At 36.7% G+C, this 60,948-nt stretch overlaps 7 protein-coding genes and 1 long non-coding RNA gene across 10 annotated transcripts; 2 read left to right on the top strand and 6 right to left on the bottom strand.

Annotated features, from left to right (window-relative positions):
* Positions 1-218: 218 nt before the first annotated feature.
* Positions 219-1,457, top strand: LOC147484440 (uncharacterized). Its single transcript, XR_015204260.1, has 3 exons — positions 219-497; positions 997-1,210; positions 1,439-1,457. It is a non-coding gene; the product is annotated as an uncharacterized LOC147484440 (long non-coding RNA).
* A 2,141-nt stretch (positions 1,458-3,598) lies between these two features.
* Positions 3,599-4,615, top strand: LOC147484439 (uncharacterized). The gene is made up of 2 exons (XM_086579750.1): positions 3,599-4,036; positions 4,100-4,615. The coding sequence occupies exons 1-2, from the start codon at positions 3,599-3,601 to the stop codon at positions 4,613-4,615; spliced, it is 954 nt and encodes a 317-aa protein (XP_086435876.1).
* Positions 4,616-8,759: 4,144 nt separating this feature from the next.
* On the bottom strand, positions 8,760-13,856 carry LOC147484438 (uncharacterized). Of its 2 annotated transcripts, XM_086576855.1 has the most exons (4): positions 11,678-13,856; positions 11,000-11,533; positions 10,046-10,476; positions 8,760-9,032 (listed from the first exon to the last, which is right to left on the bottom strand). In XM_086576855.1, exons 1-3 carry the CDS (start codon positions 13,671-13,673, stop codon positions 10,070-10,072), a joined length of 2,937 nt encoding a protein of 978 aa, XP_086432981.1. In that variant the 5' UTR covers positions 13,674-13,856; the 3' UTR covers positions 8,760-9,032; positions 10,046-10,069. The 2 variants fall into 2 exon arrangements, with proteins under 2 accessions (XP_086432981.1, XP_086432980.1); XM_086576854.1 differs by having other exon boundaries at positions 11,000-13,856.
* Positions 13,857-23,108: 9,252 nt separating this feature from the next.
* Positions 23,109-24,406, bottom strand: LOC147484437 (uncharacterized). Its single transcript, XM_086581580.1, has 4 exons — positions 24,189-24,406; positions 23,973-24,109; positions 23,761-23,865; positions 23,109-23,676 (listed from the first exon to the last, which is right to left on the bottom strand). The coding sequence occupies exons 1-4, from the start codon at positions 24,231-24,233 to the stop codon at positions 23,265-23,267; spliced, it is 699 nt and encodes a 232-aa protein (XP_086437706.1). The 5' UTR covers positions 24,234-24,406; the 3' UTR covers positions 23,109-23,264.
* A 287-nt stretch (positions 24,407-24,693) lies between these two features.
* LOC147484436 (phosphatidylinositol 4-phosphate 5-kinase 6-like) lies at positions 24,694-28,599 on the bottom strand. Of its 2 annotated transcripts, XM_086581578.1 has the most exons (8): positions 27,229-28,599; positions 26,765-26,932; positions 26,501-26,666; positions 26,298-26,414; positions 26,011-26,204; positions 25,764-25,906; positions 25,598-25,679; positions 24,694-25,515 (listed from the first exon to the last, which is right to left on the bottom strand). In XM_086581578.1, exons 1-8 carry the CDS (start codon positions 28,455-28,457, stop codon positions 25,227-25,229), a joined length of 2,388 nt encoding a protein of 795 aa, XP_086437704.1. In that variant the 5' UTR covers positions 28,458-28,599; the 3' UTR covers positions 24,694-25,226. The 2 variants fall into 2 exon arrangements, with proteins under 2 accessions (XP_086437704.1, XP_086437703.1); XM_086581577.1 differs by having other exon boundaries at positions 25,598-25,906.
* Positions 28,600-30,240: 1,641 nt separating this feature from the next.
* LOC147484435 (protein LATERAL ROOT PRIMORDIUM 1-like) lies at positions 30,241-34,932 on the bottom strand. Its single transcript, XM_086581579.1, has 3 exons — positions 34,113-34,932; positions 33,622-34,000; positions 30,241-30,539 (listed from the first exon to the last, which is right to left on the bottom strand). Exons 1-2 carry the CDS (start codon positions 34,789-34,791, stop codon positions 33,666-33,668), a joined length of 1,014 nt encoding a protein of 337 aa, XP_086437705.1. The 5' UTR covers positions 34,792-34,932; the 3' UTR covers positions 30,241-30,539; positions 33,622-33,665.
* An 8,315-nt stretch (positions 34,933-43,247) lies between these two features.
* LOC147484434 (uncharacterized) lies at positions 43,248-43,898 on the bottom strand. The gene has a single exon (XM_086579749.1). It carries the CDS (start codon positions 43,896-43,898, stop codon positions 43,248-43,250), a length of 651 nt encoding a protein of 216 aa, XP_086435875.1.
* A 4,075-nt stretch (positions 43,899-47,973) lies between these two features.
* On the bottom strand, positions 47,974-49,868 carry LOC147484433 (transcription factor ORG2-like). Its single transcript, XM_086577880.1, has 3 exons — positions 49,281-49,868; positions 48,691-49,038; positions 47,974-48,571 (listed from the first exon to the last, which is right to left on the bottom strand). The coding sequence occupies exons 1-3, from the start codon at positions 49,608-49,610 to the stop codon at positions 48,509-48,511; spliced, it is 741 nt and encodes a 246-aa protein (XP_086434006.1). The 5' UTR covers positions 49,611-49,868; the 3' UTR covers positions 47,974-48,508.
* Between the last annotated feature and the right edge of the window lie 11,080 nt (positions 49,869-60,948).

Below are 60,948 nucleotides of genomic sequence, written 5' to 3'. Positions count from 1 at the left end.
TGAGCAAAGAAATAAAAAACAAAGACGCATAACGTAGAGCAAGAATGCATAATATGCCGTGCTAAAGACGATCAAAACAAGCTTAGCTCACCAACATGCTACAGCTTGCATGCTAACGACAAGCAAAAGCCAAACAAAATAAAAAAGCCAAGCCCGCGAGCTAGCTAGAACATATGCTACAAAGATGCCAAAGTGCAAACAGATGAAGCCGAAGCCAAACAGAGATCAAAGCAGACTCTAAACTAACCCAGAAGAAAAGCCAAAAACAACAAGAGAGGCTATTAGCAATATCTACTAATGAAAAAAGAGCAGAGAAGTATTACTGATTTAGGTTAAAAAATAAATAAATAAATAAATAAAGTGGATGCAGAAAAGCTTGGTTGGCTATACAGTTGGAGCTTGAAGGTTGTAAACACTCAAAGCTTCTTTCCTATCTTGGTCATACTAAGAAATCAAAGCCTACTTTCTCAATTTTATGTTGGCAGATTTTTCAAGAGGTTCTCTTTCATTCAAATACAACGCAAATTTTTTAATTTTATTTTTTATTGGCTATTATCATTGGTATTTTGGATTGCAATAAAGTTGCAATTTGTAATTGCATTTACATTTTTTTTCCCCATAAATGTTAGAGTAGTTTTTATTTTATTATACAAAGTTTTTTATTTTTTATTTTTTTTGGTTTTACCGAATTTTCATTGTAGATTTTTTTTTTATGGAAAAACAAATAAATGAAAAATTGTAGAGAATAAAATAGAATAATTTAAAGAGAGAATAAAATAAATATTTGGTTAGATTTTAATTAACTAGAATTAATCATTAGTTAGAAAAATGTGGATGTGTGGTGGATGGGTGCTTAAGTAACTCTTCGCTCCTAAGCGCCAAGGAACGAATTTTTTCTCAAAATTAGCATCCGTTTCTTTTAATCCTTTCCTAAAAGAAACTAAAAAAATAATTTTTTTAATTACTAACTGCTTCCTATTTTTATTTCTTAATCAGACCTACTTATGAACCTGAACCATTGGTTGATCGAACTTCAGCTCTGGAAAAAGATTTACTAGCTATGCTAGAGGGTGTAAGTTGTCCACAAGGAACAATCCCCATAGTCCCCATTCGAAGAACTCAAAAGGAAGATCTAATTAGAACAAAAAACTTCTCAAAGACTTACAGTACAAGTATTCATCCACGTACAATTGATCGCCCTAATCAACATGTAAGTTGATATTCTGGAATTCTACACTACATGAAATGTTTCTTGTTTAATCATCATCCTCAAAATTGGTTACTCATAGCATTTTTACAACGCTTTGTATAATTTAACAATATAGTAGTTCTTTTGCGTCTACTTTGACATTTTTCTTGTGTTTAATATGGTATTTTATCACACAATCACAATCTAGAAAAGCTATCAATTACATTTTTCTTCTAATGTTTGGCACAGGTAGTTGCTCTTAGACCAAGGGTGTGTTTGTTATGATGGAAAGGAAAGGAAACACTATGGAAAGGAAAGGAAAATAAGAGTGGTCCACCTTTTCCATAGTTTAAAGTTTGTTTACCCAAATAAAGGAAATGGGAACTTTTCCATATGGAAACAAATGGAAAAGGTTTTGTGTCTTTAAGCTAACCCCTCAAATTTTTGTGGAAAGGAAAGGAAAGGAAATAGATAAATAGGAACTTACTACTAATACACTCCACTCAACAATACAATTATTCCTTTCCATAGCTTTTGCAAACAAAACATGATTATTCCTTTCCTTAGTTTTACTTTCCTTTCCCCAGTTTACCAAACACATACCATTTAAAATTATTTCCTTTCCATTCCATTCCATAGTGGACCACCCATTTTATTTCCTTTCCTTTCCATGAGTTAAAATTTAACAAACACACACCAAATGAGAGAAACTTAACATATCATGGAATTCATTCTCAAATCAATGTTTATAGTCCAACACTCAAAGCGGGCCGGATCAGTTCAGTACTGCTCAAATGTGGGTTGAAAATGGCCCATTTGACCAATACAACAGTTTACAAGCTGGTTGGATGGTGCGTCGATATTGCTAACTTTGTCTTGTTATAAAATTAATTATGGCTTACATACTGGGAATTGATTTGAGACGAAATTATGTTGACTTATCAGGTATCACCAAACATAGCAGGAAACAGCGATACTCGCCTATTCATATTTTGGGCGGTAAATTAAATACTACGTCTGATACTGACATTAAACGTTTGTTTTACTACTTAAACATCTATATTGTGCAACGACAGGTAGACTATAATACAGGTTGCTACAATCAGCTATGCCCAGGATTTGTACAAGTTCACTCCTCATTGTCCTCAATTGCTCTTGGCAGTCGTTTTATTCCAACATCAACATATGGTGTGGAGCACAAAGAGATATAGATCTTTCCATTTCTCAAATATTAATTATTGTACATCTATTTATTTATTTATTTTGCTAAGGCCTAAGGGTCATTTGTATCAAGCAAAAGTGCAAAAGAATAGGTTACATTGAAAGTTACAGGAGAAAGAATCATTAAAACTGGAGGCACTACAGTACAATTCTCCTCATTATTTTTTCAAGAAGTGAATCCAAAGTTGGTTGAGTTTGGTCCTCAAGCCTTGATATGAAGTCTGCTCTACAGCTCTATGATTCCACCATTGCTTGGCTCCTTTAGGATGTGAATCCCCCATTCTAGCACATGCATCTGCTGAAAAATTTGTTTCCCTCCAAGTTGAGGAGATGAGGAGCCACTACATTTTCTTTCGAACCCGGGGCCAATGTACCTGGTTCTGTTGGAATGCTGCTGCCGCAGCTGTAGAATCTGTAATGATCTTGGGGCATTCGTGTCTACTTTGTAATGGTCGGGGCTACTTGGATTGTGTTTGGGCCATCTTTGTCATGGGGAATTTTTTTGTGTTAGAATAATTCATTAATTGGTTGTATGCTCTTATTTTGAATTTCTGATGCAATGCAATGCAATTTTTATATTTGTTTCTATTGATTTTTTCCCCCTTTCTGGCAGGACAAAGCCACTGGAAAATGGTGGTTATCATTACATCATATCCATATAGGCTGTCGTCCAAAGTCTCTACTTGCGCAACTAGATGGGGGTGCTTCTATAATTGCTTGAGGAGGACTGGCAGGAGGGCCACCAAATGATAGTCCACCAATGGCGAATGGACACTTTCCTCACCATGACTATAAAAGGGCCTGCTATATTCGATCATTCCATTATGAGGATGAAAATTGGATGTACTACACTCCTGTACATGGTTTCGAGAGTTATATTGACAACCGTACCGTACTTGTTATGGTCTAGAATTATATGATCCGGCGCGGTATTCCTGAAGCCGTCATTCTTGTTTGGAGGACCTGGAGGAAAATGTGGGGTGTAATTATTAAGTGCTGTTTCCAGAAAAATAAATACAGTTTTTGTGCAAGTGAACATGCTTTAAGGTTTGATGATATGTGGGTTTTCATACAGTTAACTTCTCCTAGCTGAATTTAGTCCAGAGTGCTTTTATAAAAATGCATATTGAACAAGTTTCATTGGGAGTTTGTTCATAGAGGAATTCGCAGAATTGCCGCATGAATATAATGGAGAAAGATGAACAAAGTATTATGATGGACGCTAAACTTGTAAACGGGAAAACATGTGTAGTAACAGTGGTCTATGGATCCAATGACAGAGAGAGACGGAGAGAGCTATGGAGGAAGACGATTCAGTTATCTTGCACAATACAAAAGCCGTGGCTTGTACTGGGTGACTTTAACTCAGTATTGAATGCGCAAGAAAGAGTAGGAGGACATGACACAAGGATATACCATTTTCAAGACTTGTTGCACTGTGTAACAATGGTAGGATTGGTGGATTTGAAATATTCGGGGAATTTCTTAACATGGAGCAACAAACAAGTAGTTAGGAAGTGGAGAAAGTTGGACATAGTAATGGTTAACGCTGAATGGATCGACGAGTTTGGGGACACAGAAGCAACATTCTACAATCCAGGAGCAACCTCAGATCACTCATCCATGGTGGTCAAAACGATAAGAAGTAGAGGTATGAGTAAAAAATGTTTTCGTTTTTTTAATTACTAGATTGATGAGGAAGGTTTCAATGAAGTGGTACAGGACGCATGGAGGAATCCAGTGGTTGGGAACCCAATGTACACGTTCATGAAAAAGCTAAAGAGTGTTAAACATGTGCTAATCAGCTGGAATAGAGACAAAGGGAAGGCTTGCACAAGAAAAAAGGAGGCCGAGAGAGAATTACAAGAGGTACAGACCCTATTACAAAATCAACCTTTGACTGCAGAGTTCATCACAAAGGAAAAAGTGGTTACAAGAAAGTATATCACATCGACAATTAAGGAAGACAAAGAATGTAAACAGAAATCCAAAGAACAGGTTGTAACTCTTGGGGATAGCAATACTAAGTACTTCTTTAACTCAGTGAAAGCAAGGAGAATGACCAATAAGATCACATGTCTGAAAGATGCACAGGGAAAGGTTCTCGAAGATATCGAAGAAATTGGAGAGGAATGTGTGAAGTTTTATAAAGACTTATATAGGCCGACACAGATGGAGGATATGGGATTTCAGCATGTTGAATGATATTCAAGTAGAGCAAATTGATCAATTAACTCAAACAGAGTTGATTAAGGAAATTACTAGAGATGAAATCATAGAATGTCTGTCCAATATAGATAGTGATAAAGCTCCAGGAAGCGATGGGTTCTCGTCTCTATTCTTCAAGGCAACCTGGAAGATCATTGGAGATGAATTTGTAAAAGTAATGAAAAACTTCTTTCGATCAGGCATGATGCTGCAGGAAGTGAACTCCACATGTATTACCTTAATACCTAAGGTACAGAAACCATGTTCTCTAGGTGATTACAGGCCCATTGCATGTTGCAGTGTGAAATACAAATGCATTACGAAGATTATGACATGCAGAATGAAAACATTTATGCCTAAGATGATTTCTCTTAATTAGTTTGCATTTATTTCTAGAAGGAGTATTCAGGATAATATTCTGCTTTCACATGAGTTATTACACAACTACCATAGGGACAATGGGCCACCGAGATGTGCAGCGAAGATTGATCTCAGGAAAGCCTATGACTCTGTAAGATGGGAGGCTGTCAGGTTTGTATTAACCAGAATTGGGGTTCCATTACAGTTTGTGAACTGGATTCAGAAATGCATTGAAACACCCAGACATATCATCATAATAAATGGTACACCTTTTGGATACTTCCAAGGTAAGCGAGGGATTCGACAAGGAGATCCAATGTCCCCCTACCTATTTGTTTTGGTGATGGAGTTCTTCACTCAAATGCTAAAAAGAAGAGTGGAGGAAGGAGAATATAGGCTACATTATAAATGCATAAATCCACAAATCACTCATTTATCATTTGCAGATAATTTGTTTGCTTTTATGAATGAAGATCTAAATGCAATGAGAACCCTGAAGGAAACTCTGATGAAGTTCAAAATGTGCTCGGGATTACAAGTGAATTTACAGAAAAGCAACATGTTCTATGCGGGTATGGATGCTACTAGAAGCTTGCAAGTGAAGAACATCATCCAGTTTCAAACAAGAGAGCTGCTAGTGAGGTACCTCGGGCTGCCATTAATAACAACAAGATTGAAGGCAACAGACTGCTTGCTGTTGATAGAGAGAGTCAGGAACAAGATACAAGCATGGAAAGGCAGAGCATTATCTTACGCAGGGAGAGTGTAGCCGTTGAAGGCAGTGCTAAACAACATAAGTATCTATTGGACGTCATCATTTGTTATTCCTCAGCAAACAATAGATGATATCAATTAGTTGTGTCGGAATTTTCTGTGGTCTGGACCGGAATGTGTGACTTCTCATATATGCTCTAGTTAGCTGGGAGAACCAGTGTGTTCCTTTTGAAGAAGGTGGACTTGGGATTCGGAATCTCAGAACATCAAATACTGCAGCAACCTTGAAGCATGTCTGGAACCTTGTAAGTGGAAAGGAAACTCTATGGGTACAGTGGATTAAAAGGAACTCAATCAAGGAGAAGAATTTCTGGCAGTTAGAGATACCAAATGATTGTAGTTGGGTATGGCGAAACATTCTGAAGAACAGAAAAGAAGCCAAACTGATTGTGAAACACCAAATCGAAGATGGAACAGCTAAAAAATTCTGGTTGGATCCGTGGCATCCTATGGGTATACTCAAAGATCACTTCCCAATGTCATTACTATATGATTCAACATGTAATCTCAATGCCCCAGTTGCAAATTTGCTCGAGAATGGAAAATGGATCACTCCTTGGCATATTCGCAGACACTTGCCAGACATTGTTATGAAGATGGAAGGAGAAATAAAACCAGTGAGAGGAGAAGATCGTATACTCTGGACAGCATCACAAAAAGGTGATTTTAATTTGAGAGAAACATACGAAAGCATCAGAGATATCAGAGCTGCAATAACATGGAAGAAAATCATTTGGTTTCCCAACAGAATACCGCGTCATTCGTTCATAGCATGGCTAACTTTTAAAGAGGGACTCAAGACGCTGGCCAGAATGAAGGAGTGGAACCAAGTGCAAGACGATACTTGCGTTATTTTTGGAAATGGAAGGGAGACAGAGAGGCACCTTTTCTATGAATGTACAAACTCACACTTTATTTGGATGTATATTCTCAAATATGCAGGCTACAATAGATCGAGGGCAGCATCTTGGCAGCTAGAAATAGAATGGGTGATGCAAACTACATCAGGACGAGGCTACAAACAAGACACGCTAAAGCTTCTTTTAAATGGCTTCATGTACAAGGTCTGGCAAGAAAGAAATAGGAGAGTATTTTAGAGCAAGCAAACAGTGGCGGAACAGGTGGGAAAATAAATTATTAGGGATGTTCAGACAAAGCTGCAGCCACTTAGCACAAAAATGGAGGAAGGGCCAGAGAGGAGCAGAGTTATGCAAATATGGAACATTAATGTGGGGACGAAACACACACATCTGACTTTTGCCAATCGGAGAAAGCAAGAGGAGGGGGTGGCCCCCTAAACACGCATGAGAACACTTCAAGGGAATCAAGGAGGATGGGCAGTAGTAATTAGAGATGATAATGGGGGTGTGTTAGCGGCAGCACAAGGAAAAGCATATTACAATTCAATTGGCTTGATTGAGTTGCAAGGATTGGAACAGGGACTGAGGTTAGGAGTGAGTAAAGGGTGTAAGAAAATCAAGGCACAAACTGATTCCAAGACTGTAGCTGCATACATGAAGAACAAAGGACAACAACAACCTTGGCGAGCAAATCATATGATGGCAGAAATACATGAACTAATAGGACAGTTAGAGTTGTTTTCCATTATTCATGTATTTAGATAGGCAAATAAGTTAGCTGATACATAAGCATCGGCCATACCCACTATTAGCTACATAGAGTTTACTCTTAGTTCTTTTTCGGAAGATGTAAAGAAGATAATATATGATGATGCCATGGGCAAAGAGTATGTACGAATATAACCAGTAAATTATTTACTCTCAATAAAATAGGGGTAAGGGACCTCTCAAAAACCCTACTTGCCATTCCAAAAAAAAAGTTTGTTCATAGAACTTCGTGGGTGGCGGTGTTCATGTTTGTAAACAATGGTTTTGGATATAACAAAAGGTTGCACTGCCATTTTAAGAGGTTCTAGTATCCTTTCCAAAATACAAAATCCCAGCAAAAGTTTTAGGGGTGCCATTAGAAAATTCTACTGGTGCAAATAGCCTACTTTGTTGTGCAAGTTTTTGCAACCGGGTTTTGCTTTGCAGAGAGAGAAAGAGGTTTGCTATTTTTACATGGGTTGTGATCCACACTAGTTGCAGTGAATCGACAAATCATTGCGTAGCTACGCAAATGCGGGGGTGTTTTACTAATTAGGGGTGTGCATAAAACTGGCCAAATCGACAAAACTGACCAAACCGAACCGAATCGGTCGGTTTTAGGTTGGTTATGTTTATTATTCTGTTTGGTTCGAACCAATATGTGTGAAACCGATAGGGTCAGTTCGGTTGTCAATTTAGTCCCAAACCCGACCCGAACTGACCCGTCATATATAATATATACTAAAATATGCATATTTAATTGATTTAATTTAAAAATACGTAAAAACCAGTCGGTTTGGGTCGTTTAATATCGGTTAAACCATAACCCAGTCGGTTTGGTTTGGATATCGGTTCAGTTGAAAATTAGTTCGGTTCGATTAGTATAGTATAACCCAACCGGTTCGGTTCGATTCAAGAAAAACATAAACCGATAGGGTCGGTTCGGTGGTCAATTTAGTCCCAAACCTAACCCGAACCGACCCGTACACACCCCTATTACTAATAAAACACATTCCCCAAGGCGCACTCACATTGATGTTAGGTTGCATAATGACTATAGTTCCATTCTCAACATAAACATCAGCAAGTGGGAATGTGTTATGACAATGTCCTGTCTTTACATCAATATATTTCAATTAATTTGGACATATTGAATCTCTAACTATTCCTCAAATTTTCTCTTTAACCTTTTGGGCTCTTTTTTCGATTATCTTGGGAAGGACAGAATGACTTGTAAGACTCGCATTTTTCTCTTTCTTTCAAGAATATGTTTTAAATTAAAACTTCTAACTGAAGAGTTGGATTTTGAAACAAGACCGCAACTCTACAAGAGCTAAAACTATAGAATAATGAGATTAAAATGCGTAAAATTTAACAAAACAATATTCGCTACAACTAAATTTAGTCGCAAACTTTCGACACAACTTTACAAGGGAGTGAAAAGATTTTTAAACAAACCCAAGTATCATTGTCACTGCTCACTTCTCATTATCAAGGAAAGCCTCCTTTGTGAACAAGCTTTTTGAGAAAGGAAAAACTATAGATGTACATACAAGAAACAGGAAAACTCATCGTAAAAGTCGTCTATAGACATAGTGTCTAGAACATCAGTTTCGAAGGAGCTCAGACAATAAGTTCACAGTCCAATTCGAGGAGGAAGTCCTATGCTGCCCCTGTGATTCAAGAAAAAGGTATAAAGTCTAGCTCTTTCCTTAGTGGTATGCTCATGTTTCCTACAGATAGGAAGACCACATTTAGTATCTGCAAACAATTAGACCAAACTCCTGTGGTTTTAGTTATGAGTGCTAGGGAGAGACCTTTGTTTTTATAGATCTGAAAAAACGCAGCCTCAGACCAAAAACAAGCCTAGTACTCGCACCCACGCGACCAAAATCCACCCCCCCTGCGCGCGACGTGTGTGGGTGGCACACGCGCACTAAGGTTTTCTGGAGCTCCCACCTCCCGAGAGCCCCCAAACCAAGGAGGCCTTGTGTGCGCGCGAGCACCTCCTTATATCTCTCTACACTATCCCTCCATAAGGACACAACCAATATAAACTTAAGAGTCTTAAGTTTAGTAACCAATGTGGGACTAAAGCCCCCCACATTAGAGTGTAGTAAATACAAAAGGTCATGGGTTCAAACCCATGAGGACACAAATTCATTCACATTTCCAACATAAAGTCCATGTGGCCAGATAAGGATTGTGTTCCATTGGGAGTGGTGTCTGCTCGCCTCTGGAGCCAGACCTAAGCCACTCTGCATATTTAGTTGCATATGCACAGTGCAAAATTTGGTTGCAGATAGAGGAATATGGGTATGGGGCCATGGGACATTTTCATGGTTTTACAAGGATAAGGAACCATTTGAGTTGGCCATAACTCTTAACAAATATTGCACAATAACCAAATTGATACAAAATCACCAGTAACTTGTCAATCATGTACTAGTTGGTAGAGCATATGGCCGCTATCTTGCCAATCATGTGCTGGTTGGTAGCAACCTTTAATACATGTATGAAGAATATGCCTTTAATTTCCTTTTTACTCAAGTTATAAATGTTTCTAAACAATGTTTTATATGTCTCATAAGAACAATAATGAAGGAATAAATACAGAGCAAAACACTGATTTCTTCTGCTCTCTACCTCTTTCATATTCATTTATTTGTAAAAGATGAGATTTTACCTTTTATTTAAACCGTCGTTGGAGTCAGTGACGTTCTTCGTGAATCCTAGCACCAAAAAATGTTTTTCTGATAGCGTTCAATTCTCTACTGACATCTCTAATATCCATTCTCTCTATCGGTGATTCCACGGAACATGCAACCCCAATTCTGACTATTGCAGTCATACACTCTAGCAGTTTTGCTCTTCTGTGACTGCTGATTCTCATAGTATTAGTATCTCCTAAAGTGTCATCTCCTTCAGATAGAAGTAGTATTGGATCTACAATCTTTATAAGTTGATCTTGCAAACCGTTGCTAGCATAGTTATGGAGGTTTAAACCATCTTTAAACATCTCATCGGTTGGTCTCCTTCCTGTGGACATTTCCAATACCAAAATTCCATAACTGTACACATCACCTTGTATGGATGCATCAGCTCCCATACCATATTCTGCAATATATACATCAATCACTAGTTTTTAGTAAACCATTATACTATAGAGAGATTGAAAGGGTCCTCACAATCGTCAGTTAAGATATTAATAAAAGTAACCAAACTAGCTTAATTACCACCACATCCACAGCTCGTTCATCTTCGATCTTTTGAATTTTAACTCAACTAACATGGGCTGAAAAGAAATTAGATCAAGTTGATAGTTTTTATTCTCTCTAAGAGCTTTTTAATTATTCGCACTAACATTTCCTTTTTCCTCTTTTAAGATATCTAAATAACTATGCTAAACATCCAACTATCCAAGGCCCTCCTGTACCTAAATTAGCTCATGCAACTGGGTGTTAATGACATGAAACTTAACAAGGGAAAAAAGAGGCAAAAGGATTTGAGTTTCATTATATGTGGCAGCATAGAAAGATTATAACTAATGCAGTATACCGGATATTGATTTCATGCATTTATGAATTGGAAAAAGGACTGAAATCAAAATATGTCGATGATCTTTAAATTCTTAAATTACCTGGAGCGGCATAGCCAATAGATCCCTTTACCTCTGTTGAGGTACTTTGATTATCATGCAAGTTCTCTATTGATCCTGTAAGAAGCTTTGCCAAACCAAAATCACCAACATGAGCTACCATATCATTATCAAGAAGTACATTGTTTGGCTTTAGATCACGATGAATAACCAAAACGTGGCACTCGTGATGAAGATAGATAAGCGCAGAAGCAACATCAATGGCGACATTTAGTCTTTGAAGTAGGTTAAAATTCGATTCTTCGTCTTGTTCATTGATCTCTTGATGCAGCCACTTCTCTAAACTTCCATTTGGCATGAACTCAAACACTAGTGCTTTAAATTCATTTCCTTCATAATCCACGCTAGAACAAGAGGTTAGAATCTTAACAAGATTTCGATGCCAGATATTACGCAATGATTCACACTCTGCCACGAAACTCTTTAATGCTCCTCTCAATTGAAGCTTGAACACCTTAACAGCAACAACGGTTTCAAATTGGTTGAGCAGTCCCTTATACACACTGCCAAAACCACCTGAACCAACAAAATTAGTTAGAGAAAATCCACCAGTCGCACGAGAAAGATCTCCATAAGAGACCTTGAGATGCCGATCACTAAATGATGGCAAAAAAGCCGTTTTAAGTTTACTTTTTCTTCTCAAGTAAAATATTAGAGAACCTGATACCAAAAGAATGAACACGGCCACACTGATCATAACGGCTATCTTGGAAAAAACGGATCTTCCGTGCATTTCAGATTTCTTAATTCGGCATGGTGGCAATTGCAGTTCAGGTATACCCCCACAGAGATCAGAATTCCCAACAATTGAAAATTTGCTTGCAATTCTAAATATTCCGTTCACTGGTACCTCACCTTCAAGTTTATTGAATGATAGATTCAATAGCTGGAAATATGGAAAGTCCTCCAAATATTTTGGAATTCCACCAGACAAGTTGTTCCTAGATAGATCCAACCCTTCGACATTCTTTAAAGAACTCAAAGATTGAGGAACTATCCCTTCAAACAAATTTCCGTCCAAGTATAAATTTTCCAAACTCAAACACTCACCAAGAGTATTAGGTATTAAACCAGACAATTTATTTCCAGACGCCTTGATATCAACAAGATTTTTTAGTTTTCCTACTACTAAAGGTAGGGAACCAGTTAAAGAATTCATAGAGAAGTTAAGACAAAGCAAAGAGGAAAGGTTAAAGATCTCTTTAGGTAGGGTACCATTTAGGTTGTTCTGTTCCAGACCCAGTACTTGCAATTGGCTAAGAGCACCAAGACCTGAAGGAATGTTTCCTTCCAGTCTATTGCTATCTAAATACAATTCACTCAATTTAGTATTGTTTGCTAGAGAAGATGGGATCGGTCCAGACAATTTGTTTCTGAACAGACTTAACAGCTGTAAACTATGAAGTTTTCCAATAGAAGATGGAATACTACCGTAGAAGTTATTAGAATGGAGACTTAATAGAAACAAATTGACCAGGTTCCCAATCCCTTCTGGGATAATTCCAGATATTTGATTTTCTCCTAGGTACAACTCCTCCATTTCATTGGAGAGATTGGTAATAGAGTTTGGGAAAACACCTCCAAAATTGTTTTGGGACAAGGCCAATGTCTTTAGATTACTGGAGTTGGTCAAATAAGTGATAAAACTCAAATCATAAGCTTCTCCTGTTCCTAGATGATTACGTCCAAGATTTAGCTGTTCAATAGTTTGAGGGAATTGAAAATCCTTAGGAATTTGTCCTTCAAATTTGTTATCTCCAATACCAAATAGTTGAAGTTTAGAAGCATTAGCTAATGAAACTGGGAGTAGTCCAGAAAGTTGATTTCCATCACCATAGAAACCGACGAGATTAGGAAGAGTGATGCCCATGTCTGGTGGAAGACTACCACTAAATTGGTTATCTACAATTTCTAATTCATTCAGGGAAGAGATGTTGAAAATTGTTAAAGGAACCTCACCAGACAGTCTATTAAGTCCAACATTGAAACCGATTAATCTTGACAGTCTACCAAAGCTGGCTGGAATACTTCCTACCAATTTATTGTCACCTGAAGAAAAGATTTGGAGCGACGAAAGGTTACCCAAAGAAGGGGGTAGCACTCCTGTTAGATTGCTTCTTTCAATAATAAAAAATAGAAGCTTCGACAATGAGCCAAGCATTGCGAGAATATTCCCAGACAATTTGTTCCAACTTAAATTAATGTACCTGAGGTCAGTACATTGGGTTAGATTGACTGGAATTTCTCCTTCGAAAGTGTTATTTAACAGATTGAGTCTTTGAAGACGAAACAACCGACCAGTTTCTTGTGGGATCTCACCGTAGAGTTGATTGTGTTGTAGGTGGATGAACCTTAGGAAAGTGAGGTTTCCAATATGAGGCGATATCGATCCAACCAAACTCTGGCTGGAAAGATTCAAACTTATGACTCTTTGATGACGCTTGCCGCATGTAATGCCTTGCCACTGACAGAAATGGAAAGATTGGTTCCATGAGCTTAAGCCGCCTTCAATTCCATCTCTAATAGCGATCAGAGAGTGAAGATCAGTCTCATTTCCAGAGGTGGCCATAGAAGGTTTTGTTTGTAACATCAACTGGTTAAAGAGTAGGAAGATGATGTAAAAGTTAAATAATGTAAATGCCTGCTTTGAAATCATCTTTGCGAATTGTATAAAAGTTAAGTAATGTAAAGGTATGTGGTGTAGTAATATATAGGAGCATTGCGACGTGTACTTGATCGACTTACAAATGTGAATCCTCCGTTTTAGTCTTCAAAACTTTAAAAAAGCTCGGATCCACTTTAAAAAGAGATCTCCATTAGTCTTTGCCTTTGAAATCATCTTTAAAAAAGTAATGATGGTGGTGGTTCTATAATTGCTTCTACAAAGTCTCTACTTCCACAACTAGATGGGGGTGCTTCTATAATTGCTTGGATGACTATAAGAGGGCCTGCTATATTCGATTACTTCGTTATGAGGATGAAAATTGGATGTACTACACTCCTGTACATAGTTTCGAGAGTTATATTGACGTTGTACTTGTTATGGTCTAGAATTATATGATCCGAGCGCGGTATTCCTGAAGCCGTCATTCTTGTTTGGAGGACCTGGAGGAAAGTGTGGGGTGTAAGGGCATCACCAATGCAGGCCCTTAAAACCCAGATCCACGTCACTTTTTTGGAGGGCCACGTCGGATTAACCAGGAGCATAAAGAGGAGCTAAATCTCAATAATAGTTGGGTGTTCCAACAGAGAAACTAATAGAGTTATCTGGAAATAGAAACACTCTAAATCGCGTGAGAGAGAAAGAAATCTGGAGGAAGTAAAGTCACGTGAGCACTTAAGTGGAGTCATGTGCGGATTTTCACTCAAAGGTTTGGGCTTCCGGCTCCTTTAAAAACATCTATAGAAATGAAGATAGTTATCCAGGATGACAAAACTAGAGGCCCATTTAGGGGCAGCACTGGAAGCTGTTTTCTTTTCAGGTCGGTTAAATTTGAAGAAAAGTGCCCGTATCCAGGCCCCATTGGTGATGCCCTAATAAAGTGCTGTTTCCAGAAAAATAAATACCGTTATTGTGCAAGTGAACCTACTTCAAGGTTTGATGTTATGTGGATTTTCATAGAGTTAACCTCTCCTAGACTGTTTGTCTCCTAGCAGAATTTAGTCCAGAGTGCTTTTATAAAAATGCATATTGGATAAGTTTCATTGGGAGTTTGATCATAGAACTTCGTGGGTGGCGGTGTTCATGTTTGCAAACAATGGTTTCGGATATAACAAAAGATTGCACTGCCATTTTAAGAGGTTCTAGTATCCTTTCCAAGTTTAAAATCCCAGCAAAAGTTGTAGGGGTGCCTAGGGCTGGAAATGGAGCGGGTTTGGGTCGGATCAGACTATATCCATGCCCAGATCCATTTTTTCAATACAAAACCAGATCCGGATCCATGACCCGAATGGATCCAAAATGGCATACCATATCCGAACCATTTATGTAAATGGGATAATCGGATCCGACCCGACCCGACCCGAATTGCGAACCACAAATTCTCAATCACCCACGTGTCTACAAACAAGAGAGACCTATTATTATTTGGAAGATATATTAACAAAATTTTATATTTTGGATTCGGATCTAGGAGGATCCGAACCGTTTAGAGTAAAAACAAATTTTGAATCCGAATTAAAATGGATAATCCATATCCGACCCATTTTCTTATTCGGACTCATTATTAAGGTCCAAACCCGTTGAAATGGGTTTGGATCGGGTCGGATTCGGGTCAAAACCCGCACCATTTCCAGCCCTAGGGGTGCCATTAGAAAAAAATTGCGGGTGCAAATAGCCTGCTTTGTTGTGCAAGTTTTTGCAGCCTGGTTTTCCTTTGCAGAGAGAGAGGTTTGCTATTTTTGCAGCATGGCGGGCCATGAGTTCGTGCTTGAAAAGCTTTGGAAGCTTGTAAGTCAAGTACCATATTTTACTTATTATGTTTACAGAACATTTTTTTACTCGTCATTTTTATGGTTTATTTGTCTTCATCAGTTAACGTTTCACAGGTAGTTGTCGACTTGTCGTGCTGAATTGAGAGTTACTAGGTGATAGACAAACATAGAGTCAAGATTGAACAGTTTGGCATGCATGAGACACCGAGAGCATTATACTGAAACTGGGCCAGAATATAAATGTTAGAATTTGGCCACTATGAACTTCATTTCTACTTGCCGGCGTCATTCTTATGGTCCACAATCTACTAGATTTCTAGCTTAATTGAAATTCACTTTTCCACTGATACACTGATACCCTGTTGAAATTACTTAGTTGTAAATTGTAATAGCTGTATTGTGTCTGTATGTCCATATATCTTAGATAGGGCCATAGTGGAAGCTTTTCATCCTCGCACTTTAGATCTTTCAAACAAAATCCTAGATTTTCCACTCTCGTGGTTTGTATGGAAGATAAAGCCTTCAAATCTGTAGGTGTAACATGTAAGAGTTTAAAACCAATTGCATATTTCATTTGAGACGTCGTTAGGAGGAAACCTTCCCACATAATGTTGGTTGTGGTTGTTGGTTTAGTCTTCCATCTCTCTGCCATTTATCTCATGTGTGTTTTCCTTTCATCAGTAAAAGCATTCTTCAATTCAAGTTTTTAAATATTAACAAATTCGATAGTGATTATATATATATATATATATATATATATATATATATATATATATATATATATATATATATATATATATATATATATATATATATATATACACGGGTTGACAGCCGAAAATCTAACAGCAACCTTACAGCCAAAACTCACCGTTGGATCACCCAATTTAAATTAGAAATCGAAGGCCCAAATATTGTCTTAACTAAATAAAGCAGGGGTATTTCGGTAAATTACTTTCTTTCTCTTCCAATTTTCATTTCTATTTTGCGCGAAAATTTCCATTTTAACTATCAAAAGTCAAAATCAAACCGAACCCAAAACAAACGCCTCTCCTCCAACAAACTATTCTATTTCACGTACCCAAATTTAAAATCAAAAGATCCCAAAACCCCCTATTTTCGATTTTCAGCACCCAAATTTGAATAACCCATTTTCGATTTGTGGACACTGAAGGAGACATTATGGAGGAGGAGGATGAAGATGGTAACAAAGACGAAGATGAGAAGACAATGAAGAGAAAGGTATGGACGAAGACTGATGATCATGGCGTGTTTGAATAGTATATCTCAAAGTTTACATTTTCGAGCCCTGGAACTCTACTTTGTAAACCTGACAGTTTCATCAAATTGTGTATTCTAACAATGCAACCGTTCTAGGACTAGGGGTGACTTCGGATCGGATTAACCTCCTTCGGAATTTTTCCAAATTTTTTTCGGAACCTAATATGCTAGCCAAATCCGATCCAATTTTTTTTTCCAATTTCGGAACTTTCGGAAATTTCGGAATAACTCGGAAATTTCAGAATACTTGGTAAATTTTCAAAGATCTCTTTATTTTCAATTATTTTTGGAATATCATACGCCAATGTTCATTGTAGGGAGAGAAAACCATGTCCACAACACCTATGTACCAACAACAATACGCACTTGTTTACTGAAAAAACCCATTTTCATTCAAACAAGTGATCCAAGAAAAAGCGAGAAAAGAATCAGAACCACCAATAGCAAGCATTGCATTACGTTGAGGTCTAGGTATTTGTAATGTTTCAATCTTTTTTTTATTGTGGAAATTGGCGTGAAGTGTCCGCATAAATAATGGATTATGGTCTTGGACTCTAAGTAGCTTTACATAATATTCTATCTATTGAATTTGGCTTTTGGATTGGTCCGAAGTCATTGTATGACTCAATGACATTTTTTCATATCATTGTTGTTATGGTAGGCGGTGTAATGACATAGAGTGGTCCAATTCAAGTGGGAAGTAGCGGCTAGGTTATGTTTTATTTTGTTTTGGAAGTAAAACTAGAAAATGAATGAACGGTCGAGATCTAATCAAGTGGATAGTGAGAGAAGTATATATTTTCGAATAAATTGGCAATAATATCGGAAATTTTGGAAATTTCGGATCGGATCGGATTTTAGAATTATATCCAAATCCGATCCAATTTTTTTTCGGAATTTTCGGAAATCGGAAAATCAGAATATCGGCCCATGAAAACTACACCCAGAGCTAGACAATTTCGGGTCGGATTTCGGAAAAATCGGAAATTCGGCAAAAAGAGACACCCCTATCTAGGACATAGCTTAGAAAAGAGAATATTTCCAAGAAGAGGTTTTTCAAACTATGGTATCCGAGGGTTTGATGACGAAGAAAGTTGTAGGTAATGTGGTAAGATTAGGATTTAGGAGTATGTAATCAAAAGTATCATCATCATGAGATTCCTGAACTATTGAAGGCATACCAACAAAAGATGTGTACTCATAGTTTCAGTATTGGGTCCAAAGATTGATGTAAGATTAAGAAATTGTTGTCTGTTTACATTGCAGTTAATGAACATTGAAGCTTCTTAAGTTGTATTCTAGTTGTTTGTGTAAACAAATGCATTTAACTACTCTCAGATTAATGATGTTTCAGTTTTTCTGGATCTCTATTTCATCTGCACATCCACTAACTTCTCAGAGTTCATAGAATTTGTGTTAGGAGATGATTTGGGGGAGCAGATATGGTCTTTTTGTTTTCATATATTATTAGCCTATTAATCTGTTGTTCACAGTATTAACTTCCGTGGTTGGTATATACATTTTTGCAGTTTTAACTTCCGCGATTACCCCTTACCCAATGCTTGAAGAATCTGATCGAGCTCCTAATTAAGCTTCCTAAAGATAGGGACATATGGTCTGATGCTGATTGTATGATTGAAAAATAAATGATAGTTCACTTTTAAATTGCATTTCCCTGAACGTGTGGTTCCTTGAAATGTTCACTTTGTTTGTGCCTTGACGCTATATAACAAAGAAAGATTATAAATGACAATGTATAAGCTGTCTAACAAAGGTATGAACATTCATTGTTCATAGTCCAATAGGATTGGACTATGAACACTGAATGTTCATAGTCTAACAAGAGTATGAACGTACAGTGAATGTTCATAGTCCAACAAGAGTATAACATTCATTGTTCATAGTCCAATGGCTTCAAGGTATGAACACTAAAGCCTATTGATTTCTTGTGAAATACCAGGGATTAATGGCTTCAAGGTTTGTTGATTCACACACAAGGAATACCAAACAATGGAAACAAGAGAAGTAACTCTTAATATTATTAACTCAAACCAAAACTGAAAACCCTAATACAGACTACCAGCCTTTATATAGGCGAAATACCCTAATTACCACAAAATTCGAAATTTTCCAAAAATAGAAAGTTTTGAGATAATCACATATTAAGAAACTACTAATCAAAATAGAAATAACCCAACTGACCAACGAGAGTATGAACACTGAATGTTCATAGTCCAACAAGAGTATGAACATTCAATGTTCATAGTCCACTAGGAGTATGAACATTGAATGTTCATAGTCCAACAAGAGTATGAACATTCAGTGTTCATAGCCAACTAGGAGTATGAACACTGAATGTTCATAGTCCAACAAGAGTATGAACATTTAGTGTTCATAGTCCACGAGGAGTATGAACATTCAGTGTTCATACTAGGAGTCTAGTATGAACATTGAATGTTCATGGGTCAATTTGAGATACCCCGCATTGTTATCTCTTCCACCTCATTACCTTCACATACTACTTCAAACACTTCACCATCCCCAATTGAAAATCTTTTAGGAGGCACAATAACAAATTCCACAAATAAATTCAAAAACCCAGTATCATCAACATCAGAATCCTTCACAAACATCATACAATCACTGTCATTCTTTATACTTAGTCTATCCCCATTTAAGTAATATATTAGGTCACCACCAATCTCAAGTTCATAACGAAATGGGTTCGGGACAAGCGTAAGAATCAATGCATTCAATCAAACCAAACACAAATTTTTTGCATCAACATTAAAAATGCAATAATCAGACCCATTATTATAATCTTTAGCAGTAGTCATTATAGTCAATGTATTTTCCCTCATTTGTATCTTGGGCAATGGAGTTTCAACAATTCAATTCAACTCAAAAATCTAGTTTATCGATCATTTCCCATCTCAATCATAATTAAAACAAACATCCACATCACAAGTTCAAAAGAAAACAAGATACGTATACTATGAACGAAAACTATTTCTATCTACTCTCTTAATAATCATTATCCTTAACTCTGCTTACATCAGTATCCTTAACTCTGACAGAACTCAAACTCTGACACCCTTAACTCTGACAAACCTCAACTTGCATCAGTATCCTTAATAATAGACCACGAAAACGCAATCAATAACCAAAAATACTTACATTTCAGAGATTATGTATTCTTTTTCTCCGGACAATTTCTCGAGTCATGGTTAGCAATCTCTCTACATTTTCTACACATTCTTCCTGGATTGTTTAGGGCTATCTCCCTAGGGGATTTAAATCTCTCCGCGTTCTTCTTTCTCCCTTTTGTTTGAGAAATGTTAGGATTCAAAATCAATATCTAAAATAAAGATTTGAAAGTCAGAATGAAATAAATATTAATATCAAATTAAACATTAAACCTATATCAAATTAAACATTAAAATCAATTAACCTGTGAGGTATCAATCGAAGGCTCTTCAACAGGAGGCTCTTCATTATCTGCGACTCCTTCAGAAGTTTCATTCAACTTTGAAACTCCAATAGCCATTTCACCCATCTTTTCTATAAAATATGAATAAGCATGAACAGTATTCCCTGCATCGTAAGCCACTTGAGAAGCAACCTTGATATAATGAGCCACTCTCAAAGGTTCATGGTTTTCATGGTTGACCACTAATCCAAAGATCAAACTCCATTCTATCGTGTTTGCCTTTTTTGCATCCACCGCTTCAAAAGGAAATGCCTTGGAATCTCTTCGATCTCGTAATTGAAAAAAACTTTTTAACATATGACCACAAAGTAACCCCATAAACCTGAAAATGCTTACATTCACGGTCTCCCTAAGGTTCTTCTATTGAAACTCACTTTCCAAACGGACTTCTTCCGTGGGTCTCGAATTTCACCATGTAGCTTCGGTTCCATTGTTGACAATCTCGTCCCCATCAAATTTGTACTCGCTTTTGCCTTCTCTAATTGCCCCTTTAAATTTATTGAATGGATTGATTGTATAGACCTTCGCAAAGATGTATAAGGAGAAAAGCATCTTTAGGCACAATTAAGTGAACTATGCTCGGTCGCGTAATCGAATCTCTTTCATTCCTAGCAATCAAAGTCAAAGACCTCTCATTACCATGTACAAACTCCATCAGCCTAGTTGTCGAATTTACGAATTGGTCATAATGAGAATTCATCAATTCACTTCTCCCAGTCGTATGCATACCATCAAAAAATGTGTCACTGAGATAACAAGGCACCCATTTCTCCCGTATATTATACAATTCTGTCAACTAAGGATTTTCAAACAACTCATTATTCTCTATTATTGTACACCATCTTCTTTCAAAATCACTAATCCTATACGAGAAAGAAATAGTGTTCTTCAAGTCGCTTACCGTTGTCTCAATTTTAGTAAAGACAACTTTTCTTGAAATTTTTGCATAATATGCCAAAGACAGTAACGATGACTGTATCAGGGAACACTTTGGTAATAGCTGCAGTCATCACTCTATCCTGGTCAGTAATGATTGTCGTTGGCGCACGACCACCCATGGCTGCAAACCAGACCTTAAATAGCCATATGAATGTATCTTAAATCTCATCAAGTCACAATCGCAACCAAACCGGATCGATTTGCATATGATGGTTGACTCCAAGAAAAGGCAAAAGGCATAGAGTATGCATTGGTACGATATGTGGTATCAAAAGAGACAACATCCCCGAAATACTCATACTGCACTCGAGACCTCCCATCAACCCAGAAAAAATTTACTGCAGTCCCATTTTGATCTAGATCAATGGCGTAGTTGAACTGGGGATTCTCGACACTCTTCTGCATAAAATAGTTAAGCACGGCAGTTGCATCACTTTCTTTAGGCATTTTTCTGGTCGAACCGTAATGATGGTTCCAGCAATCCCTCTTTGTAAACCTAAGTTCTTCCCTATTAAAAAATGGTTACAACTTTGCCGACCGGTAAACCCTTTTCACCAAAAATTTCACCAACCTCTTCGCCGCCGGGCATATTTTTTGTTTGATCTCATGCAATTTCTCTTTCTTCGGACTAACCAAACCGCGGGCTATGGTCATTTTCAACGAATTACACATAGTATATATCGTCGTGTTTTTTTTTAGAACACGATTCTAGCTGGGCAACTACACCTGATAGTGCTAGTATTTCTAGAAACACCCACTTCTCCCACTTTTCTCTTGTTATGGAGCCCTTCACGAGAGCAAACCATTAAACAGCCCGTAGCCAAATCCACACTGTTTTTTTTCCGATCCGTCGACCGAACACGAGTCTCAAATTCTTCTTGTTGACCATACTGTTTGTAGTAAGTCTTTGCGTTGTCAACATTACTAAAAACCATACCTACAAACGGAACAACTAGTTTATGAATTTCTCTGTCCTAAGATTTATTGGAAGAAGACCCAACAACTATGTCTTCTTGTATACTGATAGCTATATTTTCTGACATTGACTCCATTATACACGTATTTCGGTTTGATTAAATTATTTAATCAAAAGATTCAAGTGTAAAATCAATTATTCACAAAGTTCTGTTAAAGTTGATTTTTAGAATTTCAATTTTCGGTTTGATTTTTGAGTTTGATTTTAGGTTTGATTTCAGTAGTGGAGGAGAGAGTGAGAGCGCACGAGAAGATAAGAGTTTATTTTGGGTTCGGTTTGATTTTAATTTTTGATAGTTAAAATGAAAATTTTTGGTTTTTGGAGAAAGAGAGAAGGTAAAGGTTTTAATCGCAAAATAGAAATGAAAATTGGAAAAGAAAAAAAATAATTTACCAAAATACTCCTGTTCGATGGGCCTTTGATTTCTAATTTAGATTGGGTGATCAGAATTCAACTGTAAGGTTGTTGTTAGATTTTCGGCTGCCAACCTATCCGATAGTGCTTTCGATTTATATACAGATCAAATAGTGCTTTTGATTTATTTTAATTTTTTCAGACAAACGATGGGATGTATGATTGTATTGACATATACAAACAACCAACACTTAATCATCCCTTACTCAAACATCACAAAATTCAAAACAATATCCAGTCCCCTAGTTATCTCTCACATGCGAGCTACGTTCTCTGCCTTCATATATTAGGATTTTTTTTTACCGTTCCCTAATCAAACCACCGTTAAGGCCTGTACTCCTACGCTTAGTACAAAATATGATCTCAATACTCGAGAGCACAGCCACAATTGAGTGGAATCCTTTATGAGCAAAACCAATTAGAGGAAAGTACTGACCATTATTCATGAATTTCAAAACCTGCTACTGGGTTAAACAAGGCAAATATGCTGAGCCATAATGAATGCATCGGTGTTTGATGAACTAAGAAACTTTCAAACATATAACAAGGTCATGAGGTTATGGGAATAAAATTTGTATTCAGACAAATGGTCTCAGGGTGGCAACCGGAGTATCAAACCACTTCAACCAAAGATGCTATGACATCATTATCACTAATCATTATTCACAGGTTTTATGTAAAAAATGTACAACGCCTTCCTTCCAGGAAAGGAATCAGTTGCGCCCTAACCTTTGCAGGTGACTTTGGTGTTTCGCTGCAGCAGCTTTATCGGCTGCTTCACGTTTCAGTGCCCTTTTTGCCCGTCGCCCAGTTGCATCTTTCACTGCCTCCTTCTTAGGACCACGAGATGGACCAGCATCAGGATCTTGAATACGGTTGATAGGCCTTGCTTCAATACGCCCTCCCCTAACATAGCCATTATCTCCCCAGCGACGATTGCCAATGCGAACACTCGATGACCTGTTGTAGAAAACCTCATCCAGGTCATCAATATCGTCCTCATAGTAGGGATAAACATCTTCAAACTCTTCATTAGCTTCTTCATGAGCTTCTACTGTCAATGGTGTAAACCAGGTTGCTCTAAGAAGCAGGCAAACACTCTCTTCAAACATGTAATCATGGATCCTAACGCAAGTAAAAAAAGTAGAGTTTAAGTATATATCACAAGGCAAACATAGTTCTCCAACATATGTAAAATGATAAAACTACCTGCCATCGAGAGAGCGATGAATGTTGAGGAACTGAAATGGATTCTTACACTGAGGGCAAGAAGGCTTTTCATGGTAAGTTGCCCATCTTAGGATACAAGTCACACTAGAAATAATATCCAACAATAACAAAAAATAGACCCAGTCAAAAAACAAAAACGATTGACAAGAGAAACAAACAAACAGGGTGTGTGTTTAGTTAGAGAGACAAACCAGTAAGCGTGTTCGCAACCTTTGACAAGAGCCATTTCTTCAAGAGAAATAATTTCCAAACAAATTGCACATACTCCTCCTTCTCCTTGTCCATTTCCACAAATACCCTTCTTCTTAACTCCTCCACCTTCACAAACCTGTCAAGATTTCCAATCTCAATATATACATATATATAATTAAAAGGAGGACACGTGTAGATCTGAAATGAATCTGAACCTGTTCTTCTTCTTGGATACAGATATTGGAGAACGCGGTCTCCATAAAGAGAGATAAAGAAAATAACGTTTGGTTCGTCAATCATGCAGTGGTCAATATATTTTTTAAACAAACAAAAAAATAATGGATTTGAGAGGGTGCGGTGGAAGAACAAGTGTTTATAGGATGTGGTTTTTTTTGTGTTGTAGATTAAACCAATAAAGGTTAATCGGACGGTTGAGGGTGAAAGTTAAGATTGTGTTTTTTTATAATTTGGGGTCAGGAATTTTTTTATGGATATGCGAAACATTACGAGATTTCGGATTTCATAAATTTCAATGACCGTATCGGCAATGAATAAGTCAATGAGCTGGAAATGCCCGGGTGTTTCTATGCTGGTATGGACCCATTTTTCCTTGGCGTTACTTGTTACTCTAGTCAATTGAATATTTGGTGTTGATTCAAGTTGTGATTTCTTGGCGTTTCAATTGTTACCACAGAATACTTGGAAAATAGATGCATTCAGTTCTGAGAAGAATTTAAGAAGATATATTGTACGTAGGGATATAGTACAAAAACCTGGTTCAATTACATTTCCCCTATCTACATAGTTATTCGAATTCAGTCCCAAAATCTTTTCAGGAAAAATATGGGAACAAAAAGAATATATTCCGATACAAATTTAGACACATTTACAATTGAAACTAGGAGCAGCCATGTGAAACTGCTAACAATATGTTCATTATACCTTTTGCCGTACCATGTGAGATATCCATGGATTATATAAGATTACAGAGACGAGAGACATGCTGAATTACCCCGCTCAGGAACCAAACAACCAAAACTGAGCCTTCATTGGCCTTGTCAAAAAGTTAGCATGCTGGTGAGTGGTGAAGGTTGGTCGTAAGTGAAGTCGTGCCTCCACTAAAATGGGTCTATACACAGGCATTAGCCAGTGGCCAAAAAGCAAGACTTTGGCCTACCACATAAACGAAAATGCAAGGCAAAAGTTCCAACCCCATCCAGAGGCAATGTTGGAAGTGGCTTACAGCTGACTCTCTAAATATCTTCTGTGAAGGATTTGTATACGAAATCACGAAAGCGTCTGGAGTATTGCCTTGGATCAACTGCTGATATTGAGGTTGGATCGTACTGGATAGATTTGTAAGCATGCTCAAGCTTCTTGCTGATATCGTAGTCTTGAAGTATGTCTATGATACCAAAGAACAAAACAACATCATAAAAGTCTCCTGTTGGTTCACCGACCAGCTGGTTATCACAATCACTTCTTCTTACGGTCTGCCCGACTCGCGCTGGCATGTTTATACCCAACTTAATTGTTGCCCACCTGCGTTGAAGGTATGACAGTTCATAAAATACACAACATACATAGTGCATAGGCTGAAATGTATAGTGTAACTGGATCATACCGAGCGGGGTCAAAAAGAAGCTGATCCATGTCTACTCTAGAAAGACGTGGAACTGCTGGATCACTTTCAGGATCATCATTACCTGCAGGAAAGGCAAAAACACTTGTCAGCTGCAAAGAACAACTTCCAAATAGATGAATGGTATCTGCAGAGGATGAGAAATAACCAGTAGGTGTTCGAACACCAGAAGAACGTCCTTCCATGAGTGGATCCGCTGTGTAGCATATATCTCTGAAATGGACACCAACTAAAAGACTGTAATCCATAATTCGTTCTTGCTCAAGAAATTCACAGTCCCTATCAACTTGCCTGCAAACACATATCTTTCCACTCAAAAAGAAAAACACAGATAGAACAATACACGTATAGATATTTTTTGCTGGAACGCTGAAGCTGCTTTAAATCAAATTTACCTCTGAAACTCTTGAAACCATGTCCTTTGCAACCGAAATATGAAATTAAGATCAAGATCCTTGAGGGTTGTGTATTCATCAATCTCTGTGTCAGGCTTATCTGTTGTGCGTCCATGTGAAGATCCTTTCAAATCAAAACGTCTGTGAATGGTGTACTCCGTACAAAAAAGATTTCCCATTATGACAAAGCGTACCTGTTTCATGAATCAAAAGAGGGTGAAAATCTAAAAAGTTCAAGTTACAGATACGTCTAAATTCAACGCCATTGATAGTGCCCTCATACTCACTTTTCTCTGGGTAGCACCAGTTAATTTTACACAATGCAGTCCAAAAAATCTGGTCACTAGAGTGTTCTCAAAGGCTCGAACATGATTATAATAAGCTGGAAGCATTCTAAGAAGCACCTGCACCACGACAGCAGAAGAATGGACATGGATCAGTAAAACCTAGTCTTGTTTTGAACAAGATAGGCCAAAATCAGAGAGCTTACTTTTACTTCCGACTTTTTCATTGTCTTTATCATGTAGCGGTCATCATTGGTCAAGTAAAAGAAGCTTCCACTTTTTCCAGGAGAAGAGAGTTCACGGAGTGCATCGTTTCCACATATCGATAACATATAATCAGCAGGGTCCACCTTAAACAACTTCCGCAGAGTCCTGAAATCAGATTTTCAATCAAGAGTTACGTATAACTGTTTTATGTTAAGCTAAGCATATACGGGGGCAAGTCAAAATGTTGCATATCACCAATTGACCTGAAAACCAATGGGCAGTAATCTTTCCATCTGAAATCACAGGACTGATGTGGTGGAGTATATTTGCTTCCCTCGGGAGGAAATCTTGTCCATACTTTTTCCTTCGGATCAAAAGCGGAAGCCTTCAGATCAAGGGATGAGGTTGGAGCTGGCCTTCCAACAGAATGCCTGTGTAGACAATGCATAGCCACCTTGATAAATGTCACAGGAAAGAACACAGGGATTGCTAGTGTAAAGCTTCATCTAGAGTGCTTTTACGGTATAACTAAGCCTCAAGTTTCAAAATTACAGGAGTTGTTAATTAGAAAAACAAACTGCGCCATTTTTCATGTAACTAATAATTGCATTACCAAAGAATCTTTCCAATGAGAGTCCTTTTGATAAGTGAAATCACTCGATCTTTCAAATCAATGCCATAAGTAAAATCTGAAAACTCCAGTTTTACAAAAGGATCATCATATTACCTGATACCCAGCTGAAGATTGAGCATGAGCTCATAGTTCCTATGTCCTTTTGAGATTGTCACACCCTGCTTTTTCAGCTCTTTTGGTTGCATTCGCATAATCTGTTGCTGAAGGCTCTTTGGGCCTGCATCTTCAAGCTGGAGACTCTCCAAGCCATCATCCCCCTCCCTTCCAACAAAAAGATTTCCATCAACAATATCACGCGAATGATCCCCATCAGAGTCCCAAATACAAACATTATCAAAACACTCTGGACCACCAACAGTCCTTCCATCCACATGCATATGTCTAGGTCTACCACTTGAATCAGTAGCCTTGGTTGGTCTCGATGCCCCCTGCTTCGATTCAATTCCAGACCAATTAAGTGTCTTCTGTGATGGCAGTATTGACACTTTTTCACTAGGACAAATCTTACAATCTCTCAAATCAACAGAAAAAACCTCCTGAGGATCCCAATCAAGATTGCTTTCTGAAGGAGAGCCAACTGGGTAATAAGTCCCGTTTTGCTCATTGGGATCCTTACTCCAACTACCGACATAAAAGCTTCCATCTTCCCACCGGAATGTCCCATTGCCTTTTGGAAAACCGTCTTCCCAACACCCATCATAACGATTCCCATTAGTCCAATTGAAAGTCCCATTGCCACTAATTGCACCGTTCTTCCACTCCCCAATGTAATGATTCCCACTCTTCCATTGGTATCTCCCGTTCCCATCTTGCACACCACGGCGCCACTGGCCCTCATAGTAATCCCCATTAACATAGTGCTTCACACCCTGCCCATGCTTGAGGTTCATGACCCAGTGTCCGCGGTAGGTATCACCATTGGAACCAGTGTATGTACCTTTACCATCCATGTAACCGCTCTTGAACTCACCCTCATAGGTAGCTCCAGAAGGCCAAGAAAATTTTCCTTTGCCCATAGTCTTGCCTTGGAACCACTCACCTACATACATGCACCCATCAGTCCAAAGGTATTTGCCCATGCCGTGGGGGACACTGCCGGACCATTGGCCTGTATAGAATTCTCCGTTGGAGAGTACACGTTCCGCATGGTAAATGTCAAGGGTGGTGGATGTGCTAGTACTATTGTCACCTCCAACCTCTTCATCATCAACATGGGATACTGATGTTGATGGAAAGAAGCTGTGCATACGCTTCCTGGCAACCGCTTGGGATTTACGAACCGTAGCCTCCCAAGCTTTCACACACAGTTGTTCTCTTTTCATTTTTCTAATTCAAAGAGCAAACAACAAACTCCTTGTTTCTACATTCCCATTTTCTAACAAATCCCCACCACAAAACACTAAAATTCCATCACTTTTAACCAATGTGATCAGAATAAATGCATATAGAGTTTAACCAAATCCAAAAAGCCTTCTAATAATAAGTTATATATCTACAAAAAGTTACCAACCAATGAGAGAATGCAAGAGCCCCTTCTCTTCTATCTCCTCCTCCTCTATATCTGTTCAGAATGAACAAAAGAAGGAACCGTTAATATTTAGTGATACGTAACTTTGGATTAAGAGGAAAAAAAATAAAGAAAAACAAAAAAGCGGGATGGAACCAGAGAATGGCCTGTTTTTTTTTCTTTTCTTTTTTGGTTTCAGAGAATGAAGAAACAAGTCAGCATTGCTGGAAGAAGATGAGTTTCCGGTTCCAACTCCTACGACTACTATTGAACCTAACATTTGGAGGGATGAGCTCATTTTAGCTGTTTGTTTTCCTTTTTTGGTCCTTTGGTTACTTTTAGAACACACTGGTCAAAACCAACAACGTTACAGTTCCTCCACAGTGGACCTAACTTGACAAGATCACATGTTGGTCGGTTTTAAACAGTCGTTAATCTTTCTTTACTTGAGTTTGGTTCTTCATGTGTTCAACACTTCAATGATTTTATAACTATGTGTAACAGAGACATAGGCTTATAGTTTCAATTTGAACAGTGATTTAGTAGGAGAACAAAATAATTATGCCCTGGCAAACCAATCCAACAGGGGGTAACACATGACATAGTAATACACGACATAAAACGACATAGATTGATGGGCCACTTTAAAGTTCCTGGGCACTAACCTTTTGCCCAACCTATCCAGAATTCCAGATCGCTAGTTAGGTGACCCTGTATTGGGTACGGGTTGCATCAAAACTTGACCATGAAATGATCACACGCACTTACGTAGAACACTGTTACAAAGTCCATCGAAACTAAGGATTACAGTATAAATGCATTTTTATTCTGAACGTACTTCCAAATTCCAATCTCTAATTCCTGCTCATGTGTAAATTGTGTAATGATCCTTGCAAGTAATTATCTTGTTTAAATCGATTTTAATAGAGCAAAATATGATGAATATCACATTTTGGTTCTTTGAAGGAAGAGCTTCTTGAACATGCGCATGCCAAAGCAATTAACGCGTGAAATTGCTTGTGTAGGTGCTCACTCGTCATTCCTAAATACATGTACCTAAGTTTCCTAATTCATCAAGAAAAAGGTAGAGAAGTGAAAGGGACGTAGTGAATACTGACACACAACCTTAATAATTGGTAGAAGAAGACTTGTCCCACATTACTGACTAATATCAACCTAAGTTGGCACATACTCGGACAAACATGATTGTTAACCAGAACAGCCAGAGTTCTCCGAGAACTTCTACATCCCTATTTTTGACAATGTCTCGTGCAAGATATATAATAATCATAGATGGATTAAGAGGGGGTGCGACCCACACCCCCTAATAAGATTTAAGATTTAGGAAAACCACATACTGTACTAGTAATTTGCTCGATAAATAGCTAGACTCCCCCCAATACTGTACTAGTAAGTTGCTTATAACTACAAAAATGTGATGTTAGCCTCCAACACAATCGCACCTAGAGAACCATGCATGATTGTACATATGACAACGGAAAAAAAAAAGTGCGGGGAAGGGGTATCACACTGCACCTAGAGAACCATGTATGATTATTGTACATATGACAACGAAAAAAAATTAAAGCTTGTGGGAAACCTGATAAACAAAACCCTAAAAATTAAAGTTTCTGATACAGTTCATTGCATCTACTTATCTAACATGCTTCATCTGCTTACACAAACAACAAAAATGGTATTCAGTTTTCTTTCCCCTTCAATGAAAACAGTTTCAGTGTTCAAGCTGTATTGCAAGTACTTCGGAGGAACCGACTGGAAAAATACTGACTGTTGGGATTAGAAGCTGAGGCTTATATAAACCAAAGCTCTTACATCTGAAACACCACGACCAAGACATCGAAATAAGATAGATTCTCATTAAAACAGACTTCAAAACCTGAAACCGTTTTGACAAACATAGATAAGATGGATGGCCAAAACACCGGGGATTAAGATGGTATAGATTGCTCATATAAACAGACTTCAAAACTTCAAACAGTATTCACAGGAACAGATACCCTTGACATTATGGAAGTACTATTTAAAGAGTTTTTATATTTTGTCGCCCACAGTACATGTATATAAGTCCAACTATCAACTATATTATGCTTTCCTACAGGATAATTAACTTCAACCTAAGCTGTTTTACTTTGTTCTTCATTTATGCTTGCACCTGGTGCATTGGTTTTACACACCATACTCTACTTAATCTTCACCTAATATAAGATCAAAGAGGACTACAACAACAATCTAAGACCACTTCAGCAGGGTATCTTGCATGCCAAACCATCACCAGTCACTGCAAGCTCTTTAACTTTAGGAATTAAGATTCCAAAAAAACGGATGGACTAACTAATAGACTGTGACCCTATTAGTTACCAAGTGTTGTAATGACCCCTTCTGCAAGAAAATAATTCACACCAGGAAAATCTTGACTGAGATGAAAGAAAACAGAAAATAAAACTGCCCCTAGCAAAATATTACAAGGATTAGTTTTTAGCACAGTTGGCCAAAAAGAAAAAACATAAAAGCTCATCAACCATGTACAACCTTCAGAATTCTTACCACAGGAAACCAGTCCTTGAGACCTTGACTGTTATCACTCTAACAAAACAATACACTTAATAATTTACTGGATATCACTCAAAGTTCATACCCACTCTCTGCTAAGTGATGCTAGTGAGAAATGTTTCTGTCTTGAATGGCAATCCCACTGTTAGAACATACCCCCACCAAAATTAGCTTCCCCAGATTTACATCTCATTCACAAAAGTATCTCCGCCATATCTATTGAAGCACAATACAAGCCCTGAAATTTTTGTCTTCTGCACTAGCTATTCACAGTTTCTTGACATCATGTGCAACACTCTTAGAACCATAAAAACAACAGTTATGGATCATCTGTTATTTTTTCTGCATGGAAATTTAAAAAGCAAATATCCTGAATAAACCATTTTCGAGCTACAAGAATTTTAACTGTTTTCAGATTGACAATATAGCTAGTTATCTACATATAGAAACTAAAACTGTCTAAACTTAAAACTAAATCACTGACATTTCCTTTCCTTTTTTTCCATTACCCATTCCTCTCTTCCAAGCAAGCATCTTCGTCTATCCTAAGCTACATACGGGAGCTAATATTGAATAAGTCAAGTGAAATATATAGCTTTTGGGAGGAGAAAAATTGTGAGTTATTGAAGAGTTCTATTTGGAAAAAGTGGAAGATCATATGTCATAAATACTTCGCAATTGTCAACTATCATTCTGCTATGGTTGAATATATAACAGTGTCCACACATGTATATATACTCCACATTTGTGAAATGGGTGGTTAAAAGAGCAGGTTAAATACCTACAGACGAATGACAGCCAAAAAGTCTCCAAACAACAATAAGTTGAAGATGTACTTGGTATAATATATTTGTGCCACGAGAGAGCTATGATAAATTATTATCTTTTCAGTGAGAAGAGAGTTATATATTTACACCGCTCCATGCACTTGCACGGCGAAAACCTATCTACAGACACCCCCCTTCTCTAGGAATCTTGATAGAATAATGTTGATTTTAAGAGGAAGTAAACAGTCTGCATTACAAAGTACCAACTAAAATATGGAATAACATAAGGGGCAGGACCGCAGGAGTATTACCCAATTTAAAAGTTGGAAGCATGAAAAAGTTGAATAAACATTAGCTTATTGTCGCCATTATCATTGTAATTATCTACAATAGTCAGCAAGGAAAAGAGAATTTCTTAAAACAGACAAGGCACACATTCTGCAGAATCTCAATGAATAAAGAATCATATCATTTTTTATAAAAATCCAAGAGAAAGTTATTAAATCAGTGAAGTATGATTTTATGGAAGACCAAATCCAACCAAGCAACCAATGTATACATCAGCAAGATTAAATATAGGGTTTTACTCTACATGCGCCGCTAAACATTGACTTATCAAGAAAGCCATGTTAAAAAACAAATAAAAATCAAATTATGGCACAATGCTAATGGGATAAAGTGTACATGGTGTGTGTATAAATAGATTCAGTGCACTATTCATACCAGAATTTATAAAGGAATATGGAAAGCACACTGCAATGAATGGCTTACACTAAACAAGTGAGAATAAAGTATGTGTGGAGGTTGAAACTCAAACCAAGTTATTACAAGTTCTTCAAAGATCATTTAATGGAATCACATCATGATTACATGCGCATAGAGCCACAATTTATCTGTACTACAAAAAATCATAGTGGTAAAGAAGGGTAGATGATAAAGACATCCATGAAAAGCCATTGTTTCTTTGTAAATGATGACAGTGACATTACAACTACTAATCCTTAGTGTACTGAAAATTTGATAGGATTCCAACATAAAACCAAAAGTTCATACGAAGTAAGCAAACTAAACACATTGAGAGAATCTTCGTAGCATAAATGTAGGGAAGAATAGGTAGGCATCTATAGGGAACCTCGAGTTAAGGCCTCAATCAATTACAAATACAGCAGCACTCGTGAAAAAGAGCAACAAGTGGCTAAAGGAACCAGTCATTTATTTCAAGCCCATCAAATCAAGAACAGTTTCTCAAGCAAAAGAAATCAATGGGGATACCATATCCCTTGAATGATGAATAAAGAGTTGTAGTTTGAAGATGTAGATATCTTTTAACTTTAACAAGCGTGTCTCAAATAAAAATCAGGTACATGATATGGTCAGTGAAAAAGAAAAAGTAACAATTACAGACTAGCTATCACTTCACAAAATAGTTGTTATATTAATTAGAGAGATCAAACATTTTATTAGATTAAAAAACAGCTTAAGAGGCAAGACATTGTTGCTTGTTTCTTTGGATATATAAACAAAAAAACCCAGAAACAGTAAAAAGCATAAATTAGAAAAATACATGTTTTGCAAGAACATTACAACAAAATAATATGCATAATTAACATTTGCAGAAGAAAAACAAGGTAAACAATATACCTCTCAAAATGCATAAATTATCCGCCAATGATTTGCGAGTACAATCAATTTATTGTGTTACCAAATGTTGTACCTCCAAGCAATGCACCTTGTGAGGCAGCATAAACCGATGGATCAATAATAGGAGTCGAGGACGAACCCCCATTCCTTCCACCATTTCCACTAGTACCTCCCAGATGCAATTCTGAGATATTTGGAAAGCCCTCTCGCCCCTCCATTCCTTGATCGTATAGAAATCCCTTAAACACATGCCCACCAATCTTTACAACTGCTTGGTAAGCATACTCATCTTCACCATCATCAATAGCAGTTACTCTAACACACTTAAAAACAGCAGGTGCGCGAACTTGCCCTGGTAATGCCTCTTTAAAACTAGCATCTACATTCCAAAACACTCATAAAATTACAAACTCAGATTCCAACACACAAAAATAATTCAAATCGTATAAACACTGGAATTCTGACCTAAAGGAAATGAAACACGTATATACCTTGGTGACTAGAACTAGTATCAAAGCTTCTAGGGGGAGTAGTATTTGATGTAGAAGTATGTGAAGTTGTGGTTTGAGAATTAATAAGTCTAGGTTTCTTAACACCAGATGTAGACCCAGAAGAAGCATCAACAGCAGCAGAGGCCGAAAGCTGATGGCGTTCACGACGACGCGCTGCAGGTACCCAAGTACTCTTAATATGAGTAGCACAATCATAACCACGGCTCTTACAACAAGTTCTACACCTTCTATGACTACAATCTTTCTTAGCTTGATTGCCACAATCTTGACATGTCGCTGTCGACGTATTAGCATTTGTTCCACCACTTCCACTAGCATTAAGCAAATTCATTGAATTATTCTGATCATATACTATTGGTTTTTTTAGATAATCTGCTTGATGAGAATGTTGGTTTTGCCATAACTGAATTCCACCACCACCTTGACTTCGACTAGTATTCAAGTTTATATCTTCGTCGTCTTCGATGTTCATGCTAGCTGGACCGTGGAGAGGGATGATACCAACACCAACGCCGAGGGCAGTGTTGGAATTATTAATATGGTCTGAATGAATGGAATTTTGAGGATGGTGATGATGATGTTGATGTTGATGTTGATGTTGATGAAAAGAAGATGCTGGAGCGACGACATAAACTTCGCCACCTCGAAGACCAACCATATCTTGTGAGAGAGAATAGTTGATAGGTCTAGTTGATGATGAAGATGACCATACAACACCACCAGTGCCAGAACCAGAACCAGCATTAAAACCAAGTGAAAGATCATCAGCACGACCAGTTGAAGATGAAGCAACCCAATCTGCAAAAGCTCCTGAATCTGAAGTTAGTCTCCTTGTAGTAGCCACAACTGCTTGTTTTGAAAACACCCCAAGTAACCTTTTTTTCTCTTTTTTTTCTTTCTCTTTCTGTCTTATTTATCAGATAAAAAATATCTAAACACTAAACACAGCATCTAAAAATGAGTGAGTGGGTTCTCTGAAATTCTTTCTGTAAGTAGAGTGGAGAAGAAGCTGAGTGTGAAAACTTAAAAAAGAAAAAGATGTCTTTTTTATCTTTTTTTTTTCTTTGCTGTTTTGACACAATCTACTTTCCTTCTTTGTTTTATTTCCTCTTTACTGCATCAAACTGCTATTGTTGTTACTGTTGGATGTTTCTAGTAAGAAAGTGGGGTTCAGTGAGAGAAAGAGATAGACATTCTGAGCTTCTTCACTGTTTCTTTCTCTGCTGCTACTTATTACTGCTTTCTGCTCTGCTGCTACAGTTTCAGTTGAAAGAAAATAGTTGAAAATGCGAATAACGACCTTATCTTCTGTTGCTTGCTGATCCTTCTCTACTGTTTTTTCTTTACGTTGTTCTTTGTTTTGTTTTTTGCTTTGTTTTACGGTTTTACCTTGTTTCCGAGCTTTTTTCTCTCTAGGCAAGTCTAGGGTGTGTGTGGTTTTCGGTCTCCTACAAAGTACACTGGGATTATGGACTCCAATAATAAGTCCAAAATCTTCTACCACTGGCGTCATATAACAATCTAACTTTACTTCTAATAGTAGGCCATTTTTAACTTTTGATTATCTATTCTAGGGGTGTCTCTTTTTGCGAAATTTCCGATTTTTTTGAAATCCGACCCGAAATTGGTCTGGCTTTGGGTGTAGTTTTCATGGGCCAATTTTCCGATTTTCGAAAATTTCGAAAAAAATTTGGATCGGATTTGGATATAATTCTAAAATCCGATCCGATCCGAAATTTCCGATATTATTTCCAATTTATTTCGAAAATATATACTTCTCTCACTATCCACTTGATTAGATCTCGACCGTTCATTCATTTTCTAGTTTTTTACTTCCAAAAATAAAACAAAAACATAACATAGCTACTACTTCTTCCCATTGACCACTCTCTATTGTCATTACATTCGCCCGTCATAACAACAATGATATGAAAAAAAATGTCATTGAGTCATACAATGACTTCCAGACCAATCCAAAAGCCAAATTCCAATAGATAGAATATTATGTAAAGCTACTTAGAGTCCAATACCATAATTCATTATTTATGCAGACACTTCACGCTTCAATTTTCACACACGAAAAAAGATTGAAACATTACAAATACCTAGACCTCAACAAAATGCAGTGCTTGCTATTGGTGGCTGCAGGTTCTTTTTCTCGTTTTTTCTTGGATCACTTGTTTGAATGAAAATGGGTTTTCTCAGTAAACAAGTGCATATTGTTGTTGGTACATTGGTGTTGTGGACATGGTTTTCTCTCCCTACAATGAACATTGGCGTATGATATTCCAAAAATAATTGGCGTATGATCTTTGAAAGTAAAGAGATCTTTGAAAATTTACTAAGTATTCTGAAATTTTCGAGTTATTTCGAAATTTCTGAAAGTTCTGAAATTGGAAATATATTTTGAATCCGAAAAAAAATTGGATCGGATTTTGCTAGCATATTAGGTTTCGAAAAAAATTTGGAAAAATTCCGAAGGAGGTTAATCCGATCCGAAGTCACCCCTAATCTATTCGGATCTTTTGTAGTATGGCTGTATTTTTTTTTGCCAAGTAGACCCTGGCTTAGGTTATATGGATGGGATATACAAACTAGATTTATTGGTCAAGTAAGAGTATTTTTAGGTGAGATACTATCCTAGCATCAAATACTAAATTTATAATAAATTTGTGTTTTTTTATTTTCAGGAGAGACACATATTGATAAAAACACCAAATCGACTAAAATTTGGTTTCAACTTTAGTGTTATAGTAGTTTTTTTAACACCGCATGGGCTTAGGCTAGAGTGTGGGCTTCAATCACGCAGTTTTAGAAAGAGAAAAAATAATAAAATTGATATGTGATACATCCGCGGTTTCTGAAAAACCGTATGGATTTGGGCTTGCAGTTTTAGAAAGAGAAAAAATAATAAAATTGATATGCGATACATCCGCGGTTTCTGGAAAACTGCGTAGATTTAGGCTTTTAAGATGGCTTTTAGTGGCACGGTTTTGAGAAAACCGCATAGACTATACAACACGGTTTTGGATCTAAAACCAAAATATTTGATGTTTTTTCTAAAACTGGTTGGTTTTTTTTTTTTTTTGTTAAAAAATATAGTGTTTTCTTGATTTCTCTATTAAAGATGCTCTAAGTAAAGCAACACAATAATGTATGTGTTAGATATTTCTTAGCATAGAGATCATTCCACACAATCCAGCTTGAATAAAACCAAGGGATAATCAATTTTTCTTTTTCATGGACATTTATTACTCTGACCAATAAACATAAGGATTATATGACCTTCAACCTGTCCCTCAAATATGCGGTTATAGGCAAAATAGCTTGTTTATATGGACAAGAGGAGTGCATTATCTTTATTATTCAATAGTTCCCTCGGAATAGCATGGACGCATGGTATCAATCGTCCCCAAATGCCACATTGCACTAAGTCTCCCTTGTGCGGGAATTCATCAGAAGTTCGCATCTCTAGTCTCTCAGCAACCTACTGCTACTAGTGCATCATCAGGGTATTTTGCCTACAATACCACTGCCTCACTGCTCAGTATCAGTGTCGTACATTATACACCTACATGGCTACATGGGTACACTCACAAATCACAAGGAAAACTCATATAACACACCCTGGTGGGCATCTAGAAAAAATAAAATAAAAATAAAGTATTGTTAAATTTTTGACAATACAAAACAATTTTTGGGCAGATTTTCTGGTTTTAGAGCAAACAACGAAGGACGGACGTGACTATTTGTCTGTCTGGATGTATAATCTATAGACTAATAATAATAAATAAATAAATAAAAACATATTGACACCCCAAATCCTAGTACAACCACAATCATAAACGAGTCATAACATCTTTCCCATATCGAATTTGTTTGATAAAACTTAAGGGTACATAACAATGCACGAGCTCAACAAGTCGTCAGTGTACAATTGTCCATGACAAAACATGAAAACATTTCCTTTCCGGATTATAAGACAACCTCAAGTACTGAAGCACAAGAGTTGTGAGGTGTAGGGCTGTACTTTTATTTATTTTTACATTTTGTTCCTCCCCGGGATCAGGCCCTTCTAGCTAAGCCCCAATGAACAAGGTTTCATAAGAACATGTAATACGAATCGTAGTACAAAATATTTTGATATATCGTGATATTTGGGGATATCTATTCAGATTTCAAAAAAAAATATATAAATATCACAATATGTTAAGAGATATATACGACTGCAAATATTTGTGATATTTTGACGATATTTATAATATTTGTGATATTTGGGTATATTTTGCAATATTTTATGTATATAACAATTTTATTTAATATTTATCATTATATTTTAAATAAATATAAATAATATATTATTATATATTAATAAATATCTATAATATCTACAATAGTTATTGATATTTTAGATATATTTACGATATTTACATGTGAAATAATATCAAATATCTCTAAAAAATATATATATATATATATATATTCACGATATATATTCAGAAATTAAATATCAATAAATATTTATATTCTGATAGTTTGTACTGTGACACGAACATCTTAATTTGATTCTATTTCTCCAGCCCTACTTTACCTGGTGTTCATTCATTTTTCAAAAGAGATGGTCTCTAATGCGAAAAAGTTGCTTTTGTTGTCACTCGTGTTATGGTTTACAATTGATGAACTTTGGACGACAATAAGGTAGAATGGTGCATGAACCAGCCGCGGCGCATGAGCTAATAATGAAAGCTGGTAGGCACTCTTATTGGTTACAAACCAAATCAACTTTTCTTTTACAGGGACCTACCTGAACCGACTAAATCCTACGGTCATCACTTTTACGACTTTTATGTCTTCACTTTATTACTCAATTTGCAACACTTTGTCACTTTCTACCATGTTTAAGCTGTAAACAAGAGTGTTTAGAAAAGTCTTAACTTCATCCATCATAAATTCATAATATGGTGGGACTATCCGTGGGAGCAGTCACTAGTTAGCACTATTTTTTTTTTTCGATAACCACTAGTTAGCGCTAAAGCAAGTCGTGTTATACGACTGCTAAAGGCGATATAGCCCCCACACCACAAAAATAATCTCTAATGGTGCTGCCATAGGAGCTCTAGATTTTACCGATGTGATAAACTCGATTAAATTTGAGGGCTTACGTAGTAGCTTCAAATATTTACGTGAAGGACGGACGTACATTAGTTAGACTCTGTGTTGTTTGAACATTAAGTTACCAACGGACACAAGACTTTGTGTCATATTCCCATTTAAATGTATATATTAGTGGACAAACGACAAAAATTATGTCGTTTCGTATCATTTGGGCACTGAATATATTAGGACGGGTTTGGTACTAAAATAGTGGTGTGGCGCCTACTTGGCACTCTATATCTAAAACCCCATTAGACTTACTCCAACTTTGTTGTGAACAACAAGCCTGCACAAACTTGACATAACAAAATTGAGGAATGGTACTGTAAAATCTCGTTTCATAGTATTCACTTCAATTAAATCTTACACTACTAATCTCTTTTACTGGGTGGTGACGTGTTTTGCCATAGGACCAGATCACCAGTGCTCTCCTCGTGGCAATTTAATTGCTCGAATGTTAATTTAATTAACATTCTTTAGAACCGAGAAAAAATGAAATACACTAATACAGTTTCATGACATTCAGGCCTGTTTGTTATGGAGAAAATGCTAGAGAAAGGAAAGGAAAATATGTGTGGTCTCCTTTTTCCATAGTTTTTTTGTTGTTTGTTTGCCCACGGACAGAAAATGATGCTTTCTGTGCGGAAATAAAACTAGGGAAATGAAAATGGTTTTGAGTCCATGGTTCAGACCTAAAAATTTATAAAAAAGAAAAGAAACAAAAAAATAGGCACAATTTGTTTTCCTTTCCACAGTTTACCAAACTCATACAATTTTAAAATTGTTTTTATTCTATTCCACTCCATTCCTTTCTTTTCTATAATGGACCACTTATTTCATTTCCTTTCTATTAGTTAAAATTTAACAAATAAACCCTCGTCTCATAACATTAGGGAAAAAAAAAATCTTTCGTATGTATATATAAAATTAAGAGTTGCACAAAAATTACTATCTACTTATCTGGTAAGTCTGCAGAAAAACTAGCAATTATAATTATAAGAAAGAAGCATATCATGGAAAGGAATAACTTCTATAATTGAAAAGTGGAGATGTGGGGTCCTAGTCCCACCATATTAGTACGGCTTCTTTGCACCACGCCAACTCCAAAAATTCAGGTCTGTATTGTCTCAGTTAAGGGGGGCGCCCAGTTCTTGAGCCCCGAGTTTGCTCTTATTTTAATAATTCTTAAATAATTTATTTATACCAAAATTAAAATAGAAAAATGAGCACAATAATTCATAGTATCACGTGACCAAAGCATTAAAATAAATTAAACATTAACAATCACCGACAGTGACTTTGCACTAAGTAAGCAGGTTTATGAAAGCAACGTTTAAAATTTTAAATCATCCCAAATTGATTTATTAGATTATTATTAAGAGTTTTAAGACTTCAAGAAAAATTAATTTTCTTTTTTGGGGTGAAGATCCAAAGAACATTGGTAGTGCCGTAGTGCACAGTGAGAAGTATGGAACTATGGAGTAATTTGCCACCATAAAGAAGACAAACTGTCAAGAAATAAATGGTGATGGTGACGACTGGTGAATAACAGTGACCACTGACCATACCCCTTCCGCTAGTCAAGTTGCTGTTCCACCTGTTCTTTGTTGTTGTCACGGCAACAAGAAAAATTAAGGATTCAACGACGGAATTCTCTCAAAATGTCAGCTTCAAAGGGCATGTTTTCCCATCTCGAGTTCTCAACACACTATAATGTCAATGCTGCGCTGCTGTGCAGTTTAAGTGCTAATTGGAAGCAAATCGGTCCAAGAATTTATAGCAATTAATCCGGATTAATTGTCTTAATTAATCTATATATATATATATATCACATATAAGGGCATCTCTAATAGGAGGTATAAACCGTATAGAGTGAGAATTTTACACTCTAAATATCAAAAAACTCTTTTCAATAAGGTGTTATACTGTAGATAATAGAGTATTAGTTGATAGAGAAGATTGAAAATTTTTCTTCTCCATTATCGGTAATAAAAACCACACTCAAATAACTATGGCCACACTATTCAAATAGGCGTCCTTATCTATTTCTAAAGTCAGTAAAAAATATTTTTCGGATGTCAAATTTGGATGTCATTTTGGAGGATGTCGTCCTTATCTATTTCTAAAGTCACAATTTGAAAATTTTAAACTCGGACATCACTTAAAGTGACGTCCCACTATAATTTAAAGATGAATGAATTGACGTCCGAATTTAAAATTGAACTTTTTTACACTTCTCCATTGGGAACAATAGAGAGTGAATATTTATAGACTTTACAATAATTTATAATTAAAGTTGTAAAATCCTAATAGCACCTAGGTTGCGTCTATGTGGAGGTATAATTTTACACCCCCCATTGGAGATGCCCTAAGTGATATAAAAAAAAAAAAACTATAAATTTGAATGTTGGAGTGCTAACTGGTTTAAAAGTTTTCTTTGGTGGTTTTTCAATTTTTATGGTTTTGATGGTTTTTCTTCGGTGAAGCAAAACATTTTCAATATATAGATTTGTGGGTTTTTCTTTTTTGGGTTTTTTTGTAGACTTAAATTTTAAAAAAAAAAAAAAAAACAAACAAAACCTGCAAACCTATTAATCGGTGTTTTTTTATACTGTCTTTTAGAAAATTGGTAAATTAAGCAGAAGAAATCGTCCGATTTATAGTACCCGTTCATATCTCTAAATTTTTTCTTGATCGGATTAGTCGAGTGGTGCATAGCGCTTATGCGCCGATTAATAGGCGTTTAAACTGCCCAGTATTCGTGAAATCTCGAAATCCCAGCTTAATATTTCAGTTTTTGAAAAACAAAACAGCCATCGATATATTTTTATGGGATCAAAAATTTTAAACTTCAAAAAACGGAACAGGATAGAATTCTAGCAATTCCAAAGCCCCAAACTATGTTATTAACTTGTTAGAGCATCTCTAGGTGGTGGTAGCATACTCTTCGTATTTGAAGAAGTTGGTCGTAAATTTCGACCAACTCTAGGTGGTCACAAATTTCGCCCGCAAATTCACTTGACGGGCCCACCCTGCGCATTATTAGTGCTGGCACGCGACAATACCAATGACGCGCGACATTGACACTGGCGCGCGCCAGTACTATTGGCACGTGCTATCAAATACAAAGTCCAAACTTTTACGAAATTGCTTCATTCTCACCCCAACACTCCAAAACTATCTCCACAACTATGGCTTCTTCTTCATAATTATAAAAAACTAGCCAACATACCGATGTTGCCGAATCAACTTAACAATCCTGTTATTTTGATACACTTGATCAAGAGAGGTGCCAAATTTACACCTCAAAAAAACACCTTGCGTTATCATGCAAGTATTTGAACAAAATGTGTCATAAAGCACCACATTGTTAAGGTTATATGCTCATACATAGAAGTTTCAACGAAGTTAGTGAAGAAGTCAGATTTTTTAAATGTCCAAATGGTATATGTCCTAGTATGGAATATATATATATGTATATGTCCAAATGGTATTGTGCAATGTGATACATGCTCTCATAACAGTACCCATTGTCTCCACATGCCATAATTTGCAAGCTTTTGCCAAAATCCTAAATTTAGATTGCAAAACCCCAAAAGCTCTTTCAATATCTTTCCTTGCAGCTTCTTGGATCGTTGCGAACCACTTCGTCTTTAAAGCGTTAGGGTTTGAAATTATTTGTATAAATGCCGCATAGTCAGGATAGATACCATTAGCTAAATAATAACCCATATTATAGCTATGATGATTTACATCAAAATAAACAGGTGAAGAAGTACCATTGATCACGTGCTCAAATACCGGCGAGTTGTCCAACACGTTGATATCATTGTGTGACCCTGGCATCCCAAAGAAAGAATGTCATATTCACAGGTCTTCGGTTGCAACAGCTTCGAGAATAACAAATGGTTTTCCAGAACGACCACTGTAAGCACCTTGCCATCTAGTTGGACAATTATGTCATTCCCAATGCATACAATCAATGCTTTCCAATATACCCGGCCATCCACGTATGGCAGAATATGCAAGCAAGCGTTCTGTATCTGCAATATTTAGCATTCGCAAGTAGACTGAACCGTATAATTTGATAATTGCATCACAGAAATGCCTCAACGCCTGGTTGCAAGTATCATCGGAAATGTATAATTGATCGTCCAATTGATCAATCACCGTACCATAACCAAGAATACGCAAAACTGCAACCACCTTGATCAAAGAATCTATATCAGGTTTACCAGCATTGTTAAATTTAGGCTGAAAGTACTTAAAATGAGTCTGAATATCGTTGAAGATGTGAAGAAATAAAGATTTTTTCATACGAAAGCGCCGTTTGAAATCCTTTTTCGGAAAGACAGGACGATCGACGAAGTAGTTGGCTTTCAAGATTTTCAAAGTCAGAGCATAGTTTATATGTTTCACTTTTCGACCCTTCTTTGAACCACTATGTGGTGCCCTTGGAGCATGTAGTTGTGTTTGTGCAAGTACAGCCAAATGGTGCTTCATAAGGGGAATGATGTTAACAAATTCTTCATCATGACTATCTACCGAGTCTTCCGCTGGAGAAAATGAAGAAAAAGACAACGATGAAGATGAAGATTGAAGGGGAAACATCTCATACACTTCATGATCTATTTTTTGGTAATGTGTGTGTGTTGTTTGTGAATGATTGATGTGAAATGGTTAAGTTGTTTGATAAAAATGTTTGAGTTGAGAATGTATGTAAAATGAAGAAGGAAATGAGTGTAGATATAGTTGGTAGAAATTCGACCGTTTTTTGCCCGTTTTTTTTTCCGTTGGAGGACGCGATAGTAGGAGTGGCGCGCCGTAGTTGTGGTCAAAGTAAAAAAAAAAAAAAACATTAATATCTGGCCAAGTGACATTACTATTGTCGCCCGCGATCCGCATCCGATCCAAATTGTCAAATTTTGCGAACAAGAATCTTGAATGCGGCATTGGATTATGTGACCATGAATGAGACTACCTAGAGATAAAATTCCGGGAAATTCCAAATTTTTTATTCAAATATAAAGAAAAATACATGTTATATTACCACCTAGAAATGCTCTTAAGTACACACTCTATTTCGTATCAATGAATGAAACTAGGAAAGTTTGAATGCCAAATTACCAAGTTGCCAAAAACTGATGATTTTTCAACCCACTGTCCGGAAATCGGCATTTGAAAAAGATTGCGGCATTTTGTACACGCATAGGGAAGTGCTCTCATTCAGTCACTTGTAACTTGTTAAAATTTAAAACTAGAGATCGCAGTGGATATCCGTACAAGGATGGACAACAATAAAAACAACATTGGCTTTTGTGAACTGTAGAATTCTATGCACTCTTTGTTTTTACACAAGACACCAACTACACAAGAAAAGAAAGCGGCGCTCTCAGAACCCATTCTGTTTCTATCCCCTCTTTTTAACTCTCTCATTCACACCCATTGTCCCGTTCACTCACTTCTGCTGTTTTGCCAGGCTTTTAATGCTAAGTCCAACGGTAACACAAAACACCAACTAAACTATCAAGAAAATTCTAATCTAATGGTGCGGCAAAACCGCAAAACCCTAATCGACCAACGTTATCACTATAAATTTACCTATTTATAGCGTCAATTTTAACGAGATAGCGTCAAGTCTACATACCAGTATGAGAAGTAGGTAGAAAAAATCTAAACTACACGCTACATTGTATGAGTTAGATTTTATTTATTTATTTATTTATTTAGTTATTATTTTTTTTACACGCTTTTGACAATGGTAGTTGGAGAGTCCAATTTTTTTTTTGTTCCAGTACGTTTAGGGGTGTCTCTTTTTTCCGAAAACTCAATTTTTCCAAATTTCGATATGATATTTTTCCAAATTTGACTATGATATTTGTATTCCGATATCAGATTTTTTAAAAATAATTGGATCGGAATTGGATGTGTTTTCAAAATCTGATCCAATCCGATTCGATTTCTGATTAATTTTTGAATTTTTAACATATAGCGGTCTATTTCATATAGTTACTAAATTAAAACTGCATATAGTTTACAAACCAAATAAGAACCCTAGAGAAGTAGAACATTGTTTCTCACACAATTTCAAAAAATCAATATTGTCATTCTAGTACATGTCTCAATTTATCTCATATTCTTATTTACTTAATTAATACATTAACATGAAGAAAAAACTTGTTGAATAACCATGTTAAAAAGTCTAATTTGTTTACTAAATTAATACATTTCAAAATGACTACTAAATGAATATATTAACTAGATAAAAAAATATGAACTAGTGTTAACCCCTCCCCCCCCTCCTCCCTTATATGGAAAATTAGGATAAAACCCTAATTTCCTATCTAGTGGGGATCTTAATTGGCTCATTTAGTAGGGGTAATAACCCAATTAAAAATGATTATTCTAAAAGAGAATCCGATTATATAATTCAAATTTTCGATTTACTTCTGTATTTTGCAAATTTCAAAAATTTTGAATTTTTTTCGATTTTCCGAACTTTCTAAATTCGGAAAAAAAAATCATCCGAAAAATAATTAGATCGGATTTTGAAAGAATATTGCAATTCAAAAATAATTGAATTTTTTTTCGAAAACCCTTTATCCAATCCGAAATCACTCCTAAATACAATACGTCATATATACTAGCGGTTGTGAAAAATACCATTGCCTTTGCAAATACTAATATGCTAACTCTATATAATGTACTATTGTAGTTTGGTGTTGGACTTAGCCTAAGGAATTTCCGAATGGACGAATTGCACTCATGAATCCCCCACAAGTTATGTGGTTTCCTAGGTCGCATAGAGTGCACAGTGAACCTTTGTTCTGTTGCATTTTCCATGGGTTTTGACTTATTTTTATGTTTTCAATGTAAACCCAATTCTACTAAGCTAAGCACAAGTCTATGGATCTAGTTTTATTACTCTTGTCTCCATGTCTAGTAAGATGATTTGTCGACCTGAACATGAATCTAAAAATCACGGATTTTGTTTACCGGATTCGGATATCTGTTTTATCTGTTTTCGGGTTCAGTAACTTGGGTCAGAGTATTTGCTTCCTTCATGGTACTGTTCTGGTGGTGCAGTGCAGTGGATTTAGTGAGGGGTCTGAGGGAAATAATGATGCTGGAATTGGGATGAAAATTTGGGTTTTCATGCATGTCAACTGGGTCCACAAGTGATGGGATCTGAAATTCTGAACGGTAAAGTTAAGCATGGTTTTATGGACTCGGGGTCTGGGTTTGTGGGGCTCGAGATATTCTATGCAAGGTGTGACCAGACAGACCATTCGCTTTTGCTGACTTTCTGGCTTACCTAGTAGGGTTCTTTAAACAAAATCTAACTTCGAATGTTTTAGATACTTTTGTCCAGTATGAAGGGGGCGCTGCGGAACTGGATACGTGGGCTCTTTTTGTAGGCCCTGGCCCATAGTTACCCACCTTGTCTCATTGTCACTGGCCACAGCCCAGGCTGAACAAAAGGAAACTTCTAATCTCTAAATCACGGACGCACCTGTTAATGGGCTGGGTCCTTTGTCCGACGTGGACATGGACATGGATGGACACGGCATGGACGCGTGTTGGATGCGGTCAATATGGTCAAGATGCGGTCAACTAAACCGGATGCGGGTCAAGATGCAATTAGGGCGCAGTCAACATAGTCATGACGCGAATTTTGACCTAAAAAAATAAAAAAATTAATCAAAATAATATTAAAAAATTAATTTTTTTTTTATTTTATTTTTTGTTTTGTTAAGACTTGATATTATTTAAAGTTTGATGAGGAAATATTAAACTAAATTTTGTGGCTATTTATCTTTAATAGTTTTAAATTTATAAATGTCAATACATTTAATTTAGTTTTTAATGTTCAATTTATATAAAATAAAATTATAAATATTAATTAATTTCCGCATCCTTTGCCGCGTTTGTGTCATACTTTTTTGAGATATATACAAATTGTTCGAGTTGTTGTATCTGTGTCTGCATTCGCATCAGTGTCTGCGTCTGTGTCCGTGCAACATAGCTTCTATTTCATGAGTTGAGCGCAGAGTCACACCACCCACTAGCTCATGAAACAGGCCCAAGGATTGTCAAAAATTAGATGGTTGATTTAAAACACACCACTACACTAGTAAAGCTGGTCAACTCCCTATCCATATTCCATAAAAAAAAAACAGTGTATAAGGATAGAGAGTAAGATTTGTTCATCTAATCTAATGGTTTGAAATCTTCCAAATTAATTGGTTATAACACACCACTACACTAGTAAGGCTAGTCAACTCCCTATCCATATTCCTTAAAAAAAATTGTGTATAAGGATAGAGAGTAAGATTTGTTCATCTAATGGTTTGAAATCTTCCAAATTAATTGGTTATTTTGGTAGAAACACAAATAAGTTGTACTCAATTTTGGTCATCTAATGGTTTGAAATCTTCCAAATTAATTGGTTAATTTTGGTAGGAACACAAATAATTGTACTCAATTTCAAATGCCGCCAAATGACATGATATTTTACATTCTACGCCATTTGAAGTGGCGGACTCCATTTAGGTTTTTCCATTTCACGCCACCCCAACCAGCGCCAAATGATTTGGTTATTTTGGTGGGGACACAAACAATTGTACTCCACTTCAAATGACGCCAAATGACATGTTATTGTATATTATGCTCAAAGTACTTTAAGTGGTTTTTCCATTTAACGCCATTTCAACTCATGTAGAATTCACTTCGTCATTCCTCAAAAATACTCTTTATATATGGAGAGTAAAATGCGGATTAAGAGTAAAAACCGCTATAAATCACACCACTTTTGTGAGGATGCATAGCCATTGGACTCGACCTAAAGAAAAAGCTGGCACATTTGTAATGCACTAATGTCTAATACTCTAATGCATAATTCCATATCCGTTGTCCAGTTAGGAAATCTAAATCGAAGGAGCAAAAATATATACTTGTAAACGAGAGGCTATATAACAGTTGCATTTTTTTTCACAAAGTTCAAATTTTCGTACTTGGAAATAAGGGCTACATAATAGTTAATTTTCTCCAACTCCTCTTTAGAGCGTGTATTCTTGCTACATAAGAACCTACTCTTCCAAGTTATGTTGCTCAATTAATCCTCATGTTAAAGGAATAAGCTCAGGCCTTGCTTAATAATTACTTATTTTCACTAAGTTTTTGTTATGTTATATACACCAAATGTGGAACAAGTTTTTCTTTTAAAACAATGAGAGTATCTTCTCCTTCAGAACTTCAAACTCCACATTTTGAGTATCCTTAACCTGTTTGATCATAACAACAACGAAAACTTGTTAAAACAAGTCTCATTTTCACCATCCATATATGTAAACGTTAAAGTGAAACTTTCACAGCTATGAATGAGTTCACTTAATTGAACTACCTGAAGGTGGAGTGTGTAAATGACCCTATTTTCACATGCAGCAAAAACTGAAGCATTTAGGACTTGGAGGTCTTCTCCTTCCAAATTATGTAAAACCTCATAGAATGGGCTCTTGTTGACCTTGTAAGTACATATCTGAATGAGAACTTGTCTATCATTGATTCGACGTGTAAAAACAGTAGGCGAAAATTGTGAGATGGAATCTTCTTTTCGCTTCGAAAAATCATTTAGCTTTGAAAGACACAATAAGATTTCTTCCTTCTTTTGCACGAGCCTCTCAACTTGGCTTTGCAGCTCTGGTATGTATTTTAGTACTTGAGAAAGGGTAGATGGATTGCTCAATTTCTTCTGCAGTAATAAATCAAAACTATGAAATATAATCGATCAAGTACATCGCTATATATATAATTAACCGTACTTTAAGTTAATCAATCTCAAGCTAGTCGGAGGATCATTTTGCTGTAATAGGGGGATTTATAATCCCTTCTGATCGATCATGTAACACTTATCTTTTCCTTTTTTATATAACATAATAAATACATACACTTATACACAACTTTTCCGCAAAAAGTAAAATAAAATGTACGTACCAGTGTTTCGCTCTTGGGGAGTAGCGATCGAAGAGTTGAATACAAGTTATTCAACTTTTTTCGCCTGTCACGCTCACTGGCATTATGGTTCAATTTCTTTGTGGTTGATGGTTTTGATGGATCACCACTAGTCGTCGCACCAGAATGCATGGAATTTTGAAGCGTGTGTCTATAAGGAGAGGAACAACCAAAGGAGTTAATAGTGCTCCATTCTTTGCAGTTGAAATTCATTATTTGATCATTAGATGTCCTTACATTCTTGTTGCTTAACTGATCTTCTAATGACAACTCAAGTGTTGGAAACACAGGGGATAGTAGATATGATAACATGTTGGAGACCTGGAGGACTAGCTCAGGAATTGAACCCTACTGTTGGAAGTGGTAATATGACCATGACATGTATATATATAAACTGGGATAAACCTTGTGATCAGCCACCTCATCCATGAATGCTATTAATAAGTAATTTGAAGGTATAAAAAGGAAAACAATAAAAACAGTTCCATAGTAAAATGAGTTATATATATACGCATAATAATATTCCTTCTTGCTATGTAGAACAATAATATATTGTCAAATTGTTACTAGGTAGTTAGCGATCATGATTGCAATAGTTGGTATTTTTCATCAAGATCACCAACTAGACAGAAAGAAATCAGGAAAATATCAGGAGGAAGAAAACAGAACAATTGTTTACATCGAATAGAGTACGAGTCAAAAGCGCGTTCGAGGCATGCCAGCATGTGGGTATAGTACTATAGTACGTATATGCGAGCGCCGTTGGGTAAATTAATAAGGGAACACGAACACTTGACAGAATGATTTATTGATATGTACGTGGTAAACTGGTAATGTGGTATGGTAGGATACCGCTTTATTAGGTTATACGACAACCAAATCATTGCATCCTCGATTCAATGAGATCAACCCTCATGAACCACAAAAATCCACTTTTTTAACTGCGTATGATCTAAATACTCAAATTAGACTAAAAAGGTGGACTTTTGTGCCTCTTAAGCTTGTACCATGGAAAATCTTTATATCCCTTTTCCATCTGATTCAAAGGCAAGGTTAATTCCTAGCCAGCTAGAAAAAACAGTCTCCTTTATCATAGAAATGAGTTGGAGTGTAGTTTTTAGTGGAGAATTCAGCTTTATACATGCAGCCTATTAATTAAACAACGGGATTAATAACTATGTCCTTTACAGCCTCCAGTTATACTGTACTGCTCTTCTGGGGTATTAATTATACTCTTATGTAATACCGAAGTTTTGCTTAATTACTTGCAAGATATATATAATTCGATCTGCATCATCTACTTTATTCAATTCCTCAGGGTATACTAGTAGAGTGTAGAGGTTGACATGTAGATGGAGTGTTCTATGCGCATGCTATGCATGGTCTCCACAAGCCCAGACGAAATTTTCATGTGTATAGCGACTTCATTCTCGTGTGTTACGCACGCTGTATTTTCTTGTATAGAGTACTGTCTTGATTCTTTTATCACGATGTTACCAAAAACACTGAGTAGAGTATAATTATCTTACAAACTAATCTCGGATAAGAGTATTATATGTACTAGTTGCGCTGTTGCACTAAGATTTATGTGTTTCGTACTTTCATTACAGTTTAGCTATAGTTAATAGGACTCGAGATCTCTACAACTGGGTACAGAGATCATCTTTGTAACCGTGTTATCTCGCCGTTGATCCGAATCTGAGATGTGTGTGTGTGCCTCGATATATATGTGTGTGTTCCGAAATATGTGTGTGTATGCCGAGATACGAGATGTGTGTGTGTGTACAGAGATCAATGGTACAGAGATCAATCTCTGTACCCGGTTATAGAGGAACCTTAATATCCGAACCCCCATCTTTTTCAAAGCAGGTCTAAGTGGCCAATAATCTATACTGCTAAGTTTTTTTTCCCCTAAGTTAGCAATATATTAATGTAATATAAGAACAAGTTACATAAGAGTGTCCAAGTTGGAATCTATACTGCTAAGCATAAAGCATCGATCCTTTTAAATTCAATAATTTTCCATCTTCTGCTGTTGATGTATGCTTATTTAATCTCATGATCAGCAAATGTCAATGAATTGCAACAATTTTTCTGTAATTAAATAAGATGCTCATAATCATTCTATAGAGATACATATGTGATCAGATCAATATTATGTTAATGAGGTTGTACTATTAATTCCACAATTACAGTGTGGTCGGTAGTTTTGGTACTAGCTAGTGATTTACCAAAATTCAAAACCACGTCCTAGAGAAATAGAGATGCAATGAAAAAGCCCAAACCTTACAACAAAGAATTTGCATTTTTAATCATATAAAATTTTGGCTTGTTACAAAAACAAAAAGGTTTCACCAAACATGTTGTATGATTGCTAATAAGGATGTACTTTTCTTAATTAAAATAAAATTAAAAGATGTACAATTGCAAGACCATTCCAAATTACTTCATCCAAGGATGTAAGATACCCCTTCTTGCTCATCTCTTTTGGAGAGCTATTAAGTTTTCTGGATAAGGAAGTAGCATACATAACATGTGTGTGATTTCTTCCGTAATTTCTTTCTTGCCACTTATTGTTACCTTAGGAGTTAGGAGGTTAAGATTTCATAATGGGTTGATTGGCTGATATAGTGGAAGCTGATTGCTCCAATGTTGAGCTTTCATAACGGATCCGAATGTTGAGCTTGAAACAGAAGTAGTGCTCCAAGAAGGCATTAATTCAGACTCGATTGTCCAAGTGCGTGGAACCAGAACCTCAATCGATGAATTCAGACTCGTTTATTCAAGTGGAACTTGAAACTCAGTCGATAGCGGTGTTATTAGCATCTCAGTTGAGGGTTGAGGATGAAGCTCGATTAGTGCTATCATGGCTGGATGGTACCAGGCCGGAAAGAAAAACAAAATGAATTCGCCCTCGGTGTTAATCAAGCAGGCCCATGTTTCTCCACCAAATAATAGATCTAAGTTACAAACGAACTAGGATTAGTAACTATATGTCGAGATGATAGAGCCTGATGGTGTATAATGGTGGTTTTCATTGTTAGAAACTAGGGTATACCCATACCTACGGCCCGTGAGGCCTCGACGCTTGCAGTACTACCCAACACTCGATATTTTAATGTACGACACTGATCAACTCATCGGTGCTATCATAAACACGATATAACACTAAGAGCGTAGTAGGTGCCGCACTTGGTCCATTAAGGTCCTAAATAGTTAAAAACTCATCCCATAGTTCAGCAACTATTGTTGACTAAGACAACACTGACCCACCACAATTGATTGAGTGGATCACACACAATGAAAAGTAAACAACTCAAGACTTGGAATATATTGGATCTGCCATGTCATAATTTTTTAGAAAGATTTGTAGCCACCGGATGGGGCTTTTCGGGCCCACATCGTTCTGTTTTGTTAGATAGAAGATGGAAGACACCTTGCATATTACAACTTTGATTAACTTGTTTCCATGGAAATGCATCTATATAGTACAATATGCATTATCTTTGTGTTTGCATTGAGATTGAATGAGTGTTGTATGTATTCCTTAATTTGTACATAAATATGTTAAAACAATAATGTAAATAGACCCCCCTCCCCCCCTCTTTTTCTCCTTTTTAATATAAAAGTTAGCTCACTAAGAAAAATTAGTATCGAAGCCTTTCCAGGATAATCTTTCCACTTGTTCTCTTGTTAAACCTTTTGTAAGCGGATCCGCAATGTTATCTTTTGATCTTACATAGTCGATTAAGATAACTCAATTTGAGAGCAATTGTCTAATGGTGTTATGTTTACGACGTATGTATCAAGACTTCCGTTATACATGCTACTATGTGCTCTACCAATAACAGATTAGCTGTCACAATGTATACACACTGTTGGCACAGGTTTAGCCCAGTTTGGAATATCCTCTAAGAAATTTCGAAGTCACTCAACTTCTTTTCCAGCCTTATCCAACGCTATGAATTTCGGTTCCATAGTGGACCTTGCTATGCATGTTTGCTTTGAGGATTTCCTTAAAATTTATGCATCTCTCCTTGAGTAAACCCCATATTTGATGTCTTTTGAGTAATGCTTAAACAATTTCCAATTTTTAATTGATTAATTCAAGGAGATACATAATCCCCCACATTTTCCAATTTCTCATGACAAAGTCAATAAATTGGAAAACCATTTAGATATATGTTTTTCAAGTGAGGCGTCTTGTTAAAGAATGTCACATATCATTCATATAGTATCAAAACACTTCTAAGACCTCAATTTTGCTTACAAGTATGCTTACAAAATAATATCTTAAGCAATCTTCTTTATTGACACTCTTTGACGCAATAGTAAAACACATACATCTTACAACTAATAAAATACTTTTAGAACCCTTTTAGCACCCGCCATTCCTAACATCTGGAATGAAACAAGGATTCTAGGAATCTTGGATCATAATCCCCACAAGTGTGGCATTACCACCATCTTGTTTGTTTTCAAGAAGTCCATTCCAAGAATGACTTGAAAATGGTCTAAGCGAGCTACCATCAGGTCCACCTTTCCTCGCCAGTTGTTCATCTTAATGTCAACTTTCAAAGCGAGTCCTTTCACCGGTTCGACTTCTTGGTTCAAGCCTCTCATAGAGCCTTTACATTCTGCGAGTTTCAATCCAATAACCTCGGATACATACTCAGAGATTAACGTATGAGTTGAACCAGTATCCACCATTGCTGCTAGACACCCGTAGTTGTTGAGTTCCACCTCTACGAACATAAGGTCATCATCGGGGACCAAAATGTTCATACCATTCAACGAAATAGGTCCAACAAATGAAATAGGAACAACATGAATAGGAGAACCTGGTGGTGTTGTCATTTCTATTCTGAAATAGAAACACACTTTGTTATTCCTTAAAACCAAAAAAGAAAACATAAACAAATTCTGTTCAGTAAAGAAGATACACTCACAAACTAATATGTGAACTTGCTTCTGTTTGAGAGAGAAAGAATGGAACACCTCCGGTATAATGAGTGCCTGAGTGGGCGTAGAAAGTTACCTTTCTGATGTCTTTTAGTGGTTTATCAAACCATGAGATGGAACCAATTAACTGTTCTCAGTAAGAGACAAAGACCATTTGAAACAATCTTCTTGAAATGCAGTCTCTAATGAATGTTTTGTTTCCTGTACGAACCAATTTACTGGTTTCGCCACCAAAATAGTTAACACTTCATAACTTGAAAAACCATTCACGTGTCGTATACTTAATACACTTGAAGAATGGCGGCAGCCCACTTTGTTTCAAATTGATTTCAATGCTTGTTTCATTCAAACTTCAAGTCCAAGTGGATAAAACCACACTAAGCAGATGTCAACCCAAGTCTCAGTTGCACATCCAAACCCGCCACTTGTCTCTTGGCTTGGACAAACAGTTTTAACCACCCTTCACTATGTGTTTCTCTTTAATGTTGCCACAAAGACACACATTACATACATGCCAGACGTAGATAACTCACTAAGTGCCTGCCAAATATAATGTTAGTGAAACGGTGGTTTCACACTTTCACTTTCATGTCTCTTTTTACCAATGAACAATTGCGACTGTTCACAACATTAAAGTCTCTATTATAAACCAACACTTGTTTGTTTAAAAAATGATTATGTACATTAATCTTAGTTAGTTGCCAACGGTTTAAAAGAAAACTAAGAGCATCTCTAGGTGGTGGTAGCATACTCTTCATATTTGAAGAAAAAATATGAAGAAGCTGGTCGCAAATTTCGCCCGCAAAATCACTCCACCCTGTGCGACATTAGTACTGGCGCACACCAGTACTAATGTCGCGTGCTATGCTTAATATAATGTCGCGCGACAGTTGGACTATTTTGTCATTTCACAACTTTTTTTTCAACTTAGTCTCTCTAGTTCTAGAAAAAAAAAAGAATTCCGACGACGAATACGTCTATAATAACCAAACACGATGGAGTGGTGACGGTGAGGAAGAAGAAAACAATGGTAATAGTGCATATGTTTGGAACAATCCCATTGGTGATCTAGATGATGAACTAAACACTTCTGGAGCTGAAAATCAGGGAGATGAGGCTAATGATCCATTGCTGCTTCAGTATCAGCAAGTCGATTTTGAATTTCCTGTTGAGGCTATTGATTTCAGCCATCTTAGGCCGGTGTCTATGAGGTTTCATGATAGACATGTCTCAAGAGTTGTTCTTGAACGACAAGTATGTATTTTAATTTCATATATTATTAGTAGTAGTAGTTAATTTTAGTAGTTCAATACATACATTTTTATTTTTATTTTTTTAATTTTAGTTTCATTTTTGCATACATCAGAGATGTGTTATATATCGGATTCGGTGCACTCCACGTGCGCTTAAGACGTGGTGGGATGATATTAAAAAAGTCGGTGCACTTGACCATGTTAAAGATGCAATTTTAGCGACTCCCTTTGCTCATCTAGTTGACATACCTTACAATAAGATTGACATTCAGGGAGTTATTAATGGTTTAGTTGAGAGATTATGGGATAGTACACATACTTTTCACTTCCCTCAAGGAGAGTTGGGCTTCACTCCACTAGATTTTTGCATGATATCTAGTTTGAGTATAGGATTAGGTAATCCGTTGAGATGTAGCACTGAATTCTAGAGTTGTGCCCAAATGATGATTTTCTTCCCTTGTCTGACCGAGGAGTCATATGACAGTGCTGGTGTTAGGATTTCTTGTATCAAGGCTGCATACATTACACCGTTGACTACTGATTCAGGATTGTAGTTTTTGATAAATTATTTGTCACTTGATTCTGATGATGGTCAAGCACATGTTGATGAGTATGTAAGAGATTTTTGTATGTATTTGATGGAAGTCTTCTTTTTTCCTTTTGGCCATTCCACGATTAACTTGGGGTATCTAGCCAACTTTGAGTACTTGCATGAGTTGGGTGGTATTGGTTTTGATAGAGCCATATACTGTCATTTGTTGCGTTGTTTAGATAGGGCTTATCGGCAGACTGGTGTTGTCAGTAGTCCCCAGATGGGAGGGTTTGTCATTCTCTTAGAGGTATGGTTTTATGAGTATTTCTGTGCTGCAAATCCTATCCTCACAGAGTATACCGATGAGAGACTTAGGCTCAGGGCTTGACACGGACCTCGTCTGACCAATGAGATCAGTCATAACATAACTTCTGTCCGAACCCAGATCGAGCTTAGCACACATGCTTCTATTGTTTGGAGGCCTTCGAGGACATCTGTGCACATCGGCGCGAATGACTGTAGATACGCATTGCTCATTTCTCATAGGAGGATGGTATTCACTTGTGGGAGTGATATGGAGTGGTATTTAGGGGATATATGTTACAAACAACTCACACCATACTTTGGTATCCCCCCTAGGGCAGGGATTGGGTCAGGTTCGGGTCGGATATGGCTATATCCGAATCCGAATCCGAATAATTTCACAATATGAACCCAACCCGAACCCAAACCCGAATCCGATTATATCTGAAATTTAATATCCGAACCCGACTAACCCGATCGGATAACACTAAAAATTCAAAAAAAGCCCAAAAATTATATCTAAATCCGAACCCGAACCCGACATATCCAATCCGACCCGAATACATAAACGGATATGAAAATCGACTCGAACCCGATGTATTCGGTAATTGGGTTGGGTCGGATTCGGGTATACCCGACCCGATTCCCTGCCCTAATCTCCCCAGATCCGCCTACCCATGTATCAGAGCCTAAGGACATGACCTTAGAGCAAGTCATCGAGAGTAACGTGCATTGGACTTGGCTACAGGCTTCTGACCTAGTTACATTGCAGACTTATAAGTAGTACTACCGTTATTGGTTTAGGGTATCTATTGGTCATTTGCTCCCAGCTATGGGTCGTACAGGCAACATTTATACGGTTAGCAATTTGGGTGTTAGACGTGAATTCCAGATTGGACAGCCATCACAGCTGACATTTCAGCATGGACCTGTACACACATTTGTTCCAACACCAGATCCCCCTCAGTCAGAGTGTCCTTGGGTTTTCAGTTTGAGTGATCCGAGTGGCCAGACGATTTACCAGCCCATTTCTTCTATTAATGACACTCGCGTCGTACAGTTAGAGCTTGACCTTGGACATCTATCTCTGGTAATTATTTTTATTGGTTTTGGTTTATTATTTTGGTTTATTATGAAAATGTCATAAATTATTAATGAATAATTATTTCAGGATGACCTACGCATGAGATATGAGACAAGCATTCATGTAAATGATGGCTTGCGCTCCTTGGTATTCGCCTACAATGTTGAAAGAGAGAGAGACTTTTTCCCAAGCTCATGTGGATTATGACGATTTGCAACGCCAGGTTGATGAGTTATAGGCTCAGATTGATCGCGCAAGGGTGAGTTCATCATATCATGGACAAACGGAGAGTTCAGCACAAGGACAATCGAGGAGGAGTTCACGACAGAGGAGGCGTATGTAGGAAGTGAGGACTTGATGATTTATAATTTTAAGTTTGTTGTATGATGATTATTATTATGTTGTGTGATTTAGAATTATTCATTTGATCATTTTGATAAGTTCTAATTTACTTTCTTTGATTTAGCAAATGAATTGTAATTTTTATTAATAGAACGACAACTAATACATGATTGCAAATACATAAAATAAAAATAAATAAATAAAAGACAACTATTACATATCACCCTTATTACATACTATTAGAGTTACTCTAATTATCAAGCCAATCATCATTTTCTTCATCATTGGCTTCTTCGTCGTTGGAAGCTTTATTTGTACTACTTGATCCAGCATTTTTTTTTTTATTTAGCTACAATTGCATCTTGTTTTAGCTCTAAAACCCTTCACAAATGAGGATTGATTTTGTCAAGTGACATTGCCAACAACCTAGTCTTATTTTCCTCCTCTCTAACACGGAGTTTTTCTTACTTCAAAAATAACTTTTTTTGTGTCTTCTCTTGCTTCAATTTCATCATACTTTGAAATTGCCCATTTAGAATCTCTTCTTTATTTCTTCGACTTTCTTTAAAAGCTTCAAGAAAGTCATCCATATTTTTAACAGTGGATGCAACATTACCCTTGACAGTAGGAGCAACTTTCTTGTTCTTCTCAATTTCTTTGCTCTGCTTCTTATCGACCGACCTCTCCAAAAAACCTTCGGTACTGCTAGGATCGTATTCCGAGTACAGTGAAGGTGAAGGGGTAGAGTATGGCGTTGAAGGGGTTGGGGTTGAGGGTGAAGAATCGAAACCTTCAACATCTCCGAATCTTACTTTCTTCTTTGGTCTTGGAGCAAGCGTTTCATTGCGTAACTGAGTTCTTTGCCACTTTGGCGTATTTTTTACTAGATTTTAACAATCTTGCCATATCCATGGTTTCCCAGTAGTAGTTGCATAAGTTGTTGCCGCGTCTAAAAGCTACGTTTATTAATATATATATATATATATATATCAATATCAAGTAGTATATAAAATGAAGTATAAACGAATCTTACAATGTCTTCACGTCCCCACCCGCTTGGAGATTGTTCTTCAAGCTTTCTTAGTATAGCATGATATTTGTTGAAGAACGGTAAAATAATTGACCAACGTTGTGAGACTCCCTTCCATTTACGGTTGTGGTCAAAACCTTGAATTTGATTCATCCTAGCCATAATTCGTTCCCAATAAACTTGTCCCGATTGATCATTCTCTACTATAGGATCTTCTCCAATCTCAATCTACGCTCTAGTAAGAGCAATATTTTCTTCATTTGTCCAACTTGGACCCCTTCCTTGTTTTGGTTGTGACATTGAGAGTGTTGTGTGTGAAATGGTTGTGAAATGGTTGATAGTGTTGTGTGTGAAAATGAAGAAAGAGATGAGTGTAGATATATGGATGTAGAAATCTGGCCGTTTTTTGCCATTTTTTTCCCGTTGGAGCACGAGACATTATGAGTGGTGCGCGACATTAGTAGTGGCGCGAGACAGTACCACTGGCGCGCATGGTGCTGGTCAAAGTCAAAAAAATTGGGGCGACATTTGCAATGTCGCTCCACATCCGCATCCAAATTGCCAAATTTGCCAACAAGAATACGAACAAGCAGGTGATGTGACCATGAATGAGGCCACCTAGAGATAGAATTCTGAGATATTCCAAACTTTTTCTTCAAATATATATGAAAAAAAGGCAAGTTATACTATAACCTAGAGATACTCTAATAACCACCAACCTGTATGCACTTGACCCATACGTTCCTTTCTTTTTTTAAAAAAAAGAAATTGAACCTTTCGAATGGATATTTAATACCAAGACATTTGTCATGTACAACTGTCCAAGCAATAAAATTACTTAACAAAGTCTCTTCTTCATGGTCTTCTTAAATGTGCACCTTTATCTGCATGTGAACTGTTGCACCTCTTCATATATTTTCTATTGGTTTATGTAGTTTGTATCAAGTACTTTACCATCAACCTGTGCAAAAACCAGTCTCTACAACAATAAACATTTCTCCAACGTATTAATATTTTGACCACCGCTTCTCAATGAAACTTGAACAAAACCTTTATTAAGATTGTTAGAGCATTAACAATAAATATAACCAAAATTAATTTAAAAGGAATCTGTCTTAAGTTTGTAGGAAACTTATTCCAAAAATATATTTATTGTTAAGTAAACAAGAAAATCAAATTGATATGACAAATATATCATGAATAAACTTTTAATTCAACAAATAAACAAACCTCTTAGTTCAACGAATGAACTTAATTTACCAATGATTAAATCCGAGCCTAGTGATGATCACTATGTCCTTAAGATAGATTTTTCCCCCTCATGATGCTTGAAGGTTGATGAGAAACTGTCTCCCAAGATAGAACGAATTTCCTTCTATAGAAAGCTAGCACTTCAATTCTATAGAATCGGCGAACACAACATAGTATTTGACTAAGAACAGGGGGAGAAAAGAAAGATCAGAACTTTGTGTGATTTGGTGTTTTTTCTCCAAATTCATCCACTATTTATAGGTGAGTGGTGCCTCTTCGAAATAACACAGTGACTCTTGGGAAAAAGTAGGCAATTCTTTGAAAAATCACATGTTTCAAAAGGACACACTATTTCGGCATAAAGCATTGTTTCAAACTAGTGCCTATTTCGAAAGGTCACACCTTTTTGGTATTATGCACTGTTTTTGACCGCAGGCACATTTCGAAGGTCGCACTTTTTTCGCATAATGCAATCGCTTTTTGAACCAAAGGCACCTTTTCGAAAAGGTTTTTCTCACTTTATATACTGTTTTAAAGATAAACCCATTTCATCTCAAGTTGGGTAACTTGGGAGACAAATTACTCATTCATATCTCAATGGATTTGTGCAAATCCATTTTTCTAATAGATACAACCGCAAACCAATGGCCAGTAGCGTGTGCGTGTTTGCCCAAGCCTGCTGAGTAGTTAAGTGGTCATTTTCGCTTAGGGTTTCCAAGTACTTGGGGCCTGCTTCGTATGGGGAACCAATAGCTACTTGTACGATGTATATTGGCGAAATGGTTAACTCATCCCAATAACAGCAAAAAACACCTTCGTGTTGTGTACACTGTTACACATGATGGTAGGAACCATAGGATTATTCTAGTCCGTGTCTCTTTATATATAACTAG

Source organism: Coptis chinensis, chromosome 8, assembly GCF_015680905.1.
Source record: "Coptis chinensis isolate HL-2020 chromosome 8, ASM1568090v1, whole genome shotgun sequence".
In the NCBI taxonomy this organism is placed as follows: Eukaryota; Viridiplantae; Streptophyta; class Magnoliopsida; order Ranunculales; family Ranunculaceae; genus Coptis; species Coptis chinensis.
The sequence above is the reverse complement of the archived record's forward strand: the minus strand, read 5'-3'. Positions and strand labels throughout refer to the sequence as shown.

Bases quoted from the DNA above. Each gene is read 5' to 3' on its own strand.
- LOC147484434 (XM_086579749.1), bottom strand. From the start codon at position 43,898: ATGTTTCCCCTTCAATCTTCATCTTCATCGTTGTCTTTTTCTTCATTT.
- LOC147484435 (XM_086581579.1), bottom strand. From the start codon at position 34,791: ATGGTTGGTCTTCGAGGTGGCGAAGTTTATGTCGTCGCTCCAGCATCT. The intron at 34,001-34,112 runs GTATATACGTGT...TTTGGAATGTAG, and splicing joins TACTAGTTCTAGTCACCAAG to ATGCTAGTTTTAAAGAGGCA.
- LOC147484439 (XM_086579750.1), top strand. From the start codon at position 3,599: ATGGAGAAAGATGAACAAAGTATTATGATGGACGCTAAACTTGTAAAC. The intron at 4,037-4,099 runs GTGGTCAAAACG...TTTAATTACTAG, and splicing joins CCTCAGATCACTCATCCATG to ATTGATGAGGAAGGTTTCAA.
- LOC147484437 (XM_086581580.1), bottom strand. From the start codon at position 24,233: ATGGAGACCGCGTTCTCCAATATCTGTATCCAAGAAGAAGAACAG. The intron at 24,110-24,188 runs GTTCAGATTCAT...AAATCTTGACAG, and splicing joins GTATCCAAGAAGAAGAACAG to GTTTGTGAAGGTGGAGGAGT. The intron at 23,677-23,760 runs GTAGTTTTATCA...TACTTGCGTTAG, and splicing joins CATCGCTCTCTCGATGGCAG to GATCCATGATTACATGTTTG.
- LOC147484436 (XM_086581577.1), bottom strand. From the start codon at position 28,457: ATGAAAAGAGAACAACTGTGTGTGAAAGCTTGGGAGGCTACGGTTCGT. The intron at 26,415-26,500 runs GTAAGCTCTCTG...GTCGTGGTGCAG, and splicing joins TGAAAAAGTCGGAAGTAAAA to GTGCTTCTTAGAATGCTTCC. The intron at 25,907-26,010 runs GTAAATTTGATT...ATGTGTTTGCAG, and splicing joins TGGTTTCAAGAGTTTCAGAG to GCAAGTTGATAGGGACTGTG.
- LOC147484433 (XM_086577880.1), bottom strand. From the start codon at position 49,610: ATGTTATCATATCTACTATCCCCTGTGTTTCCAACACTTGAGTTGTCA. The intron at 49,039-49,280 runs GTACGTACATTT...TTATTACTGCAG, and splicing joins TCCCCAAGAGCGAAACACTG to AAGAAATTGAGCAATCCATC. The intron at 48,572-48,690 runs GTAGTTCAATTA...ATGATCAAACAG, and splicing joins TTTACACACTCCACCTTCAG to GTTAAGGATACTCAAAATGT.
- LOC147484438 (XM_086576854.1), bottom strand. From the start codon at position 13,673: ATGATTTCAAAGCAGGCATTTACATTATTTAACTTTTACATCATCTTC. The intron at 10,477-10,999 runs GTAATTTAAGAA...TATATATTGCAG, and splicing joins TATTGGCTATGCCGCTCCAG to AATATGGTATGGGAGCTGAT.